The following is a 60,261-nucleotide window of genomic DNA, read 5'->3' on the forward strand; positions in this document are numbered from 1 at the left end:
CCAGTCCAACCCCATGCCATGCAGGAAATCTAAATCAAAGCATCCCCGACAGATGGCCATCCAGCCTCTGTTTGAAGACCTCTAAGGAAGGAGACTCCACTACATTCCAAAGGAATGTGTTCCACTGTCAAACAGCCCTTACTGTCAGGAAGTTCTTCCTAATGTTGAGGTGGAATATCTTTTCCTGTAGCTTGCCTCCATTGTTCCACATTCTAGTCTCTGGAGCAGCAGAAAACAAGCTTGCTCCCTCCTCAACATGACATCTCTTCAAATATTTAAACAGGGCTATCATATCACCTCTAAACCTTCTCTTTTCCAGACTAAACATCCCCAGCTCCCTAAGTCTTTCCTCATAGGGCATGGTTTCCAGACCTTTCACCATTTTAGTCGCCCTCCTTTGGACACCCTCCAGTTTCTCAATGTTCTTTGAGAATTGTGGTGCCCAGAACTGAACGCAATATTCCAGGTGGGGCCTGACCAGAGTAGAATATAGATCCCTTTCACACGTAGTTTCATTCAGCCAGGTGTCCCCCATCCTATATTTGTGCATTTCATTTTTCCGCCCAAAGCTCAGAACCTTACATTTCTCCGTGTTGAATTTCATTTTGTTAGCTTTGGTCCAGTTTTCTAGTCTGTTCAGGTCATTTTGAATCTTGATCCTGTCCTCTGGGGTATTAGCTACTTCTCCTCATTTGGTGTCATCTGCTAATTTGATAAGTATGCCCCCAATTTAAGGAAACATTTAGTTACAAATTCTTTAAAATTGTAACTAGTCTGGATGATGCTGGAGAATGATGTGTTGTAGATTTTTCTTATTGTGTAGATATTTACATATCGTGTGGTTCATTTGCTTGGAATAAAAACAATAAAAACAGAAAAAAGTGGATATGTGGCACTTGCAATTTCAAAACTATCATTGTGCACTGCATGCAGAATTACTTTGATTATTCTGGAGCTAATCCAGAAATTTTATGAGTCACAACTCTTATCTGCTAACATCATTGGCAACACTGGGTGGGAGATTTTAGGAGGTGTGGTGCATTGAAAAAAGGGGAACAATATATCAAACTCTAAAGTAACTCTTCTATAATGACGGCCGCCCGACTGCATGGGCAGGCTGCGTTGCCGCTGGAGCCTGGCACCACTGAGGCTCAGCATGCCCCAGCATGCCTTGCTGGGCGTTCGCCAGCCTCCTATTGGCCGGCCGGGGGGGAGGAACTTCCGCCTCCAGAGCGACACTCTGGGAGGAGGATGGTTCCTCTTGATGGTCACCCCGGTCCTCCAGGGCAGCCAATTACCTGGCTGCTCCTGGGGGTGGGGCGACTCCCCTCCTGGCCCCCACCATTCCAGCTGGCCTATAAAAGGCCATGTGGCATCCTTCCTCGGTGCCATTCTTGCTCAGCTCTCCCACCCGCCCTCCCTAGGGTGCATGGTTTTTTGTCACAACTTTGGGCGGCAGCAGAGGTTCTGGATCTGATAGGCATGGTCTATAAGGTTGCATGACACTGTATCAGGAGTCCCAAAGGGACACGGGAGCGATGAGGGCAAGCATTGTGGCCATTGCGAGGGCCATAAAGTGACACCGCTTCCCGGTGACTAGGGGCTTTATGATTAAATGCAATCAGTGGGTTGCATGGATTCGAGAGGGCATTAATTTAGCCCCTAGCTCATCCCAATTCCTTGCTCTATATGACATGCCCATTATCTTACAACGGCGGGTTGTACGATGATCCAGACCATATGCTTTTGGCCAACCCTATCTTTTTGTTGCTGGCTTGCATTAATAAAGTTGTGGCCTTTCCTCCACATGTGGCTCTGCTTGTTATTGTAGTGCACCATCCCAGGCAATAACTTTAAGAAGGGCAGTCTGCCCGTGTCTTACCTTCCATAAAAGAAAGAGATCTGGTAGTAAGACCTTGCTATATTTAGACTTTCAGTTTTCAAATGTTGTCTTTCTCATATGATGAAAACTACTAAGCAAGCTTATTATCTGCAATAACTAGTGTTTCTTTCTTTTTCTTTTTTCTTTGGGAATGGAAAAGTACACATTTTAGCAGCTCTTCTACTAATGGTGGGGTTGTCAACATCCATGTGTCAATATTCCTTTCTTTGCCTTTACAGATAGTTATGTCTCAGTAGGTTAAGACATGCATATTAGTTCCTTTTCAATTTAGAATATGTTGGACTTGCTGATGCAAGAGGTCATGACAATGTCTGGAAAATGGGGAGCTAAACTTGATTTCCATATGTACTAGGTAAATAATGCTATCCTGTTGGGGAAAAAGCTTAAATAATATATGCATCAAAGCCTCAGCCTACAAGCATTAATTTTTAATAAACAATCTATATGGTTCTTCCCATATAGGCTGGGAGCATTTTTCAGAAGTATTTGATCATTCAAAGAGCGAATCAGTACACATAACCTTACTCGACTTGCCATTAATTATTTCTTCATTTATCTTTAAGGCAGCCACTTCACTTCCAGTGCTTCATGAAGAAATATAACTAAACAAGCAAATGAACTGGGGGAGGGGGGGTTTGTCCCACGGAGCCTCCAGTCTTCAACACTGGACCGAACAATACAGGGAGGAAAGAAAAGTGATAAGGTAGCAGGTAATGGATGTGAACATATTTAGAGACAAAATAAAGGCTTAATGGAAGAGAGGGATAGTCATGCTTGGAAGAAGAGGATGCCATCAAGGAGACACAACGTGATATTTTCCCAGATGCTGTGCTGTCTACACAGTGTTAACAGCTGGTTTAATTGTTTTAAAATTGTTTTTAAAATGTTATGTATTATCTTCTGGCGTTTCATTTGTGGTCAGGAACCAGGATTAAAGATAAGGTTCTTTTTTTGGTTTCTGAATGCAGATGCCAAGACCTCTCTGGCTTGTTGCTCAGTTTGGAAGACAGACCTGTCTTGCAAATTACTTCAGATGTGTTCGCCAGTAGCTAGTACTCATAAGTGGCTATTGAGTGTACAAACTTCCCTGTGGCTATTTACTCACTTTCTGGTATGATCTAGGATAAAGAAACACTGGACAGTAGGTCAATATTTGTAAAGGAAGAATTTTACTTTGTAGGAGGTAATTGACCTATCTTTCTTGTTCAAGAAACTTTGGGGGTTTCTTTGTCTGCATGTGTGTGTGTGTGTTGTTTTCTTTCCAAACATATTCAGTCAGGCTAAAATGTACACTGCTTTACATGAAGTAGAGTAGTGGTTTGTTTTTATTTGAGATGTTAACATCCCATGAATATTCATATCTTACTGTGCTTTTTCCATAAGTTATTGCAACTGGGACGAGGGTCCCCAAAGTAACAAGATTTGGATACAGTTATGACTGTAGAAGGCTTAGAACTAGACACATTAATGCTTGGCAATTCCCCTACTTTGATTACAATAGTTTAATGCAAGAAGATTTATTTTTTAAGTTAATTTGTATCCCACCTTTCTCCCAAATGGGACTCCAAGCAGCTCAAGATATGTTAAAACAAAACAATGTAAAGAGTATGGAGTACGAAAGTTTTTAAAAGCACTGAAACCTGAATTCAGTTAAAGCAGAACATTAACAAAACACAGTGAGAAACACATACAATACATATTACATGTAAAGGCAACACACATAATTGTATGCCAGTTAAGGCTGAAGGCTTGCATAAAAAAAAGGCTATTGCCTGCTGGCAGGAGGGATTTCAATAGCCTAGGCCAGTGATGGCGAACCTTTTCGAGCCTGAGTGCCCAAACTGCAACCCAAAACCCACTTCTTTATTGCAAAGTACCAGCACGGCAATTTAACCTGAATACTGAGGTTTTAGTTATAGTAGCATCTTTTATCTTAAAAGAAAAACACAATGCAAATAGCTTTTTATTGAAAGGTAAAAGTTTGCACTTGGCATGCTTTTGAACAATTAATAGAAGGGGAAAAGAATAACTGGAAGACAGGAGAGCCACAATAAACTGGAGTAATGGTGGGCGTGCCAACAGAAAGGGCTCTGCGTGCCTCCTCTGCGTGCCATAGGTTCACCATCACTGGCCCAGGCACAACCACAGAGAAGGCTATGTCCTATGTTTACACTTGATGAGATTATGAGGGTGGTGGAACAATAAGAAAACTTCCCCAGAAGATTGCAATACTCATCCAGCTCATATGAGGAGATATGGGCTTTCGGATAGCCTGTTAGTGTGGGTACAGAGTATACCCTAAATTGTGAAACATGAAGATGATCTTCTCATCTAATCCTGAGCATAAATATATTGTCCAGGGTACATTAAAAGTATTGAATGATTTCTTGGTGAGACCTTATTTAACTAGTTGCAACTGTTGACTTACACAAAGGATCATCCTCCTGAATGGCTTCTTTTCACTTTGATTGGTTTTTTAAAAAAAAAAAAAGAGGGAAGAAGAATGGGATGCAATTTCTGTTCAGTGCTGTTGATTATAGCAGAGCAAGTTATGACTAAATCCTGTCACTGTTGAATTATTGAACGAAACCCATGTTTAATATTTCAAGAATTGCCATGCACTACAAGATATCCCTAGCAGACACCCTGTAGCAAAAAAAAAAAGGCTGAGTAATTGACACATGCTGACTCTGAGATTGGAAGCATGACTTGAATGATAAATATTTAAAGAAAGGGAACTTTCCCTCCACATTGCCAATTCTCCATAAACAACATATTCTGCAGACAGCTTAATTTGAAAATTAGAATGGCAGTTTTCTTGTGGCTGCAATGCCTTAGTAGTTCATATTCTCTTGCTCTCACTCCCACTTCCCTGCTTTCAATATTTTTACTTTATTATCAAATGCATCAGCACATTTATGTAACTGAGCCCAGGATCACAACTAGTAACATTCTTCTTCTATGAAAAGTCACCTGCTACAATGTTGGGAATGTATGGGAAAAATAAAACCGACCAATATTCTGCTTCAGCTACTTAGCATTGTTTTCAAACAATTAGCCATGTTAGTCTCTTGCAGCATAAACAGGGGGAGGGGAGGGGGAAAAGAATGTAGCAACACCTTTATAGACCATGGGGCAAAAAAGACTACCCCAAAAGGATGGATTGGGGCTGCCCTGCAGCACCATAGCAACCACACATCATGGCCCCAAACCATCCCAATGCTGGCCCAAATAGGAGTGGAAAAGATCCACTCCTATTTGGGCTGGTAAAGGGCCACCTCAGTTGGTCCAGCTGCAACCACTGCAATGGCTTCAAGTTGCTCTGGGGGTGTGCAGTGTCAATGTATGCGTGGCCTCTGGGCATCTTGAGGATGTGTGGCATCAAAACGCCATGCCCCCATGCCACCTGGAAGCCAGCTTTTCCAGGCCATCTATTAGGCCCCTATTTGGTTTTTCTTTTATCATGAGCTTTCATAGATATAAACTTTTTTTCAGATGCAGTACTGAGTGATATCCAGGCCTCAGGATATAAAGCATATTTACACAGTTGTTCAAATTGAAGTGGGATGGAATGTACAGTGAACCCTTGTTATATGCTGGGGTTTGGTCCCAAGATCCCCTGTGGATAACAAAATCTGTGGATGCTCAAATCCCATTAAATATAATGACATAGGGAAATGGTGTACCTTCTAAAAAATGGAAATCAAGGTTTGATATTTGAAATTTATACTTTTTTGAACAGTTTCAAACCGTAGATGCTTGAATCAGTGTATAAAAAATCCGTGTATAAGAAGGGCTGACTGTAATAGGATCCAGAAAGATGTAAATTTTGTAGCAGATATAGCATACTAGCTATTAATATCAAACACAAATTAAAACACACATACACCTTAGAAACAAAATGAAACAAGAACAGCTAAGTTCAAGCCTGAACAAGTTTTATTTCCTAGGACATATCATTTGATGGAATTTAAGTGTCTCTCTGTGTAATTGGAATAGAATAACACTCTTCACCAAAGTCAGAGACATAGCTATGTAAGTCCGGAATATTAGTATGCAAGGAGATCTTGCAGCACCTTTGAGGAGCCCTGATGGCACAGTGGTTAAATGCCAATACTGCAGCCACAACATTGTGAGTTTGATCCCAAAAGGCTCCAGGATGACTCAGCCTTCCATCCATTTGTTGATCAGTGAAATAAGTTAGGGGCAATTGGCTTGCAGATTGTAAACCGCTTAGAGACTGTTGAGTTCACTGTGAAGTGGTATAGAAATGTAAATGCTATTGCTATTGCTCTGAGACTAACTGTGTGAAGAAAGTTGGAGCATGAGCTTTACCTCTCAGATGCAGTCCCACATCATGCATCTGAGGAAGCAGACTAAGGCCCAAACAAGAAGGGGAAATAAAAAAAGTTTCCAACCACTTTGGGGGCTTGACATTCAGATGATTCACATCCCAAAGTGGCCAGAAGCTGCTCCCAGGGTGCACTGAGGCAGAAAAAGCTCATACAAAAAGTAGCAGAAAAATCGGTTCCTGCTTCTGGCCCTTTAGGAACCGTTGTGGCAGGCTGCTTTGGGAGTGGGCTGTGCAGTCTCTGGCCATCAGAGGCCAGAGAGGGCTTGGGCTACTCCTTTTGGCCTGTCTCCTTTGCCTCTGAGTCTACAAAAAGCTCATGCAACAATTCCCCCCCCCCCCCCACATAGTCTCAAAGGTGCTTCAAGAACTCTGTGTTACACCAAGTTGTTTTTATTGAGACTGTGTTGGATATTTCCTCTTCCAAGAAACCCACCCCAGCAGGAGCACACACAGAAACTTGAAGCACCAAATTTGGTTTTGCACTATTCATGTAACATTTATTAAACATAAAGACATACATATATTCAAGTACCAAGAGAGCTCTCACACACATCATTCACCCAATACTCACGCATACAAGAGTGGCTGTCACTGAAGTCATTGATCAGGTGCCTTCATGAAGCCATGGGAGATCTGATGCCGCTGATTCAGGATCACCAAGTCACTGCTTTCAAAAGTCTCTCTTTTAAACCTTTCTGCCTTTCCACTGACCACCGCCTTTTGGGTTTTGTCCAGGAGTTTCTCCTTCAGCATAAACTGGGTTGTTTTCCACATTCCATCTCTTATCAGTCCAAATTTCAAACATCCTGGACGGTCATCCAAACATACAGTAACTCATCACTGTTAGAACCTGTACGTTCTCTGTTCCTCGATAAGGTTTTTGGCAGCTACATCTTGTTTTCTTCAAGATGCGCCATCTCCGTCAACAGACTTGAAATCCTCGCTTCGCTTGCCAGGTAACTTCCCCACATCATGCATTGCGGCTTCTCCATTTTGTTCAGAGCAACAGTGTCACCATATTCACATTCACTCATCTCTTCACATTTGCATACATGCCATAGAGGAAACAGATGATCTAATTTAATCAAATGTTTTGGAACAACAGAGAAGAATTTTTCCATGTGCATCCATTTCAAAACATGAAGATGATATGACTAAGGAGATTCCCTGGAGATTAAAATAGATCTATCCATCAGTGTCTTCTAACTGCTGGCCTTTAAGAGAAGGTATTTTGCTCTTTTACCTATATGCTAGACATTGCAAGGCTTATTATTCTTTTTTTTAAAAATAAGTATGAAATAGGACTTTACCACACCGGGGGGGGGGGGTGACTGAGGGAAAAGCAGGGGTTTAAATGGACATTAGCCCATGAAAATCAGGCTATTGTGGTGAAGATTTTCACATGCATCGTGATTAAGGAGGACTTATCCAGGCAATAAACAGGTAACAACCAGCTACAAATCATTCACAGGGAAATCATGTGAATGATTTGTTGCTGGTTGTTACCTGTTTATTGCAGGTATAAGTCCTCTTTTGCTGACCAACTCATTAAATAATGAGACCAGACACAGAGAACTGGGTTATAAAATGGACAACTTTATTAAAATTCAACCTATTTAACTGTATTCTTGAGAACTGCAAGCCGAGGGGGAGAACCGTGTGGAACAGCTGGCGGATGGTCTGCTCCAAGACCAATTCTCCAGCATCCAAGGGTGAAAACACAACCTGAGCCCCAAGGGCAATCCATAATTTGGGTTGCCCCTGGCCAGCCCTCATCCGGAAGGCCAACCCAAGACTTCCCCACTTAACTCTCAAGACTTAAGTGAGGGTTTGAATCTCAAGCCAGCCTCAAGGCAAATCTCTTTCCCTTTATGTTTAGTTTCAAGACATAAACCTCCATTCCAGAGACCCACCTTCACCCTTTAGGAGGGTACCGAGGTGCTCACCAAACCGACTATCTCCCCACTCCTATGAATGGGGCCTATTTATGACCACACCCTAAGCCAATTGTCCAATTCCCCATCCAACAGTGTAGGGTAGACAAAAAAACCTTGAGAAAACAAGGGCAAAAATTCCTACCTGGCCCCGAAGCAACCAGAATGAATCTCACACTGTTGTTGAGGTGGGAAGGTGGGCCAGCGCTCTTCAAACTGACAAGGAACCAAGGGCAGGCAAACCTTAAATAGGCTATAGCCTCCCCCCTCCCTGTCTAATGGCCACAAAAAGCGTGCTGTTTTATTTAAACATGCTGGTCTCTCCAATGAGAGGCCAGCAAAACCTTCTCGCTGGGCCAATGGGCCCCGAGAAACATGACTGTGACATCATGTGAAAATCTTAACCACGATCACATGATTTTCACAGGCTAATGTCCATTTAAACCTCTGATTTTCCCCATGTGATAAAGTCCATCAATTACAAAACGTAGTTAGTATGGCAGTTAACACTGACCCCAATTATTGTTTGGGAATCTTTGGAAGAGCTGTTATTATTTGTTGAGGGCACCAAGAGTCTCAGTTGGTGAGTACTCAGAAAAGTATAAGCTATATCCATTCAGAAATGGGAAATGATATACTTGTTTAGTTTAGTGACATGCTTAAGGCTTTTATTTGTACTGACAATAAGAGAAGGCAGCTGTGGGAAATGAAGTATGACTATGGCTGATACTTTTCTCCCAACATTGGAGAAGAAATAATCAATTAGAAGTTATTAACTGTATTGAATTTACAGTTCACCTTCCACATCCATGGATTCTTTATCAAAAGATTCAACTATCCACAGTTTGAAAATAATCCAAACATTGATTTTGCTATTTTATATAAGGGGCACCATTTTACTATGCTATTGTATACAGTGAGACTTGAGCATCCACGGATTTTGCTATCCATGGAGAGTCCTGGAACCAAACCCCAGCAGATACCAAGGGCCCACAGTATGATGGGATTGTGGAACATAATATATAGAGAAAGCACACACACATACACACACGCTTTGTGCAATATGTAGAATAGGTATGTGTTACTTATATCACAGAAAGGGCCCCCGAAGCACTGTGTAACCAAAAAAACCCCATTCAGAATCAGCTTTATAGGTATTGGTGGGGGGGGGGGGGAAATTCAGTTATATTGTCTATTTCTTTAATTAATTAATATCCACCCTTTCTCTCAGAGTTAGTGGTTTGCAACCTATTAAAATCAAGTATCGCTTTTTTTTAAAAAAAATGTAGAAATAAATATTTAGAAGGTAAAAATCTTAAAAACAGAGAGGACAAGGGAAAGGATTCAGTGGCACAGAATATTAGGGACTATAGATGTTGCCTCATATTGAGTCAGGCCATTGGTCCATCACACCCTGTATTATTAATTGACTGGCAGTGGTTTTCCAGGGACTTCAATCTATTTCCTGGCATTACTTGGAGGCCTCTACTCTCCCTGGTGGTCTCCCATCCATATGAAGGAGAGGACTGACCCTCTTTAGGTTCAGAAAACAGATTGGATTGGGTGTGGTCAGGATGATACAGTGCAGCTAAGACTAAGAAACTCACAGTAGGGCAGGAAAAGGGATGGAACAGAATGGTGGAAATGAAGGAAGAGAAATAGCAGGCTGAAGATACAACCTTTTCCTTGTCCCAAATACAGACACAAGGCTGTAGCTTTTTTGGGGGCGCCAGGGGGGGGGGTTGAGCAAAATGAAGGCACTGCTCTACCAAATAGGAATTCTGTCTCCAGTAAAAGTCTCCAAATCCCAGTTATTTATAGAAGTAAAATTTCAGTTGATAATTTAGAAATATAGTTTAGACAGCCAAAGAAAGGGACAGGCAGAGTTACCAAGGAATGCAAAACCAGCAAATACAAGTGTTCAAATTATCAATGTTTGTCAATGTCATTTTCTATATTATTAGAAATTTTGGGACTGAAGGAAAAGTTCATTGGGGAGGGGGAGACTTATTGTTTGAGGACAATGCCTTGATTTTGTGTGCACACACACTGTAGCTACACCTGTGTACAAACACCAACCAGAGAAAAGAGGAAGTTCTAGCCTCTGTTGGAATGGCAGAGTCAAGTGTGCATCCTTAATTTTTATTCTATAAGTGAATGGCTAGCATTCACACTTCTGGAGGGTTAAAAAAAGTCACTATCTTTGTAGCCCATTTCTCAGGCAAAGCTGTTGCTTAAAGAGATGGGAATAATTTGTCACCCAAGTTGCTATTGTATTGATATACTCACCCAAGGTTGGATTATCAATGGTACAACATGGAGCAAATGCTCCAGGATCTTCCATGGCTCAGGGCCACCATGTTGCCAAGGCTGGCATCACATATATACACATACAATCACAAGGTTTTTTTCATTGTGAAGTTGTCAAGGCAAAAGGATGAAAAGGGACTATAGAACATCTTCTACCCCCACCCAAGGACTGACGGTGTTTATTCCTCATTCCAGCATATTTCCCAGCTGCATTATGAGCAAACAAGTAAGTGATGCATTTGGGCTGCCCTTTATGACACTGGCTGCAGTCAAGCCATTTGGGACATTGGCAGGGAGTGCCATGATCCACCTCCTCCCCTTTTCAAGCCTGAAGGAACTGTCCCAACCAAATGGGCTGATTTTGTTTCAGCAAGTCTGATCTTCTACAGCAAAAAAGCCAACCCATCCCAACAGTCAAGCCGACATGTGTGCGGAAAGGAGCTATTGTTTTTGGAACTGTTTCAGAACTTCAACCACATTATTATAGCCTTCTGCTCACCCACTTGTTTGAGCAATGAAGCTTTATCACTTGCTGAGTTGCCTTTTAAAGGAGGCCACTGAAAATGTATTACATTTTGTAATACTGCCATTTATTTACAAATGCTGAGACTGAACATGAGTGAAGGCATAGTTTAACCACACTGACAAACCATCAAAGTTCATTGGAGCCACATAGATCCCAGGGAAACAGCCAGCACTTTCACATCTCTACAAAGGCCAGGCTCAGTTGTGCCCTCCATCTGCATCTGAATCTAAACTCTGAACAATCTTTGTGCTGATTATTTCATCCTTAACATATCCTTAATTGACACGATCAGTTTTCTTATTCAAATGGTTCCCAATATGGCCCTATATCAAGAAATCATTATTTAATTCCCATGGCTGCATATTGCCTATAGTTTACCTGGCTGAACATGGCAGCATTTTAAGCAGTCCTCTCTTTTTGCCATCCTTTCCCATTTTCCTATTTGATGTTGTTGTTAGCTGTCCTGGTGAATCTGTGTCTCAGACATCTCCAAGTTCTCCTATCCTCCACTGCTCTGCTTCCAGGCCCATGACCTCCCTGATTGAGTCCAGCCATCTGGCCTGTGGTCTTCCTCTCCTTCTCTTGCCTTCTACCTTTCCTAGCATTATTGTCTTTTGCAATGGTTCATGCCTTTTCATGATGTGGCCAAACTACAACAGCCTCAGTTTGGTCATCTTAGCTTCCAGGGAGAGTTCAGGCTTGATCTGTTTAAGGACCCAATTGTTTATCTTTTTGACTGTCCATGTTATTCTTAGCACCCTTCTCCAGCACAACTTCTCAAATGAGTTGATTTTCTTTTTATTCACTTTCTTCACTGTCCGACTCTCATGTCCACATATGATGATTGGGAATACAATGGATTGGATGATTCTAACTTTAGTGCTCAGGTGTATATCTTTATTCTTCAGAAATAGGAAGGACAGCAATGAAAAAACTAGACAAGACTGTAGTCTTGTTATTTCTTGACTGCAGTCCCCATTCTGATCAATGTTTGATCCCAAGCATGGATCAAGGTATGGGACTCTTTTACACTGAATCAGACTATTGATCTATTTGGTCCAGTATATTTGTCAACAACAGTGCACTGGCACTGACACTTTTCCAGAGATACAAATAGGAAATTTCCCTGCCCTACATGAGAATGACAGGGAATGTCAGAGATTTAACCTGGGAGCATCTGCATGCAAAACTCATCCTTGCTTACTTAGAAGTAAAATACATTGAGTTCAAAGAGCTTTAATCCCAGGTGACTGATTTTAGGACTGTAGACATCTGTGGATTTGAGTATCCACAGATGGCCCCACCCCATTATTGCTAATGACGGTGTTTGCACATGGCCATGCCAATACAGTCACATGCATGTCACATGTATATTGACAATATGGAACTTGAAGTTCCACACTTTTTCTATCCATGGGGGTAGGGCTCTGGAACACATATTTCAAAAACATGTCTGAGGGTATAGCAGTATTTTAAAAACATGTATGAGTGTATAGCACATTCTTTATAACCAAAAGACCTTTGTTGCTAAATGGTGGCCAGATACATTATGTCCAGGTACAAGGTGGATCTGAGAATAAAAAAAATCTGTTTGCCATCCCTGCAGGGAAACTAAAGTTTCTGGATCTGCTTATGACCAAGTGACAGTAGACATAAGTCCATGGGAACTGCTGAAGCTAGAGTTACATAAGCCACCTGTGGTAAAGTTTCTGTATTGCAGCAGAGTCAAGGGGAGATTTTTTTAAAAAAAATTACATCCAGATGGAAAAGTCTGGTTGGGCATCTTTGAATTCATTGAAGGTAAATGACCGTGATCGCCTTCTAAGAGCAGAGCAGCCATGTGGTCGGCCATGGAGCATGTCTAAGTAAAGGTTGGACCTCAGGAAACGTGGATAACTGTCTTGCTCCATTAGGGCATATATTTTGTTCTGTGCAGCATCAAAGGTGTTGAGTATTGGATGTTTCATGCTCTCACTGGTACAAGCTTTGGTGTTAAAGTCAAGGTTGACCTAGGTAAAAAGTAAAGGGGAAAACAGCACTTGATAAAGCAAAGATATCTGATGGCATTTCCCAAGATTTACAAACAATGAGTAAGATGGCTTAACCAACTTATTGTCAATGTGATTTTTACAAATGAGATGAAATTTCTCCTCTCTTAATTCATTCAAAACATTATTCCCCTTATGAAAACAGGGATAACTTGGTAGAAATCTGGGATAGGGACAATTTGGCCATCATATTCAATTTAAGGTTGCTGCTCCTTTTGGTTAACATTATGAGCTGATCCAGAGTTTTTTCCTGGTCAAATTAAGGCCTTATAAATTGACCAAAGAATTTTTTTTAATCCACCCAATTTTTTAGGGCTTTCACTGCTCATTGCAGCACAATTTCTTCACAGCATCTAGGTAGCTGAACTTTCCAGAATTCCTTGGAAGAAAAATAAAATATCACTGGAAACGCTTTCCAGGATGTGTTTCTGGTAGGTAGCTGTGGTGAATGTCTCATACTACTTCTGAACAGTCACATTTTCCAGAATGCTTTGAGAACAATGAAATGTGACACAATTTAGTGTTGCTCCCGGATCATTTCATATTAGACCTGAACTCCTCTAAATCTTAATCCTGTCTTGAAAATTCAGAGAAATATCTTAGTACATAATCTTTCAGCAGGGTTTCATTTTGCACCCCCTCCAGCACCCAGTTAATGATAAAAAATAAAAAAAATAAAACAGTAATCTGATCAGGTTCCTTGGGATAGTATATGTAGTAAAAACACGATTAAACTTGTGTCTCAGGTATTTATCACCTTTCTCCTGTGCTGTGGAAGGGTTCACCAGATTTGCATCATTATTTAAACTTGCTTTAGCCAAAGGTTACAAATGTTCTCAGTAAATAATTGTAATTGGATTTGTAGATAATGTGCTGAGTAGATCATTGTAATGAGATGTAGGGATAATGTGTGTCCTCTGAAAAAGAATCCTTTTACCAAGTTCTAGATCCAGTAGTAAGAGAGGTAGTATTTTCTGGTGGCAACCACAGACTGAAGGAGTCATGTGGTGGTCAGTTATGGAAATGTTGTAAAAAATGGTTCCAGGGATGTTGCCCAAACCAAAGAGACATGTAGCTCATGATCAGAGACAGAGTTCTTCTGGTTTAATACAAGGATCCATTTAATTGATCAACATGTCTTCCACAGTGTCCAGACTAAGGAAGCCCATAAGTACAACATGAGGACAACAGCCCTCTCCCACTATTGTGCCCTGGCAGCTAATTTTTAATTTTATTTTTATTTCCCCCCTTTCATGCAATTTTGGAGTTCTGCCAATTCAATTTAAGTTTTTTTTAAAAGAAAAAACTTTATTTTTCTTCAAACATATGCATATCTTTCCAATAATGTATAGTACATTAGAATTTACTTAATAACATAAAACACTACCCCTAAAACACTACTTCCTCAATGTCTCTTGCAAGGTCATCCTTTCTTCCCAACCAAGTCTATTTAAATTTATTGTTCTTTTATGATATAATCCCATATATCTACAGTACTCACAAAGTTTTATACTCATGCAAAGTTTTATACTCATGCAAGATGCAAGGGATTTTTCTTCCCCCTCCATGTTCACCTTATTTCTCTCTCATCCTAATACTCTACCTATAATTTAAATCCATCTATTCTTGTACATCTCATTTATTGGAAGCCATTCTTTCTCAATTATGTTCACATACTTCTGATTGAGACGAGCTGTCAAAATATCAATTTCTATCATTTCCGATTATTTTAGTACGCAATCATCTATTATGGGAAGTTCATTCTTTTTCCATTTTTTGTGCTACCAAAAGTCTTGCCGCCATAGCCATATAAAGTAAAATTCTTCAGTGTTTCCTTTCTACATGAAATGAGATCTTATTTAACATATTGAGTAGATAGATTTCTGGTCTCAATTCATAGTTTATTTTGAGTATCTTTTCAATCGTTATGTGTATCTTTTCCCAAAAGACCTTTAATTTTGGGCATCTCCACCACATATGGAACCATGTACCTCCCTTCCCTTGCCATTTCCAACATTCATTAGATGGCATTTGCTTGGTGTCAAATACCACCTATGCTCCATTTTAAAATAATTCTCCCTCAAGTCCAGTGCACTTGTACATTTTGTTCTATTTCTAGCATAACTTCAACTCTCTAGTCCAATCACTCAATCACAATCTGATGCCCATTTTATCATCTCATCTGATATCAAAGCATCTTCCTGTTCTCTTTTCCTTAGAAATTTATATAAATTCGATGTTCTTTTCCTTGGATCAAACAAAATTTTATCTATTACCAAAGTTTCATGTTCAAATTCTTCAATTTTTTTATTCATCCGAAATCTTGCTATTAATTGTAAATATAGAAACCAATGCATTTTGGGGTCAAGCTGATTCATTTATTTTTCTGATTTCATACTTATTTGGGTGGACTTGATCCAATATGTCTTTATAAGTAAGCCATTGATCAACCTTTTTTCATCTTCCAATGAATGCTTCTTGTGATGACACCCAAAGAGGTTTCCTTCTGTAAGTTTTCTTCTTAAAGTTCTCCCAGACTCTTAATAAAGCTTTTTTTTTTTAACAACGTGGTGCCAAAATTCACTATGGACAGATGTTTTCCCATACCAAATGTATGTGTGCCAACCAAATTGATTGTCGAATCTTTCCAAGTTCAATAATTTAGTTCTGCCTAGTACAATTCAGTTGGCAATCCAATTTAGTACACTTGCTTGATAATATAATTTTAAATCTGGGATACCTCCTCTCCCTCCTTCTTTTTGTCTTATCATAGTTTTCCAGTTTATCCTTGATTTCTTATTGTTCCAAATAAACTTCCTTAAACATGTTTGCCATTCTAGAATCGGTTTTTCGCTACTCAATATAGAAATACTTCAAAATAAAAATAGTGGACATCCTTCTCTGGTTCCTTTTTTGATGGCAAAAGTAATGGTTCTATTACCATTTACAATTAGTTGAGCCATTTGTTTTTAATATATTCTTATCGAGGACACAAAATTTGTCCTCATTTCCATCCATGTCAATATTTCTATCATGCAACTCCAGTTCACACTGTCAAAGGCCTTTTCAGCATCAACAAATATTAGTCCCAACTTTTTATCATTATGTCTTTCATAATATTCCAATACATCCAGAATTAATCTTATATTTCCTTCATCTGTCTAGAAGGGAGAAATCCTGCTTGAGCTTCATTTATATACTCTGCAATTACCCTTTTTAGTATTTCTGCCAAAATGGTTGCCATTATCTTATAATGGATACATTCAAAAAGAGACTCAAAACCGTTCTCTTTCGTCAAGCTTTTCCTCCTGAAGAATAAAGTTATTCATGCTGGCTGTTATCGATCCTCTGCCTTACCCTGGATATGTATGTGATATGTTATGAGCGAGTATTAATAGAGATTGTATTTTTGTACTGTTTTATATTTTATAACAATTTTGTAATGTTTTTTTAGTCTGTAACCCCACTTCGATCCAATGGGAGAGGTAGGGAAACATATATAAAAATTTATTATTATTATTATTATTATTGACAAACTTTTCATCTCTTTCTTCTTTTAATATCAGTATGATGTTAGCATTTTTCCATGTTTCATATCATTTAATGTTCTTTGTAATGGTATTTTTATCTCCTCATAAAATTTCATATAGTACCAGGCAATAAATCCATCTGGTCCTAAAGCTTTCTTTATTTTTAATCTCTTTTTTACCTCTTCTGTTTCATTAATAGTGTAAGCAGCACTCATTATTATATGATATTTCTCATTTATATGCTGAGTCTTTTGTATATCCAAATAATCTCTTATTGCTTGCAAATCTATATATTCCTTACTGTATAAGTTCAAATAAAACTTTGAGAAAGCCTTTTTGATCTCCTCTTGTTGTTATACAATTTTAAATTATATAATTAATATCCAATTGCTCCTACTTCTTCACCGCCTGCTTCTTCTTCACCCTTTGATTTTTCACTTTCGGATTCCAGGGTCTCATGCACCAACTCCTCCTCCTCTCCTCCTCCTCTTCCTCCTCCTTCATTTTAGTACTTGTCCGTTGCTTCTTTCCTCCTTTCAGCTCTTGTTTTCATTCTTTCCCGTCCTTGCAAGTCCCTTTCTTTGTCTGATCTCAGTTTCCTTGGGAAATCTTTTGCTTTTTGTATAGAGTTGATTGGAATAATGAGAAGAAGGGTAAACAGGAGGAGAAGAGGAGACATTGACACCACATGATTGCCAATATTGCAGCTGCCCCAGCAGCAATATTTTACACATTGGAACTTGCCCTATTTACAGTTTTTCCCATCAATGAAAAGGGATGCTCTAACCACACTTTGGAGACACAGCAGCTGTGAGTCAGAGGTGGCATCATGCAATAAGTATTGCCAAAGACACTTTTTCCAGTTGTAACTATGGATTAAAAGCCACATGTAGTAATCTCCTTAGCCTAACATATTGGCTGTCTATGGAGAAATACAGGTGGCATGTTGCTATGTCTTGGAGAGATGTACCCAAGTGTTACCCCACCAAAATCTGCCTTCAAAGTTATGCATTCCTCCCAGCAGAACTATTTTCTTTTTGCTGGAGAGTGTAGGAGATCAGTGGAGCTGTGTCCAGCTATTTTCCTGTACTTGAAGTAATAGGCATCTGCCAGAACTTCCCAAGGATCTTCAGGAGGTCCCTGTTCCATGTCCAGCTAGAAAATAGCTGCACTTATAACTGTTGATCCCTTTGAGTACCAACAACAAGGAAATGGCTGTATTGGGAGGGCTACATCACTTTACAGGGGTTTATGTTTTGGGGGAGGGATTTAATCTCTGAGCACTCAGTAAAGAATTCAATTCTTTGGGATGACCTAAAAGTATATTACAATAGCATAAATTAGACTTACACTATTGTAACTCACTAACAAGATGCCAGCAATTAATTATTCCATAAGAACCAGAAAACAGTTTGTAAATATACCGGCCCTGGCTCCACAGTTTACGCATAGCCTATCTGACACAACGATGGCCATTTTGTTGGTAGAAAGTGGATGAAAACCTGGATCAATATATCAAGTGTGTGATATATCACTAATATTTCATCTTTAATACTGCCTTTTGGAACAAATCTGCAATCAGTCTTTTTTTTAGCTGCTTAAAGCTTTATGATTATTATTTTTTTACTCTGAAGGTATTATGATTTTTTACTCTATTTAAACTGGTGGTTTGTTTTATTCATTGGGTTCATTCTCTGAAATCTTGCCAATGTAATAGTAATAGGTTGAACGTCATAGCAATTGCACCTGAATTATTGTTTTAGCAAACAGATGGAGTAATCCTACCTACTAGCATCAAATATAGGCAGATATTGTTCTCAGACAGATAAATTACAATTTCTCTTTCATTTTGATGCTGCTGGTGGAGCTTGTGCTACAATTTTCCTGACATGTTTTCAAAGGTTGGGCATTAAGTTCAAGGCGAACATTAGTATGCATGTTTACTCAGAAGTAAATGCCACTGTATTTAAGGAGATAACGTCTTAGTAAGTTTGATGACTTTCTCTTCACAAACCAATAGAAAACATATTTTGTAATAGGATCATGTTCACTGTACCTCTTTTGGAGCTTCCTTTTCAATAAATGTTTCATAAATAGTCTTTGCTTTGAGTGGAAGTTGAGAATCATCTTTACATTTCTTGTAATCTTCACATGCCATCCAAAACTCAATGTTCTCTTCACTAAACTCACTTCTTAGGAATCTTGTGAATACATCGACTCCAGCTACAAATGAAAAACAAGAAAACTAGCCTGCATTGTTAGATATATACAAGTTTTCATAGATAATAAAACATAATTGCATTTTTCCGACTGCAATTTTAACATAAACATCTGTTTTCCAATTTTCTTTCAGCAACATCAGATCACTGCAGTCCTTCATAAGCTATGCTTTTAGTTATATTTGTGCAGCCAATGATACCGTTTACATGGCTTAAAGGAGATGAGGAAGCTTAGTCCATAACTTTCAGAAGTGGCTTTTCATTTTGAACAGCCATCCAAAAGTTTTGAGAGAAAAGTGGGAAATAAATGCATCAAACAAACAAACATTGCAGGGAAAAGCTGAAAAAATTGCCTCTGCCTTTCAGGAAAATATTATATGTTTAGCATCCTTTCCAAACATCTCCTTTAGTTGTTAAGGCTATGAGTATATCTGAGCTGTATCAGTTTTGCGTATATTCCTAAGTGTGTTCCATTCTGTTTCTTAACCGATCTGCAACTTTTTTTTTTAAATCCACATTGAAACTTGTCTTTAAATACATCTTTACACACATGCCTTCTTATCATATCTGCATTTCTATTGTATTTCCCCTTGATGTTTTCATTTTGTGCATTACTATATATCATAAAATATATATTTTTAATGCACTTTTACACATGTGTTGAGGTGAGGATTGCACTGCAAAATGTGGAGAACTGTGAAATTCAAATGGTAACTGGTGTTCCAGAGCCAGCATGATTTGAGTGTTTGACTATAACTGTGGAGACCAAGGTTCAATTCCCAGTTCAGTCATAAAACCCACTGGGTAAGTCACATGCTCTCAGCTTCAGGGGAAGCCAATGACAAACCTCTTCTGAACAAATTTTGCCAAGTACAGTAAAACACATGATAGGTTTGCCTTAGGATTTCCCTAAACTGGAAACAACTTGAAGGCACATAACAACAACAACTTGTGTTCCAGCCTTCAAATTGCTCTTGGAGTTGTGGATCCGGTCAGTTGACTTCATATTGTGGAGTGAACATAATCCTTGAGCATTTCTAGACTGTGCTGCACAGTGAACACTAACACTTGATAGAATTTTCAAGTAGTAACTCTAAAAAAACTAGCTCAAGCTTTGCATATCACTGATAATTCATTAAGCTCTGAGCCATATCTAACAATTCCACTTTGTATTTGGGCAACATGGCTCACTGAATCGTTTTCTGGAAAAGTTCAGTCACTTCACAGTTTTTTCAGGTGTCATGATCAAAATTCAAAGCTATTTCCCACAGCAATCAATTTGTCATTGCAAGGCCCAGACTGAATAGAGTTCTTCACTTTTGCACATGGTCAATCCTCCACCCAAAAAGAATAATTATAATGAGTCATTTTGACATGAAAATGTTTTGAGTTTTCTTGCAAAATGAATGAAAGGACATAGAACTTCAGTGAAGCATAATTCCAGGAAGAAACACTCAATACTAACCTTTGTGTGAAATCAAATTATCAAAAGATTCACCCCACTTCTTTACCATGTCAGGAGATTCACTACAAATGACAGGGGGAAAAAAAAGAACAGTCATGTGTTTTGTGTGTATAGGTGAGCTATTTCTTAACACAGTTTACTTCCTATTGCTTACAATTTGTCATATTTCACAAGGTGCTAAAATAAATTGTTTTACAAAAAAGTAAAAAAGCTCTTTCCTTTAGCCTTCAAGAACAAATTGTCTAATTTTGTTGGCATTTTTTTCCTATTGAATTATACAAAGAGCCATCTCTGCTCCCTCATCCCTTCACTTCCAATATTCCAAAGACTGAAGTATTATCCCCTGCTTATTTTTTGTTGTGACCCCTGTCTTTTATGCAAAATTAAAGCATTCTGTGAAGTAAAGTTCGTAAGACAAAGGGGGCAGCTGTCTTTCTGAAACCGTGAAAACACAAAAGCTGGGAAGCTAAAATGACCTGTTTCTACAGAGATGTGGTTTCAAATAGAGCCTAAGTCTCGGTGACCACAGGCTATTTTTAACAGTGCACAGGAAGCTCTATGGTATATGGAAACAAAGATGCAAAAGCAATGGCCCAGTAACCATATTAACACATGTAGCCCATTGCTTTGTTTACAGACAAAGAACATTTTTCAAATGTCATGCTATTTCTGAAGGACTGGATGCTATTTTATTGGGGAGGAGGGGTCTTTTTTAAAAAATCAAATATGTCAAAGCATGAATTGAGTTTACTGAACTCTGGTTTTTTAGTTTGCCGAAAAGGCAAGTAGAAAAGGGTAAGGGTAAGGAGAAAAATCCCATTCCTTTGTTTGCTCTTTTAGGCAAGTTGTAAAATTAAGACTGAGAGAAATCATTCTGGGCTACAAGGAAATGGAGGGAAAATGCAGGCAATATGAGGTAATATGAAAAAGGTAGGCAGTTTGAAGAGGGGGAAAAAGCAGAGACACAGGAGGTGGAAGGAGTCTTAAGAGGTTGTTGTTGTTAACTGCCCCCAAGTCAGATTTGACCCATGATTAATTCAGTATTAGTGTTTTAATGATGGTATTTTGTATTATGTATCATTTTAATGATGTAATCCCACCTCGATCCATGGGAGAGGTGGGAAACATAAATAAACATTATTATTATTATTATTATTATTATTATTATTAATCTCCAAGATGCCCAGTCCTCCACAACTCTGCTTAGTTCCTGTACATTCACATCCCTTAACAGAGTCCATTCATTTAGCCTGTGACCTTCCTCTCTTTCTCTTCCTTCCAGCTTTTCTAGTACTATTGTTTTTCCCAGTGAGTCATGCCTTCTCATGATGTGTCTGAAGTACACCAGCCTAAATTTTGTCATCTTGGCTTCCAGGGAGATTTTTGGCTTGATTATTGCATGCCAAAACCCCTCTGAGATACAGGTGAGTTGTAACCATCACTGACGGTTCTTATCACACTGCCCTGTGCCCAGGCAATTGACAGCCCATATCCAACCTGTGAGTGTCCAGTTAATGGAGGGAAATATGAGGCAGCCTCAGAGCCAGAATACTCAGGGAGCCAGTATCGACCTGCCCGAGAAGACCTAGATTTCTGATCATCGGTTATGCTGGCTAGGAGTCCTAGGAGATGTAGTCCATCACCATTGACTGGGAGGGCTACATAATTCTCACCCATGATATAGGACTAGTCTATCTTTCAGATTATAAAATTTAATATCCTTACAAGAATAATTTTGGGTGAACAATTTTGGGGTGGTGGAAATCTTCAAAATCCATATCTCTTTTGCTCTAACTTTTCAGATTGTTTCAGTTTGTCTGTGCCCCACAATTGGCAACTGCTTAGACATGACTTTCCTCTCATTTTGTCCTTCACCTTAACAATAGTAATGCCACCATGTAGTCTATAAAGTTTGGCCCATTTCAGGATATAACTGAAGGTATGCAAAGAAATGTATCCTTCCCATCATGTACATAACCATAAGTCTGTCTTGCTGAAAGTAGCAATTTTGTAGCAGATTTTTACCTTCTCAATCTGCAGGAAGGTGAGAGCTTTTTTCAGAGGGTAAACAGATCCTCTGAAAGCAGCCACAACTTTTTAATGCTAAAAACCATGTACTTCACACACACACACACACACACCCCTTTCTGTGCAAAATCATTGGCTCCTCCCCCCACACAAACCCCAGTGTTTTGAAGAAACAATTTTTGTTCATACTGAAAATTTAACAGCAATAGACTATTTTCTAAGACAGAGTATTGCAGTTTGTCAGAACTTCCTTTCCCAATGTGGATGTTAACACTGACAAGCATTCTACACATCACTATTTCCTGGCCATTGGCTTTTCCACTTTTTGTCCCACACTGCTCACCTTGAAGCTTTTGTCAATTTCTCAAATTTGTCCAGATTGACATCTGGGTGCAGTTCACACTTCTGCAAAAGACTCAGCCGGTTCCTTTTTTCCTGCGTCCTAAGAGACAGAGTTTAACCCACATAATATTACTATTGCAAAAGACTTGCAACGACTTCCATTTTGCCAGCATATAAAGGTCCCCGAAAAGCCAGTCATTTCCCTCTCACATGCTATTTCACTAATGTTGATGTTATTTCTCCCATGTTCGCTATAGAGAGTAATGAATTTCTCACTTACACCTTTGCATACATTTACATACTGAATCATCTGCAAAGGGTAAATGAAAGTCTTTTCATTTTGACACTCTTGTGCATTTAGTTTGCAGGCAAAAGGCAGGGAAAGCTAATCTTAGTAATCTCAAAGAGAGAAGGCCAAGGTCTTCTGATGCCATTTAAAAAATAAAATAAAAGGAAAAGGAAAATATGCCATGACTCCCAGCAATTGAATTTACTAAAAAGAAATCTCCTTCACTGTAGAGTAAAACAGAACTAGACATTCTAGAAAACATGTGCCTGAAATAAAAATGCTGGTCCTTCTCCTTCTCCCCCACCACATAACATCTACTAACAGAAAACACATCTTGTTCAGGGTTTTCTTGCCCCCCCCCCTCCCAACAATTCCTTTGACTACTATTTGGAGAGGTGGACAAAACTCAGAATAGAATGGCATCTTATCATTATTATATATAACTTTTAAAAGTTATATGTAACGAGGAGTACATAACATCTACAGAAAGCAGAGCTAGAGTCTTCAGCCATGATCGTATACCCACAAGAATAATTAGTCTATGTCCCATCTAATTACACAGATGGGACATTTCTCCAAACATCGCCTTAATAAAAGACTAATATAACTACCAGGTATATTACTTGAACATTACCAATCAGACCTATCTACATAACGTCAGTCTGGAAATTTCTAATTTACAAAACTCACTAAATCAATACTTGGAATTATATTTTAGGGGCCTTTAGAAAATATAAACAATTAATAAATAACAGCTTACTACACTTTTTAGTAGTCTTTGTAGTGAACATGAGTGCAAACATTACCACATTCTTGGGGTGTGTGGGTTCTGGTGTGACAGTATTACTTTTTGATGTGAATTTTGCTTATGACTAAATAACTAATTTGATGGGCCAATGTCAAAACAGAATGATTTCTATGACTACATCTTGATTTATTATCGACCATATTATCATTGTTTATGATAAATAATGATCATCTTTATCACCCCAAGAATTTAAATGCCCATTGCAAACAAGCTTGTAAAATGTGGGTAACTGTTAAATGGATTTGCAATTGGTTGACTGGCTGAAACCAAATGGTGCTCAACAATGGCTCCTTTTCATCCTGGAGAGAAGTGACCAGTGAGGTCCCACAGAGCTCTGTCCTGGGCCCAGTACTATTCAACATCTTTATCAATGACTTGGATGACAGAATTGGGGGCATACTTTTCAAATTTGCAGATGACACCAAATTAGGAGGAGTAGCTAATACTCCAGAGGACAGGACCAAAATTCAAGATGACCTGAATAGACTAGAAAACTGAGCCAAAGTTAACAAAATGAATTTCAACACGGAGAAATGTAAGATACTGCACTTAGGGCGGAAAAATGAAATGCACATATATAGGATGGGGGACACCTGGCTGAACAAGACTATGGAGCTTATCCCCGTTCTGTTCCCTTTCCACCCCCTTCCGTTCCACACCGGGCCCATTCCCCAGAGCCCATGCGATAAGCTCCTATGTGTGCAAGGGATCTAGGAGTCCAAGTAGACCACAAGTTGAACATGAGTCAACAGTGTGATGCGGCAGCTAAAAAGGCCAATGTGATTTTAGGCTGCATCAATAGAAGTACAATCCGCCCTCCCCATACATGGGGGATCCATTCTGGACACACACACACACACATGTGTATGGGGAAAAGAGCATATGCTCAAGCCCCACAGCAAATAATGGGGCATGTGCTCATGTCGGTGCATGGGGTGCATGGCGTGAGTATATGCCCCATTATTTCTGCCGGGGCTTGCCTTCCACATAAGCTCAAAGCCGTGGAAGGCAAGCCCGTCTATATGGAGGGCCAACTGTATAGTCTCTAGATCAAGGGAAATAATAGTGCCACTCTATTCTGTTTTGGGCATGCCCCACCTGGAATATTGTGTCCAGTTCTGGGCACCACAATTCAAAAAGGATGTTGAGAAACTGGAGCATGTCCAAAGGAGGGCAACTAAAATGGTGAAGGGTCTAGAACTGCCCTATGAGGGAACGACTTAGGGAGCTGGGTATGTTTAGCCTGGAGAAGAGAAGGTTAAGTGGTGATATTATAACCCTGTATAAATATCTGAAGGGATGTCATATTGAGGAGGGAGCAAGTTTGTTTTCTGCTGCTCCAGAGAATAGGACCCGGAACAATGGATGCAAACTACAGGAAAAGAGATTCCAACTCAACATTAGGAGGAACTTCCTGACAGTAAGGGCTGTTCAACAGTGGAACACACTCCCTTGGAGTGTAGTGGATTCTTCCTCCATGGAGGTCTTTAAACAGAGGCTGGATGGCCATCTGTTGGGTATGCTTTGATTGAGAGTTCCTGCATGGCAGGGGGTTGGATTGGATGACTCTTGTGGTCTCTTCCAACTCTATGATTCTATGATTCTGCTAGGAGGGGAAGGACGGAGGAATGGATAGGAACTGCTGAGATTCTATTTCATATTTCATTCATCCTAAAGAAGAACCTCTCACTGGAATATTTTCTTGCCAGGCCCATTTGCAACTGAAAACAGTCATTCTTCAGTCTTATTGTTATGATAAGATGTTGTGCTACTAGTTTAGCTTTGGGAAACATGGCCCTCCAGATATTGGTGGATCTCTACTCCCATAAGTCTTGGTCAGTATGGGCAATGGTAATCCAGTGGCAGAGAGCTGTAGTCCAAGAATAACTGAAGAGCTATACAATTCATATGCCTGAGTTCATATAGGCCTTAAACGGACCATTTCCGCAAACCTTGCTTTACCAGAATTGTAATTTACAGCTTTATTGCCTGAAAACTGTTAGTGTAATGCAATTAAACCCCTGTCCATGGTTTTCAGCTAGCAGGTGACAAATGTTTAAAACTCACTAAACCACTTTACAAAACTCACTAAACCAATTACACTACAAAATTGGGAACGTATTTCATTGAAAGATAACAAATATAAATAATAAAAACATGCAATCAGAACAGCAGGCCAGTCTGCTGCATCCCTGGTAACTGATACTGATGGCAGTCTTAACATTTTTCTTGGTTGAAAATGTGTTCCACTATGATCACATGGCACTTTGCCTTGAATCCTTCACATTGTACTGTTTGATGGGCCGATTTCATATCAGATCAAATTTTATCAGCATGTTTTGAATTATCATGTGTTGAATGGTCATATGAGAATTGTACATATCACCCAGACATTTGAACACTCATTAGTAATATTGTGCAAGGAACTGTTGTATATAGAGATACATATCCTTTTATTTCCAACTTAAGAAATAAAGGAAATGATGGCCTTGCTTATGCAGCTAAAACAACAAGTCACACAACTGGGAAGTATCAGCTGGCCTATGGTAACCCTGAGATGGTGGAGAAGAACAGAACTGCCTTTAAAAAATATCACAAATGGTGGTTGTCCATTTGGAACCTGAGCATAGTCAATGAGCACAGAATGCTAACCAACCACAGGCTAGCTAGGGAAATTCCAGTACATATGATTTGCACTGTTGGAATCCTGAAAAGGAAGATCTTCACATCCAGTGCAGCCATTTGTCTATTAGTATTTTGCTTCTACTTCAGGGGTGTGAAGCCTGTGGCCTCAAAATGTTGTAGGATCTCAACTCCCGTAAGCAAAGTCAACAGAGGAAAGACTAATGGCTGTGGAAAGTCATGTTCTAACAAAATTTAGAAGGCCATAAGCAGTATGAAAAGGGATAGTGTGAAAATGAGGGCATTCTCCCTGACAAAGGAATTCTGCTATTCACAATGAAAATTGTTTTCAGTTCCCAAACTTATAGCATTGCAGAGACTGAGACACTGAAACCATTCACAGTGAGAATTTTTCTATTTTCTGTGTTTGCATTCCCTTGGGAACTTTGCCTGTCTCTTTTCTTTAGATACATAAACTTTATTTCTAAATGCTCAACTGAAGCTTTTAGTCATTGAAATGCTAGTAATCTGAGGCCTGATGGAGGTAGGATTCTTATTTTTGCTGGGTTCAGTGCTGTCATTTTGTCTACCATCACAGCCTTAGAACTGTCACTGGAGATTTAGTGTGTATAAAATTTGCACATGGTTGATTTGCATAGAAAAATAGCATTTTCTGCCCAGGAATTAATATTGTTTTTGTTGAGAAAAATCCTGCATTCTGTGCAAGAAATGTTTTCCGGCAGAAAACAACCATGTGTGAATTTTGTGCAGAATAAGTCCTGAATAGCAAATAACCTTCAAAACTGTGTGGTTTCTGAAGACTTTCTCATACTCGAAAGAAAATGGCTGAAATTACTCATTGCTCCCTTCAAGAAGAAACTGAGGTCTAAAACACACTGCAGAAATAATCCAGTTTGAGACTGCTTTAAGTGCCTTGGCTCAATACTAGGAAATTTTGGGAATTGTAGTTTTGAGAGACATTTAGCCTACTTTGTCAGAGAGCTCTGGTGCCAAATAAACTGCAATTCCCAGGATTCCCTAGCACTGAGCCGTGGCAGTTAAAGCAATCTCAAATTGGATTGTTTCTGCAGTGTGTTTTAGATCCAAGTGAAGAATTACACTTCCAGTTCTTAGTGACACCTTTTCAGGCTATCGATAGTACTGGTACATCAATAAAAACTGCTACAACATAATAGTGCATTCGGCTTACACAGTTTGAAAAACTTAGCTAAGTGACCCAAGTGCCATGCAGGGGTTTCAAACTGTCTTGATAAAAAGGAAGCTAAATAACAGCAGCAGTAAAGACAAAAATATTTTGACTGAATTTAAAACATGTTCCCTGACACTGACTGTTAGATGAAAAATAAACATCATCACGATATATTATCCTGCATCTAAATCTTTTTAGGACATTCTATGACTGAACTAAAACAAACAAAGAGGGAAACTGGAGTTCTGAGACAAAAACTATGAGCACTTTGATATTCTTCCTTTTCAACTCAGGACAAAACATGTTTCTCTATTTAATAAAAGTGCAAGTACTAAGTATTTTTGTTCTGGCAACTATTGGCTCTAAGGCTTTGCATACTATGGAGTAGGAAAGAAATTAGACAAGATGACCTTAGCAGTTCTATGTATGTCCCACTGCTTTCCTACTCCTTTTCTTGACTTTCCATCTTCTTCTCAGCTCATTCTGTATGGCCACACTAACAGATAAGGCATTGCTCTCCTTTCTCTCTCGAGAAATGTAATTCCACAACCATGAAGCCACCACTAATATAGCACTCAGGCTGACTTTGTTTCTGGAGCAATAACCCAACCAGTAGACTATGGCTGCTGCCACACTGCAGATTAAAGCACTTTGGCACTCGTTTAACCGTCATAGTTCCATCCTGGGATTGTAATTTGTTGTGGCACCAGAGCTCCCTGACATAGTATGTTAAATATGTCACAAAAGTACAAATTTCAGAATTCCCTAGCATTTTGCCAAGGCAGTTAAGGGGTGTCAACATGTATTAATTCTGTAGTGTAGTTGCAGCCAGTAAGGAAGGAGAACAACTTGGCCAAGGGGCTCCTAGGATGGGCAGTAGGCCCCTTGATTAACACATGCACAATCAAGCCAATTCATGTTGTAGCTACACATGTGCAAATTGTGCTATAGTTTTCCAAAGCTATATACACTGTATACTTTCTGGTTGTAGCACAATTGGCACATATCTACCTGCTTTCTCCCCTAGGTTTATGTGTTTGCCACTAACAAGATGCCAGCCACCAAATGCTTGAGCAGTGCTAACAGCAAGGAGAAAGAGCACCAGATGTCCCTCATCTTGCTTCCTCTGGGCAGCCATTTCTTCCTCTGTTGTTGTTGTTGTTGTTGCTTTTTTTTCTTTCCCTTTTCATTCCATGCTAATATCAAACACTGTTCAGTAGAGTATGGTGCATTTAAACTCTGTTGATTTCAACAGGAAATAAGCATGCCTCACAGTAGACTATCTTGCAGTACCGTAAAAAACAGTTAATCTATGTCCACACTGACCCACCCATCCATAGTCATGTTTCTAGATCTAGCTATATATCTGACAAAGTTGGCCCCAAGCAGTGCAAATTTAGGCCTCAACAATATATTAGTTAGCCTTTATTTTACACCCACAACTGTGTCCCCCCCCCCCCCCACACACATAAAAACTCAAATATGCATTTTGGATCTCTCTCAGTGTTGTCAGGGAGCCAGTACTTAAAGAAACAAGTTCATGATCCATCCCTGTGGCTTATTACATGAAACAGAAGGTCAGTGAAGGCTCCTTTGAAATCATCCAGGCATCTCCATCTTTTTTGAGTCCCATCTCACAGGTTATTTGTGCTCTACATAGATGAGCATTGAAAATGCATGGTGACATCCCCAAAACTGTTCATATTTAGGAAAAAAAACAAACAAAAAAAGAATGACACACTTTAAAAAGCAATCACCATAGCCTCTTACCTGCTTTTTGTTTCTGTTTTTGCTCCTTCTTTATTAATAGATTTCACAATTTTACACAGAGACCTCATTTTTGAAGCGGTATTTAAAGTAGGGGATAAGAGCAACGAATTCTCCATTTTTTTTCTCTTCACAGCTCAGTCCGAAGCTACCTCGCTCTTCTCTTTCTTCAGTTGTATATACACCACCCCTTGAAGTCTAGTTTCTTCTGTGCAGTTTCTCATTCATTTTGAATCTTGATTTGGTATTGGTTAGACATCTATAGAGATTGTGGCAAGCAGGTTTCCCCCCTTTGGCTCATCTGGTGAGGCAAGTACTGTATGTTCAATATTTCAAGGAAGTATTCTTTCAGATGTCATTTCTGTTTAAGGCAAAACTAGCAAGAGGCCAATGTTTTGCAAGTCATCAAGATAAGCATAGACCTTCCCACAGAGGCAGCTTGTGGTTAGTGTATGGGGAACATGATCTTTTGTGAGGCACAGGATGACATTTGATATAATGTATTGAAAACAAAACAGCAACATGGAGTTACAGTGCTGGAAGAGAGAAATATTATAGGTTCTATTTGTTTATGTTCAAACTGAAGGGACCAGTGAGGACTATACATTCTTCACTTCAGCCACAGCTTCAAGTATTCTTTGACAATTTATGAGATTTACAAGAGATTGTAAATGGGTTTATGTCTTTTCTTCCATGAAACCATTGTGCTCAGGAGGATCCAATGGTGCACATCTTCTGGTAGTATGGTTTCCACTATAGGACTTGGAATGGGGTGATTTTCCTTCTCCACCTGCTCTGGAAGACCGAGAAGCTATATTCTAGGGAAAGCGAAGGGATGCAGGGGAAAGGATATTTGAAAAGAATTCTGCTGCCAATATAACTTTGAATTTATTCTGCTATGAGGTAGGTTAGACACAAACCTATAAGGTAAATAAAGTTGCTGAGCCCTGAGTGAATAAGTTTCTGGGCTGATTGTGGATTTGAACCACATCTCCCTTGTCAAAGTCCAGTACTCTGTTCACTATGCCACAATGGCTTTTCCTGACATTTCCATCAGTTCTCTAATGTATGGCAGATACATCAATCAACTTGACATCCTCCATCACCACCAACTGCCCTCCCGCTAGAAAAACAGATTTGCTATCTGCATATATTTACAATAACCATAGAATTTGGTGTGGGCTGGAAAAGGCATAGAACAAAGCCAGTTTTTAGATGCATATATGTGAGAAATAGCACTGTGTGTTTAACCTCAGTTTTCAGCCATGGTGTCTGTGTCTGTTTCACATCTTAGAAATGAAATTTAGCCACAGACACATCTGGTAAAAACTTACAGATGGGGGGGGGGGGGAGGAAACCATCCACTTCCTTCTATTCTCCCAATCTTTGTACATTTCTGTTACTTGTAAACTGCATATTTTGCACACTGGCAATGCTCACAAATTTCTGTTTGTTTCTCAGTAACACACCTAACAGGATGTGTTATTGAGGCAATACACATGCCTCTGAAAGTACTTCCCATTTTTTCTTCTTGTTTAGATCACCTTGTGTCTCATATGGGGAAAAAGTCAGATATACATCAAATCAAATATTAAAAGTAAATATTTATTTCAAGTGGGGTTTCTCTATGCAAGGCTGGCCCTACCATTAGGAAATATGAGGCAGCCACCTCAAATAGCAGAGGGTGAAGTGTTTTAGGTCTGCCATTTAGCCAGCCATTTTGGTCTTAATACCTCTTGTTTAGTTGACAATACTGGAGCATCATTGATGTGTGGCTATATAAGTAATTCCCAATACTTTAGTTGGGATTGAAAATAGGATTCATGCCCTTAATATGGCACCCTGAAATGAGATGAAGTCTGTCTTACACATTGCTAGTCTAAATTCAACAGCGTAGTCAACTTCAGAAGATTAAATGGGATAGTGCTGGTGGTAGTGGTAGTGGTGCCATTTGCTACTCTGCCTCAAGGAATCAAATGTCAGGACTTATATATTCTGTTTAGATGTTAGTTTGATACAGCAGACCTTTTCATGGTTACGCTGACCAGCCTTACTCAGTTTTAATAACCAAGTCTATAAAATTATTTCAGAAAAGCTAAGAAGCACTGAAGGCCATGCTCTCCAGGAGTGTATGAATATGTCTATTTCTAGACCATAGCTCTTGACATAAAAAAGATTACCCTCCTCTGCATTTAGGTAAACTAATGCTGAATCGAGGCATGTGATGGGAGCTCCTTGCTGTTCATTAAACATATGAAATTTTTGGTTTTCTTGAGTGAGGTGTTAGAATTTGCAGATACATTGAAAAAGAAGTAATGGTGCAGGCACTTCAGTGAGAAATGCAATATTCAGGATTTTTTGCCCTTTTGCTTATATAATAAAAGTGACAGTGAATCAGCCTTTCATTATAATTGTGTGAGTCTTATTCAAGGCAATTTGAATTACTCTATTCAGGTGCAGGAGGAGCGGGGGAGAGGTAGGAATTCAATTCAAAAGATATGCAGGCTATCTTTCTTTGTTAATACACCATGGAAGGGAGTGTTTTATTGCACTCTCCAGTCACCACCAAAAGCTCCATTCTAACGTCAGATCACAAAAGTATATGTAGGTATGTGTGTTTCACATATATGAATGTGTATTTCACATGCACTTGGCATTGTACATAAGCATACGCTGCTACAGTTGAATCACTTAGACAACTTGATATAATCCATTTTAAGTGTGCTAGGGGCTGGATAAACCACTCCTAAGAGGTGACTCTGTGCTGCCTCTGGAACCACTGAGTTGGGAGTGTGGCAACAGCATGCCATGCTCCCAACCCGACAGGTCCATGGTGCAAAAAGAAGCTGCAAAAAGTGGCTTCTTTTTGCACCACGGAAAGGGCACCATAGCTGTCACCGCTGTGGCTCTTCCATGGATATTGGGTGCATTCATGGATTTTGCTATTCATGGGGGTGGGGGTTGGGGTCGCTGAAACCAAACCTCAGCAGATACCAAGGGTCCACTGTATTTTTAGTGCTAGCTCAAAACAGCAGCAGCAGCAACAAAATAGGTCCTAAAAATCTGAAATAACTTCTGCCTTCAAAACTGAATGTAGGTAGTACTGAGAAATTGGAGGGTGGGGCCATGAGACAGCAGGGGGAGGAAAGCATATATCAGAAACTGCACTTCATGTTTAACCTCAGGATGGAAGGAACCAACAGCCTCAGGAAGAAATAAGCACATCTCAAAATAGTGCAGAAAGCCCCAAAAAAGAAGGAGAGAAAAAGGTAGAAAACAATGAATTAATCTCAACAAATGCCGTTGCTCTGCAATTCTCTGAGTGTTTAGGTTCCCCTTTGAGAGGAAAGAATATCTACAAGCCTTGTACTGCCTGTCCTTCCCATCAGCATTATATTTTATGGAGTCTTTTCTTTTCTCATTCTCTCAATTGCTTGAACAAAGCAAACACCTAATTTCAATAATCTTTTTCAAAGAACTATAATCCCTGAATCACAATATTAGGCTGCCTTCTGCATGATTCCCTTATATCATTTGTAGACTATGATGCCTTCACCATCATCTTGTTTAGTAAAAACAATTCCAGAGATGCTTGGGTAAAAGTGATGACGTTAATCAATTCATTCCCAAGCATGCAGCTCTAATAGTGCTTGATAAATTCAGGCAGCCTGTCTGTTTATCTTGCTTTCTATCTATTTGTCATTTTGAATGAAGCAAAACATGGATTGGAGAGGTTTCAAACAAAGGGGGAGTGGAAATCTAACAACACACGTCCAGGTGGTAATAACATTTTATACACTCATTTGTCTCAGTTGAGGAGCAATCTTACTGAGAAATGGCTCATAACTATATATATTCATATGAAACATCAATTATACGATTTAACATTGATTTCCTGTCAGCCTTTTGGAGGTAAGTGAGAAGTAAATGATACCATTTAATGTTAGTGTTCGAGGAGAGTATTTTGGGCAACATATCTTAAGTTAGAACCAGTCTCACTCCCTGAAATCTCATTATATATAATAAAAGAATCAGCAAACTTTTAAAAAAAGCCAGAAATACCAAGGAGGAGGAATAGTTACCTGTAGCATAGCACACAGAGGGTATGGATTTGATAGGGGAATTTAAACCTTCCCTTTGCCTATGATCCCAGTAAAAACAGTCTCTTCCAGGACAACTCACATTAAGGAATAGGATTCCCAAAACATGGATCCTGGCCCCTTTTCACCATTTCTCAGGGATAAGGGGCGCTATCTGAGAGTAAACATATCTGTTGTTGATGGTCAATGAAATTACTGGGGGCTTCTCCTTGTTACCTCACCAGGACCTACCCACATGCCATCACAAAGAGTCATCTTTAGGTCTTATGTTTTGGTGCTGACCGCTTAGGGCCTGGGAAAGTTCTGAAATGTCAACCCTATGAGGGGGAAAAATTAAAATGAATTGCTATTATTTGCTAATGCTGATTGCAGCATAGTGGGGGCAGGGGTAGACTATTGCGCCCACATGTATTTCCTTCCCCTTTTTATCTTTTTGCAATGTGTAATCTGTTCTTCATGTTATTAGGATCACTTGTAGTTAGTCCCTTAGGGAGACAGCATGTGGTCAGCAGGTCTGACTGCAAAAATCTGGGTAGGAGATAGGAAATAATGAATGCTCAAATGTTCATCATATTCCTTGGAATTAAAAACATCATTTTGTGGATCAAAACTTCCAGATTAGTAGCTATGCTGGGTATGGATTTCTGTAAATTGTCATTTTAAAAAGTAAATTTTAAAGGCTTTGGACACTCTGTCTCTCCCCTCTCTCACACATTCCTATATACACATTTTTAGCTTCATATTAGAATAAGCTCTTGGCCAAGGAGCCCATGGTAGATTCAACTTCCTCCTTGTCATTGTTTCTCCTTTCCTTTTCTCTTACCATGCATGGCTGCTCAGAGGAAGAAATGGCTGCTCAGAGGAAGCAAGATGAGCGACATCTGCTGCTCTTTCTCCTTGCTGTTATCACTGCTCAAGCATTTGGTGGCTGGCATCCTGTTAGTGGCAAACACATGTGTAAGGTTGTTTTTTTACATCTGCATATGTCCTTCAGTACTGTATCCTTCTCCCCTCCCTCCTTCCCTCCCTTTCCCTCACTCCACAGAGTTAAAGCCCACCCCTGGCCTGCTGAAGCTCCCGTACACAAGTATAGCCATTTCATGTCTTGTGAGGAGCAGGAAGAATTGAAAAACATCTTGCTTTCCAAACACAAAATGATTACAGCAACACTGAGACCTCTAGAAGTTCTCAGAGAATCTCAGTATAATCATTTCACTTCTGGCTCTGGGGACATAGACACATCTCCAAACATGCCCACTCCACATAAGGCATGGAATGATCATGCAGGGAGGATCTATCTGTATGATTGATCCAGTGATGGAGTGGTAGTGGTATATGGCTTGGCTCAGCCTACTGCCACATGCAGAACTAATAATATACTACACTGAACCATACAGGACTGCAGACAGAGTTGGAAAGCCAAGAAGAAGAGGGAATGAAGGCTGAGAGAGTTCTTGGGCAGGAAGAATTCCTCAGCATAGCACTCAAAACCTGCCCAAAGTTGGTAAGCCCTGATGATAACTCAACTACACGAGCTAAGGATGGATTAATCTGAATCATTTTATCTCAGAGTCTTTTTAAAATGTGCACAAAAACACTATTTTTTCAGCCTCCCCCTCAGAAAATTTGTAATGTTTAGTATGCTCTTATAAAAATAGATGGAAAGAAAATCTCACCCATCTCCATTGACTGATTCACTGGTCACAGTTAATCCCAGCATAGAGAGGACTATGTTGTACTCACTTTCTACAAAGCTATAAAGATAAGAAGCTTCTCAGACAAATGATCTGACAGACAAAATTGTTGACAGTAAAATCAAAGGAAAACTAAATGTAAAGTACTATTATAAACACTGGCTATTCAGAAAATTGTTCCTGGCAAACTTCTTGGTATTATGTAAAATCATATTTTGTAGGCTGAGATCCTAAATTCATCTAGGAGAGTTTAAAGCTCTACCAGGCACAGCCCTGCTTCCTTCCCCTTCCTCATTCATGCTACCTTCTTCCCAACTACATTTCCCCCACCATAACCATTTACCAGGCAGGAAAGGCTGGAGTGTGACTAGGCTTCATCCATTTATGTTTCTGCTGCCAGATGCATGGAGATCACACATCCTCCTGCACCTCTGAAGAACTTCCAGGAATCGTAAGAGGATGACCCCTCCTCTCTGAGTCCAGCTACAGAAACACAGCCAGACACTGACTACTCTCACTCTCCAGTTCCCAGGATTCCCTAGCACTGAGCCATGGCAGTTAAAGCAATCTTGAATTGGATTATTTCTGCAGTGTGTTTTGGTACCAATGGTCAGGAAAAGAGGCCTAACTCTAGTTTTTAGTATCAACAAGTGTAAATCCATTGACACAATCAAATTTACCAAAATACTGTACTGAAGTGTTAGTCCCATTCAGTTGGTTTACTCTCACAGCCACTAATTTTAAGTTTTAGGCCTTTTCCTCCAAAGATTTCGAAAACTGAAATTTCTGATTTCTATCCATAGTTTGTTTTTTCCTGCAGAGTTTAGCTTGTTTGTTTTATGGAGAATATTGCTGCAACAGAATAATATGGCTACTCTTTTGATAGTTGTTCTACAGTAAAGTTGCATTTGGCATAAGTGGAGCCATGAGCCATTGTGCCTTCTGAACAGTCCATTAATACCATCATTTTTTTCTTTCTCCCTGTGGTGCATAGACCCAGTGAGTAAATGCATTTGCTTTCCCTCACCAGTTGGAGTTCCCCATTTGAGACCAGCTTAACAAATCTAACTGGTGCAGCTTGGGAGTTCATGGTTTCCATGAAAAACATGGGCCTATCCCAACTAGTCCCTGGTCCCACACATTGTGCAGGTCATACCCTTGATGTGTTTTTTAGTACAGAACAAGGTGAAGGTAGTTAATATTACCGCACTGTGATGGATGGATCATTTCCTGGTCAAGGTTGGACCCCTCGGGGGTAGAGGACCTATTAGAATGGTCCGCCCATGAAGACTTATGGAACCTACTGGGTTCCAGAAAGCCCTAGGAGTTTAATGGTTGGTGATGCCAGTGATTCTGTTGAGGCCTTGGTTAATACCTGGAATAGTGATCTTACCAACGCTATAGGCACAATCACTCCCAAGCATCCTTTCCAGCCTGGTTCAAACCGTAAATCGTAAACCATAGTATAGAGAAGATCTTAGGAATATGAAGTGGGCAGGACAATGACTAGTGCATCGCTGGCAAAAAACCTTGACTCTCATCTGAGAAGACACGCCATATAAAATTTCTTCGTTCCTATGGAGTGACAATATGTGCAGTGCAGAAATCTTTCTTCTCTGCACATATTGTGTCTGCGAATTCTCATGCAGCACAGCTGTTCAGGGTGGTAAGGGAGCTAACTCAGGTATCCGCCACCCAGAACCCCTTACTAGAACCTACTATAGCCAGCAGTGATGCATTTAACACCCTTTTTGCAGATAAAATCTCTCAGATAAGAGCCAACTTGGATGCTGGCATTTTAGCAGAAGTGATAGGTAAGGTGTCCAGCAACTGCATGAACAATGTTGTACTGGATCAGTTTCAGTCCGTGAGCACCAAGGATGTGGACAAGCTTCTTGGTAGTGTGAAAAAGACAACTTACTCTCTCGATCTTTGCCCTTCATGGCTGGCTGTCCAGAGTGGAGAAACAATAAAGATGCTTCTGATACATATTATCAATGCATAACTTCAGGGAAGGCCGATCTCCAGCCTGTTTAAAAGAAGCGGTTATGAAGCTGCTTCTGAAAAAGCCTTTCCCTAGACCACCTGGACAAAAACAATATAGGCAGGTCTCTCACCTTCCATTTCTGAGCAAAGTGATAGAGAGAGTGTTGCCATTCAACTCCAAGTAGTCTTGGATGAAAGACATTATCTGGATCCATTTCAAACCGACTTTAGGTCAGGATATGGAGTAGAGACTGCTATAGTTGCCTTAATCGATGATCTCCGTCTGGGTATTGACAAGGGAAGTGTGCCCCTGTTGGTACTCTTGGACCTCTCAGAAGCTTTCGATACCATCAACTATGGTATCCTACTGGAATGCTTGGGAGAGTTGGGAGTTGGGGCACTGCATTGCAGTGGTTCAATCCTATCTCTCAGGCAGATTCCAGAGGATGATGCTTGGGGACAGTTGCTCCTCTAAGAGGAAGACTAAATCTGGTGTCCCTTAGGGCATCATTCTGTCCCCAATGCTATTTAACATTTATATGAAGCTGCTGGGGGAGATCATCCGGAGACATGGGGCAGGATATTACCAGTATGCTGATGACAACCAGATATATTTCTCAGTGCCTCAGACTGCTGCAGTGACTAAGGATGGCATCTCTCCTCTGAATGAATACCTTAAAGCGGTAATGGACTGGATGAGGAAAAGCAGACTAAAACTGAATCCAGGTATGGCAGAGGTACTCACTATTGGGGCCCCTAATCTGGGTATGGAGATATGTCAGCTGGTCTTGAATGGGCTTGCACTTCCTCTAAAGGACTGTGTTTGTAGCTTGGGAGTACTCTTGGACTCGTCCCTTTAGTTGTCAGCCCAGATAGATGCAATGGTCAGGAGTGCTTGTTATCAGCTTCGGCTGATACACCAGCTGCGGCCCTACTTGAAGCTTGGTGACCTAGAAACAGTGGTACACACACTGGTAACCTCGTACCTTGACTTCTGCAACATGCTCTACATGGGGCTACCCTTGTGCCAAGTTCAGAAACTTCAATTGGTTCAGAATATGGCAGCCAGACTGGTCGCTGGAAAATCTAGGGGCGACCATATACTGTAACACCAATCTTAAAATTTCTTCATTGGTTGCCTATTAGTTTCTGGGCACAGTACAAGATGTTGGTAATAACCTTTAAAGCCCTTCATGGCTTGGGTCCAGATTACTTGCGGCAGTGCCTTCTTCCATACAATCCATCCAATCTCAGGTCCTCTGGGAAAAACCTACTTCAGCCAAGGAAGAACAGGTTGACTGCAATTACCCAGAGGGCCTTTTCATCTGCTGCTCTTCATCTGTAAATTATGGAATGGCCTGCCGGAGGAGATCCAGCATATCACCACTCTTATCGGCTTTAAAAAGGCTGTCAAGACAGATCTCTTCTGGCAGGCCTTCCATGAATGATCCTGCCAGTCCACTGATATGGATTGCCTGTTGACTGCCCTAGAAGTCTTGCTTAATTATGTCTGTTTTAATTTATTTTAATCTGTGTTTTAAAACTGTGGAGGTTTTTTACGTTTTACATAGGGGAATAAGGAGATTTGAAAATTTTAATTACATATGCATTTTGTATTTTATGATGTATCTTTGTGTTGTAACCAGCCTCGATCCTTTTGGGAGAGGCAGGATATTATTATTATTATTAATAATAATAATAATAATGATGATGATGATGATAATTTATTCCCATGCTTATCATGAACAGAGGAGCCCTGCAGATGTTCTTATTCAGGTCTGAAAGTATCAACTGTTTTCCTCCCCCAACACACTTTGCAGAGAGAAAATAAAATGCATTTTACACAGCAATACATGGTCTTGTGTGTGAAATGATGATAACAAGTGAAAAGGGTCTCTTTTAAGCGGAACAGCTTTGCTTTGTGTTTGCTATTCATTCACCTCCTACGTTCCACTCCACCTTTTCTGCTGGGATGCAATTATTACCTAGATATAGGTAGGACTTGAAAACCAAAGCTTAAAATCAACTTCACATTAAGGCAGCCTTTCGGAAGCTTTCCATAGGTTACCTTGGAGTGTGTGCATTATCATTCAATCCTATTATAGTTATTGTGTGAAGATTACTGAGCCACTCTTACTGAACAAGTTTGCCATCATTTCAGAAAGATGATTTAAATGTGCACAAATTATACATTCAGTCATTGTGTAGTCAAATCAATTTAGAGAAACTCCTATTATTGAGAAAGGTACAAAAAACAGAATTGAAAAGCCATCCCTATTTTTCTCACCATGGCCCTCTTGGTAAGGGCAACCTGAATCTTTGTTTGCGAAAGCTGAAGGCAACTACACGAATGAATTGCAGATAGTGTAATTCATTTGCAGAGATCGGGTTCTCCTCAAGCAAGGATGTTTCGACTGAATGTTTTTGTAAAGTTTCAAAAATCAAGGTTGATGATAGGACAAGAGAACTGTGTGCACGCCACAGGAAGTGGTGCTTCTCTCCAAACACTTTCAGTTCTCTTACAATTATTTTTTTAAAAAATACAAACAAAAATCCATCAGTGATACTTTTATTGGCCAACCGAAATGCACAATATACTTGTTGCAAGCTTTCAAAACTCCATAGGCTTCTTCATCAGGCAAGATATTACACTCCTGAATTATTATTATTATTTTTTTGTAGTACATGGAGGATGTCAGGAGTGTTTGACCTATGGTGACCCATGGCTTTGATGTGTGTGGGCAGTGAATCTTCTCCAGCTCAAATTGTAGTTCAGACATTAAAGGAACTATCCAACATGTTCAACCTGTTTGGGGGCTAGGCTTTAGTACCTTGGATAACAGCTTTAAAGTTCAACTGAAAATCCAGAGTAGCTTCACCACCTCACTTTCATTGGAACCACAAGTTGGCACTGCATTGGACAGGATGAACAACAAACAGGTTGCCTTTCATTCTGATTTGAAAGTGTGAGTCTGAACAAATTGGGCAAAGCCTCCCACAAGCCTCAATTGAACCTGCACTTATTTTTAATCCCTCATATGATGTTTAGAATGAAATTGGGAATGCCTCCCTACACTGAACATCAATGGGAAAAATTATGCTGCTTGGGAATGAGTACTATATTCTTTTCTGAGCAATAAGGATCACCTTCTACATTCAATAGGAAAAAGAGAGATACCTTGTACTCATTGCTGAGCAGACAGCTGCTAAGAGGACAGCCCCTCCAACAAACATAAGCCTTACAGAGCTCAGATTTCAATGTGATCTCAGATCCAGTTGGAACCATCCTGTACAAGCCTTCTTCAGCCAAGCTATCACAGGTGGGGGAGTTACAAAAACTTTGGAAATGGGGTTCATTGTCCAAGAGAGAGAAAAAATGAACTCATGGCTGTTATTTGTGCAGCAGTTTAGATGGAACAGCAGAGTGATCTTACAATAGAACCATCCCCCTAATTCTCAAGGGGCACCAAAGAATGCAAAGTGATGCCCAGTTATTCTATTGAGGAACACTGGGGACCTAGCAAAGGGATTTGTTGCTTTCAGTGCCCTGACAAGATGAGACTCCAATGAACTGATTCCCACAGAAATGCAATAGTTGCCATCAGAATTTGCAGAACATTTTTCTGAACAGAAGGTTGTATGTAATGTTTTAACTTTTTTTGGCATGAATATACCAACCCCATCCCTTGCAAGCATGTGTTTTGTGACTGCAGTTGCCATCTAGCACAATGGTTCTCTATTTTTTTTGTGTTATCAAAACAAGCGGAGGAGGAAGCAATAGCTAGCTAGCTAGCTAGTTAGAGGTGTTTCCTCATTTGAATTTTCTAGATCTGTGAGTCTTGCAAATCCTGGCTTATAGGTTTCTTTATTGAATCAATCTATATGTAATGTGATCTTCCTCTTTCCCTAATGCTTTCCAATTACCTTTTTTATTTTTGGTCTTTTCAACTGAGTCATGTCATCTCACAATATGTCCAAAGAACAATAACCTCAGTTTGTACAAATAAATAAATAAATAAAATATTGTGTGTGAATTTGCACAGAACAAGTCCTAAACTGTGAATACTCTTTGAAAGAGTGATGATTTCAAAGACTTTCTTGCAGTGGGAAGGAAATTACTAAAATTACTCATCACTTCCTTTAGGAATGAAATTAGCACAATATATATATATAATCACATCTCTAAGTTATTGTGACTGGCTGATAATCAGCTTGTGAGCCTTATGACTGAATGATATTTGAAGATTGTCAGGATCCATTTCACATATTTTGTGAACTGGCCTTTTGTTGTACTGGTCTTTTAGAAAGATCAAGCAACATCAAGTGATGCACACTTCTTCAGTACTGTACAGTCACTTCCATGACCAATGTCTCTTTGTATTTCTGTCCTTTGGTGAGTGCTAAATGGTGGTTCACAATCTCCACTATTGTAAGGATATGATAAATTTGCAAATTTCATTTTTTGTTTTTAGATTCAAAGGATCCCAACTGCATCGTCATCCCATCCTTGTTCCATATCAATTTGTGTGAGACTTTTTTTTCCATTTCTCATAAGACAGTTTGTACATATTTTAGTACTGTTCCTACCACTACAAAATGCAGCATTTGTATATTGTATATTTGTTTGCACCTTTCCAATAGGCATACTTTTGGTAGTGAACAACTTTCAAATGCATGCATGGTTTTGTTAACATTATTATTCACTGAAAAAACCCAAACATAACACACCTCAGAAGAGTACAGATTTCGAAGGCAAAATGCACTTGATCTTGTTGCCTGCCTCAGAATTTGTGAAATTTTAATCTTTATAGAGAAATAATAGCTCAATAACTTTGTTTTCACTCTCTTTAGTAGATGTTCCTTAGCTCAACAGCATAGTTGTTGGAAATGTGAAGAAGATGACATGTCCCCTCGATCCCTGCCCCTCATGGCTGGCCGTCCAGGGGGGTGATGCCTCGATGGTATTTCTCAGAGATGTCATCAATGCATCCCTTAGGGAAGGTTGTGTTCCAACTTGCTTAAAGGAGGCGGTTGTTAGACCACACCTGAAAAAACCTTCCCTGTTCCCCCTGGATATGAAGAACTACAGGCCTGTATCCCATCTGTCATTTTTGAGCAAGGTGATCGAGAGGGCTGTCACGCTTCAACTACAAGTCATCTTGGATGAAACCGATTATCTAGACCCATTTCAAACTGGCTTCAGGACAGGATATGGGTTGGAGACTGTCATGGTTGCTCTGGCTGACGATCTTTGTCTAGGCATTGACAGAGGAAACGTGACCCTGTTGGTGCTTCTAGACCTCTCAGCAGCCTTCGATACAATATATCATGACATCCTCTTGGAACACCTGAGAGAGTTAGGAATCGGTGGCACTGCACTCCAGTGGTTCCGGTCCTTTCTCTCGGGTAGATTCCAGAGGGTGATGCTCGGGGACAGTCGCTCCTTGAAAACGGAGCTTAAATGTGGTGTCCCTCAAGGCGCCATACTGTCCCCGATGCTATTCAACATTTATATGAAGCCACAGGGGGAAATCGTTCGCAGACATGGGGCAGTGTGTTATCAGTACACTGATGACACCCAAATATATTTCTTCATGTCCTGATCAGCAGCTATGACAACAGATGGCATTTCTCCCCTCAATCAGTGTCTTAAAGCGGTAATGGGCTGGATGAGGGGGGGAAAAACCTCAGGCTGAATCCAGACAAAACAGAGGTACTTGCAGGAGTGGCCCCCAAACCAGGTATAGGGTTGCAACCTCCAGTCCTAGATGGGGTCACACTCTCCACAAAGGACTGTGTTCGCAGTCTCGGGGTGCTCCTAGACCCATCGCTTCACATGAGAAATCAGGTGAATGCGACGATCAGGAGCGCCTGTTATCAGCTTCGGCTGATACGCCAGTTGTGCACTTTCCTGGAAGTAAAGGACCTAGAAACTGTTGTACATTCACTGGTAACTTCACAACTTGATTTCTGTAATGTGTTCTACACGAGGCTACCCTTGTGCCTAGTCCGGAAACTTCAACTAGTGCAAAATATGGCAGCCAGGCTGGTCGCCGGAAAAACTAGGAGTGACCGAATAACACCCATCTTAAAATCTCTTCACTGGCTGCCTATTAGTTTCCAGGCACAATACAAAGTGTTGGTTATAACCTTTAAAGCCCTACATGGCTTGGGTCCAACCTATTTGAGGAATCGCCTGCTTCCATATAATCCGCCCCGCACCCTCAGGTCCTCTGGGAGGAATCTATTGCAGCCTTTAAAAACCATACTAACTGCTACCTCCCAGAGGGCCTTCTCCGCAATTGCTTCCAAACAATGGAACGGTCTGCCAAATGAGATCCATCAAACTGCTAGCTTAGACAGCTTTAAAAAAGCTGTCAAGACGGATCTCTTCCAGCAGGCCTTTCCTGAATAAAAGTGCCCGGCCACAGAATGACCGCCCCTCACATCATGTATCAGCCTACCACTCTGTCCTCGCTGTATTTTTATTGTGTTTTTAATAGATGTTTTAATTGTAACTTGTTTAATCCTGTTTTAAGGGGGGGAATTTGGGACATAAATTTGTAAATGTGGATTTTAACGTGTTATAAGCTGCTTTGATTGTCTTGTCACAGAAAAGCGGGATATAAATAAAAGTTTTATTTATTTATTTATTATTTATTTAGTGGGCCTGCACATCACCACCATGGGCTTGAATCCTTCTATAGAGAAGAGCTCAGCTTTGCTAGTTAACGAAACCCATTGCACATCTCAGCAGGATCTTCCCATATCTATCACTTACTACAGCCCCAGTGTTTACTGATACAGTCAGCCCTCTTTAGTTACAGATTCTGCATCCACAGATTTGAGCATCACTTGAATATATATATATATATATATATATACCCAAGCCAACCTTGATTTTCCGCCATTTCTCTAAGCGGACACCATTTTACTATGTTGCTTTTTCTTGTTGTTTTAATTAGGACTTGAGTACCATGGATTTTGGTATCCATCGGGTCCGGAACCAAACCTCAGGGATAATAGGGCCTGCTCCAGTCAGAATGGATACTTTTCCCCCACATTGGCAGCATTCTGAAATACACCTGTAATGCTCAGTTAATGATATGTGATATAACATTTCAGATACCCTTTCCCCACTAAGCATCTTCCAAATATCTTTAATTAAATGTCAAGTTACCTTGGTGAGGACACAGACCTCTCATCAACTCATCAAGCAGATTCGTTTAGGAATATTATGTAGGATGAGCTTCAAGATTGCTTCCTCTCTTCCACCTTTTTTCTTACTGCAGTAGAAGAGTTGAAAATTAAAACTGCATATTTTGAATGCATTTACATGTGAAAATTAATTTGGCTGCTTGCAAGAAACATTTCCACAATTTATCAAAATGGGATGAATATTTATGATGAGCTTGTTCAGTCTTGGAAGGAACTGTAATTGGACCAACGATTTTGTAATCATACAATAAGCAATGAACTGCCAACATATGGCTGTTTTGTTTAATCTTTGAAGGAAACCCATTTCTACTCCACTAACTGATCAGGACCCATGTGAAAATTCACAGTTTTCTTGTACATCTACATCAGAGCAAGTTCATCAGAAGCAGTTTTGTCAACCAAATAAGAAAACCAAATGGCCTAGCCACTTTTTGTTTAAATGTTTTGGGCCCAATTAACAGTAGCACTGGGGTTTCTTTGTCTTATCATCATCTTGTTTGTTTAAAGCTAAATACAGTGTGCCCGCGCCATATGCAGGCTCGCCATACGTGGATTTGAGGATACGTGGAACCGAACCCTAATATGGTGAATGGGGCTTCATCATACACAGAATTTGCCTTATGTGGGAGGGGGGGGGGATAGTCCAGAACGGATTCCCTTTGTAATAGCAATAGCAATAGCAAGTACATTTCTGTACAGCTTATCAGTGCAGTTAAGCACTCCCTAAGTGATTTACAAATTGTAAGCTAATTGCCCCCAACAATCTGGGTACTAATTTTAGCAACCTTGGAAGAATACAAGCCTGAGTGAAGTTTGAGCCCTTTCACTGATATTGAGCTCGCAACCTTATGGTTTGTGAGTGAGTGGCTGCAGTACAGGCATTTAACCACTGCGCCACCGTGTAAGGGAAGCATGCACTGTATGAAGACAGCACACCCCCCCCCGTCAAAATCCATGTTCTCTTCACAATAATCTGGCAGGGCTGCATGCTAATGCTGGATGGGCAAGCCCAGAACCCAAAGGTGAGGATCCCATTCCTCTGCCCTGTTTTTTTCACACTCTTTCTTTCTCTCCCCTTTCTCTCGTTCATTCTCCCTACCTAATGAGCTGCTGAAGAAGGGTCAAATAGCTCTTGCAAGGGCCTGCACTGATCACTTGTACAATGCTTTTGAAATTAAGCTATTCATTCAGCCCCATGGTTGCAGGTTTCCCAAGCCTTCATATATAAGGTACATGGGCCATGGACAGATAGGCCTTTTAAGCACGTCCTGGTGATGTGCTAGGGTTGCCTCAGGGTGCTGTTTCCAGATGCTCCACAACCCTAGGACATCACCAGGATGTCATCGCTGTGCGCCACCGTATACACAGCGCACGTAGCAATGATGTCACTGCTGTGCAGCGTCCAGATGGACCTGCGCAGCAGCGATGTGCTCACACCACCACAAGCAGTTTGCAGCGGTGCTAAAAGGAGCCACTTTTCAGCTTTGCTTTGCTTTCCACTGCACAATTTGGTTGCTGTGTACAGTTAAATATAGCTTTCATTGGCCTTTGATTGGTGGATTTCACTGCTACATGGCCAATGAGTGTATCACCATGTGAACTCATCCATCTCCAGCAAGGCATTCATAAACTAAAGCCATGAATTAAGTATGGAAAGAATATCAGAATGCTAAAGAAAAGAAGTGAAAAAGTGAAAAAGCAAGGAGAATCCTTCTCAAGTTCCTTCTCATTCCCTTCTCCCATTCGTTGAAAGCACTTGTCCCCTGTTGTTGCATGACAAGTGGACATGAGAGACCCAGCCATGGGGTGCTGGAAGACTGTAGCTTTCCAGATCTTTGGTTCCCTCCCCTCACTCTCCCAATGTCAAATGGGGTGGACAAGAGGGGAAGGCAAGGCAAGCAAGAAATGGAAGGCTACTGTAATTTTCCTTGTTTAGATGTAGAGTTCCCACCCACTACCCCTGTGACCTCATTCGGGATGGCCAGAAGGTAATGCTTCTGATAGATTGCTGGTGGACTGCAGAATCTGAGCAATAATGCCTGTACTGCAGCCATTCACTCAAAACCACAAGGTTGCGAGTTCAAGACCAGCAAAAGGGCCCAAGCTCGACTCAGGCTTGCATCCTTCCGAGGTCGCTAAAATGAGCACCCAGACTGTTGGGGGCAAATTAGCTTACTTGGTAATTAGCTTACTTGCTGTTCACAGCTATGATCTTTGGAATAGCGGTATACAAATAAAACAAATTATTAATTATTATTATAATTTTTGATTTTCAGCTTTTTAATAATAGCACATAGAGAAAGTCAACAGAAGGAATCCAGTGCAGATCGTGTCCACTCTACACATTATCCAGAATGTGTGGAATAAGAAAAGCTTACCAAATTTTGGACTGATCCTCATGCATCTCTAGTGTAATGGAATGGAATCTGAAAACCCTAAACAGAATGGAAAACAAAGATGTCTATCCTTAAAATACAAGAAGTATTATTTGATGCTGTCAAGGAGGGACCAGCTTTGAGTTGTAAAAAAAAAAAAAAAGACCAAACTCCAGATCTTTGTTGTTCTGTTCACTTTGTTTCAGTGTAGGCTAGAAGTGCAGATTATGTTTGCAGGGAAGCATATGAATTTTAATATCAAGCCAGCCTCAGCACAGTTTGAAATACTATAAGAAGATTTATGGATTTTTCATTAGAGCTGAGCCAAATATTTGCAGAGCAGCTCATATCCCTCTAATGTACCAAATTTCAGTGTCCTAAATCTGACAGGGAAAATCGTTTTCTGATCTGCATGCTCTGCTAGCAGAGTTCTCTTGAGTCTTTCTTGAGTGTCGACCAAGCAAGCTAAATAACATGATCAAATGGCCAGCTGAAATAAGTAAGGTACACCTCCCAGGTAACAAATTCTGATTTGCTAATAACTATCAAGTGCCCTAAGCATGTGATGCTTTATGACTTTTTTTGCAGATAAATACATAAAGGAATTGGTTCTTATGGTACACAAAATGATTTAACAAGGCAGGAAGTTAAGTCAGAGATCTGAGAAAAACAGTTTTTAAAAACAGAATAAATCTATAATCTCTATCTGTATCTTTACCATTTGTCTAATTTATCAGTGGATATAATCTATCATTTGGCTCAGAAATTTGGGATGTTCTACACATGAAACTGTAAACTACTTTCTTGGGTAGATTAATCAACTAAAACAATACTTTATTATTTCAGTGAAATTTAAATTGGTACATCTGTGAGTTAAGTATACACACCTATTTCTGAAAGAATTATGATTTTTGTGTGCATTATTATAATTAGCCAATGAAATTTAAATTAATATTTTTAACATGTTATATGCTTTATCATGATCTATGTTAATATTTTAGCATGTATTGGAAACTGCATGGGTTAGACACTAGTATTGCTAATTTATTTTGATTTTAATTATTTTGATTTTAATTTTTAAAAATAAAGAAGTATCAGATATTTCCAAGTTTGAAACATTACTGCATCCCAGCTATTGTTGGTAATGCATTTACAAAATGTTGTTGCTTGCCAAATATTACACACAGTCAAACAAAAGTAGCATTGATGCCAACTAATTGTAAAATCTCCTATAACTATTAAAAGAAAGCATGCTGACAAATACTGAAATCAGTGTTCACAGAACATAAAATGCACATATGAAATAGTTAGATGAATATTGAATATTTAGGATTGAAATCCACTGAGAAGTATGTTGATAAATTTCCAGAGTGAAATATCCATGTTGCATTCTAGGATGCATTAAAAATTGCAGCTATAGAAAGTGGATGCTTGATATCCTCTGGGGTTTGGTTCCGGGACCCACAGTACACATCAAAATCTGTGGATGCTCAAATCCCATTATATACAATGATGTAGCAAAAGTATGTCCCTTATATAAAATGGCAAAATCAAAGTTTGCTTTTTGGAATTTTGTTCAGAAAAATATTTTTAAGCCATGGATGGTGGATGAAGAATCTGTGGATATGGAGTGTCAGCTGTACATCACTTATAAATACTGCATGGTTGTTTTGACTGAGTGGCAGTTTGGCCTGCAATAATCAAATCCCTGACTTTAGAGCAGACTTGCCCCATGATATTCCTTTTCCTGGTAATATATTTCTCTTTGCCAATGGAAACAGAGTTCTGTCAATGTATTAGTAAGGACCAGGTCTTTTTTTAAAATCTGCTCCAACTATATATTCATGATTTAAACAAAGATATGTTTAAGCTTCAGCCATTTGCTAACTCCACAAATTACTGCTTACAAAATTCTATTGAAAATTACTGGTATTAACCTTTCCATTGCTGCAGGGAGCATTGTTGGCTTGCATATAATTTACTGAGTTTTTAACAACTGGACACAAGTAACCACCAAAGCTATTAGTCATATGTGTTTCAAAAACCATGGCTGACAAAAGAGTCATAGGCTTATAATTATTGAGTTCCGTGTTTTCCACATCAGTGTCCATTAATAACAGTGCCACTGGGTTTCAAAACAGGGACTGAGAGGCAAGGTGAATAGTGCTGAGAGTTCTCAGGAGGGAAAGAATTCTCTAGAATCACAGAATCATAGAGTTGAAAAAGATCACAAAGGCCATCCTTTCCAACCCCCTGCCATGTAAGAACTCACAATCAAAGTGCAACAGACAGATGACTATCCAGCCTCTGTGGAGTCGAAGGCTTTCATGGCCAGCATCCATAGTAATTGTGGGGTTTTCAGGCTACGTGGCCATGTTCTAGAAGAGTTTCTTCCTGACATTTTGCCAGCATCTGTGGCTGGCATCTTCAGAGAATGCTTGCCTAGAGTTGGGCATATATATACTGTGTGAACTGGGAAGGCAGGATTGATTTGCATGTGTATTGTTTTGTTGCTAATGGCAGGCCTCAGGGTAGGAGGGTCTGCAAAAGAGGACTAGTGTCTGCTTGATTAGTGCTCATTGTCTGCTGAAAAACCCCTGACCCTGGGAGATTTCTCATTTACATGTTGCTATTTTTCAGGACATCCAGCCTCTGTTTAAAGACCTCAAAATAAGGAGACTCCAGCACTCTCTTACGGTCAGGAAGTTTCTCCTAATGTTTTGGTGGAATCTCTTTTCCTGTTGCTTGCATCTATTGTTCCATTTCCTAGTCTCTGGAGCAACAGAAAACAATTAGAATCCATCCTCAATATGATACCTTTTCACCTCTTAAGAAAATTACACATCTACCATATAAGACATATGTAAATACAAGAAATTTATTTGTATGTATGTATGTATGTATGAATTTGAATTAACTGTATAATTTGAAATGAAAACTTCTTGTAATCTAAGAAGCTAAACAGACCAGCCAAAGTGGTGTTGGTGGACTCCTGTCCTGTGGAGTCCCTCAGGGTTTGGTTCTGCCCCCCATGTTATTCAACATCTACATGAAACTGCTGGGAGAGGTCATTTGGGATTTGGGAGTGCAATGTCACCAGAATGCGAATGACACCCAACTCTATATCTCCTTCCCCTCTGATTTCAAGGAAGCTGTATCCGTACTGAACCAGTATCTGCTGTCAGTAATGGACTGAATGAGCACAAACAAATTGAAGTTTAATCCAGACAAGACAGAGGTGCTCCTAGTCAATTGTAAAACTGATCAGGGAATAGGGATTTTGCCTGTGCAAGACGGGGTTACATCCCCCTGAAATCTCAGGCTCACAGCTTGGGAGTGCTCCTGGACTCCACTCTGAGCCTGGATGCCCAGGTTTCAGCAGTGGCCAGGAGTGCATTTGCATGGCTAAAACTTGTGTGCCAGCTTTGGCTGCTCCTTGAAATGTCAGATCTAGCTATGGTGACATATGCTTTGATTACATCCCATTTGGACTACTGAAATGCATTCTACATGGGGCTTCCTTTGAAAACTGTCAGAAAATTTCAGTGGGTTCAAAATGCCACAGCCAGTTACAGGGAGAATGTAACTCTCTTTATTGGCTACCAGTTTGTTTCTGGGTTCAATTCAAAATGCTGTTCATGACCTATAAAACCCTTTCCTCACCAGATTGGGGCCACAGCAACAGCACTGAACAGCCTGCACGTTGTTATTACTGGCATTAAGTTTGACATTGTGATGGTTAAAATGAATAAATAAATCAAAACCAAGGATACCAAAAGTAGCATAATTTAATTATGTTACCTAGCTCATGATTCCTAACAGTTTTTCATCTGTTTTTAATATTTTCAGACTAAGGATATTTTAGAATAGGTTCTACACATCTGCCATTTTTGTGGAACTGTTATGAAGTCAAATTAATCATATATAAACAAACAAACAGGGGAGGATATTGGGCTGGAACCAGATTTAATCATGCTTGGTATATATCCACTCAAATCAGACTTAAATTAGCCAAAATTCTCATTGGACTAGATCCAGATTTCTCATTAGATCAGATAGAAAGACTTAACTATGCACAGATCAGACGGACTGAAACCAATGGGACATTTATTCATCATCACTAAATTGTCCCATTGCTTTCTCAGATTGATTAAATCTAAAGGTAAAAAGTAGGCCCTTGACATGAATGTCTAGTCGTAACCGACTATAGGGGACAATGCTCATCTCTGTTTCTAAGCCAAAGAACCAGTGTTATCCAAAGACTGCTGTCTGTCTGTCTATCATCTATCATCTATCTATCTATCTATCTATCTATCTATCTGTTGTATTTATACCCCACCCTTCAGCCCTAAAGGCTATCAGAGCAGTGGTTATGTGCCCAGCATGACTGCACCCAACGCTGTTACCTCCCCACCGAAGTGGTACTTATTTATGTACTGACATTTGCATGCTTTTGAACTGCTAGGTTGGCAGAAGCTGGGACTAGTGACAAGAGCTCACCCCATTATGCGGCGCTCAGGCCTTGAATTGCCAACCTGCCAATCTTGCAGGTTCAATACACAGTATCTCTGTAATGCATACAGAGAAACATAGTGGCCTTTATACTGGCAAATTTGGAGATTAAATTTTAGGTAGAGCACAAAGAAGGAAAAACCAACCTCGACAGACTGGCGATGAATGCTGGCCTCAGGGCAGAGTGGGGGCATGGCATCCAGATGACACAGTGCCAAAAGGAGTGCCAGAAGGTGCCATTGCGATAGCAAAGGCACCCCTTGCACAGCACAAAAAGGAGCCTCTTTTTGTGGCTCCTTTTTGCACCATGGAAATGGTAGATTAGGGCCGTGGCATGTAGTTGCCACGGTCCTGATCTGGCTCTGAAAGTTGTACAGGTGGCCATTATGATTAGCCCCAACATCAACTGAGGCCAACTTGTGAGGATTACTTAAGAGGGGATTCTGAAATGGCAACATTAATTCTGATCACGGTAATGTAGGGTTATGCCTACTGTTATGCCATTTCTTGGAGTCTGTTTTATTTCAGAAAACATTTTAAAAAATCATGTCTAAGAGGGTTCTGCAGATATTATACTGAAGAATTGGAGTTCTGCTTGCTATAAGAGGCTAAAGGGGAGGCAAATGTACTTAATACTACTTAGCATACATTTGAACAGTGGGACATTTGAATAGTAGGAATTTGCCATTTCCCTTCCCTTCCCTTCTCTTTCATTTGAGGCTGCATCTGCACTGAAGAAAAAAATGCTTTAACAGCCATGGCTCAATGCTATGGAATTCTGGTATTTTCAGTTCTGTGAGATGTCAGGGATGATGGGAGTTGTAGCTCTTCACCTCTGGCTTGAACTCACCACCTGGTTGTGCACCGCGCTGACCAGTTTTGGCCAGTGGTTAAAGCTTAGCAGAGTTACAGAGAATAGGCTGAAGACCCTGACAAACTCTCCAAGCCTTCTCACTCTTGCTTCCACAGAAGTCTTCACCCTTCTCCAGGATCCAGCTGGTTCTTGTAGCTTCACCCAAGACACCAGACAACTCAGTAGTCTTATATAAAAGATCTACTTTATTCTACTATATACAGCTCCAAAACTATCCAACACAACAATACTCTACTCCTCACTCTACTACCCACTCTACAACCCACAAAATACATTGGGATGTATAGTCATTATTATAGTTAATGCATGGTACCACCCACTGTTGTCTGTTTCCACCCAGTAGGCGTGTACATCATTCCCATTGGTTCTCTTTGTTCATCCCACAATTAATGATTTCATCATCTCAGCCTTGACCACTTAACAATTGTCAGGTGTGTACAATTATCCACTTTACATTTCTGTCCTTGGCAGTTAGGACTTGTTAATTGTATTACCATTTACACCTGTGTGGTTCCCAATTGGCTTCTGCTGAGTCACCCTGACTCTCACATACATGTTTTATTTCACTTACTGTATATCCCATGTTGCTTTTTTCTTGACATGAGATACTTATCCTTCTGTGTCAGAAAGCCCTGGTGAAACAACAAAGTACAAATCCCAGGATTCCATAGGATGGCACCATGGCAAATAAAGCAGTATCAAATTGCATTATTTCTGCAGTGTGGCTGCAGCCTGGGACTTCTTTCTAATGACTGATAAAGCAGACAGTGTCAAAATTCATGTTCAAAGAAAGGCAAAAACATAGCCAAAGTGAAACCAGGAAACCGTTGTCCCTTTTTGGGTGCTGTGTGAGTTGGTATTCTCTTACCACTCTTTGGTGCCCAAAGCCCCATCCCACTTAAGGAAAATACACTGTTTTATTTTATTTGTATGTTTGAGAGTGGTATAGCGGTTTGAGATAGGACTCTGGGAGACCAGGGTTTAAATCCCTGCTCAGCTATGAAAAACTACTGAGTGATCTTGGGCAAGTCATACACTCTCAGCCTAAAAGGCAGGTAATGTCAAACCTCCTGTGAATAAATCTTGTAAATGGTCTCAATGAGTTGGAGCTGATCTGACGGCACATAAAAACAAACCATGTTTAATCTGACAGCATTGTTAATGTTCTTTTACTTATGAAATTCTCACAAGGCACTTGAAAGCTGGATCTGATGGAAAAGTTTCATGCTTATTATATGAACTCTGTGTGTATCTCCCTTCAAATCACTTGTCAACTTTTTGCATGGTGCTTTGTAAAGCATCATGCAAAACTTACAGCGCTATATAAACACTAATATTAATAGTACTAATAATAATGGTGACCCCATGAATTTCATAGGACTATTTAAGGCAATGAATTTTTGGAAGTGGTTTGACAATGCCTTTCTCTGAAATTTATCCTCTACAACTGGTATGCCTGGGCAGTCCCCCATCCAAGGATTAACCATTCCTGACCCTGCTTAGCTTCCAAGATCAGATGGGATCTGGTGCTTTCAGGGTATTAAGGCTCTGTTATATGATCTAATATAACTGTATTTTGAGTCCTCCAAGACTGTCCATCTTTTGACTGAAACATGTGTTGATTTGCATGTAGATTTGTATGAGAGAATAAATGGTTTAACTTACAGATAAATATTCATATCACCTCTTGTCTCCTCAAATATGGTAATGTCCAAAGAAGTCAATTCACACATTTAGCTTCCAGGTGTCAACCAGAAAGTAATCAAGTAATATACATTCATATGTGAGCAATCTTTCATTACAATCATATATTTTGCTCACTACATTCTTTCTATTTTACTACTATTCTGTCAAGGAGAGTAAAAGTTGCCTTTCAGACAAGAAAATGATCTTCAAGCAAACATTTAAAAACTAACTATGCTTGTGATACCCACAAAGGATTAGTCCAAAGTAATCTCATTGATTTTAGTAGTTTGACACAATTGCAGCCCTAAATCCCATTTTCTGAAATAACATATGAATTGAAACCTCATTGACTTTCATGGGCTTAATGCTTTTAAAGTCTAACAGTTCAGGAAAATGGGCCTTACAATCCATTTCTTCCAGGACCCCCACTAGCTTGAGTACTTGAAGGATTAGCCTAAGCTACTTTGGGAAATTTAACTCTTCGAATCAAGAGCAGGCCTGTAAAGCCTCCACAAACCTAGCCTTCCTTTGACACAACGGGAGCAGTATCATTATGGCTGAGTCTGAGTTGTGTAGGCAATCTAAAGGCAACATTAAACTCTGCTGGAATAGGGCTATTATGTGATACTATTATCTTTGTTTCTATAGAAACTCTTGAAAATGTCAACTATTTTTAGCCATGTAGCTGAGGAAGGCAATGGATTTTGCCAGTAAGGGGCTGGAAATAAAAGGGTTGCAATACACCACATTTCAACTGTCTGATTAAAGTCTTGTGTATTGTGTGGCTCAACTCTCCCAAAGTTTTGTTGAACCCATGAAGGAATACATATGGTTTAACCTCCCATAGGCTCTGACTGTCCTATTTTACTGGACACAGCTGCTATTTCCAGCTCCATATCCCTCGAGGAGATGTTGATGATGCCTTTTAAAAATTTGCATACACACTGTCTCCCTCAAACTGCCTATCCAGATAGTAAACATTCATGAGGATGTTTCAATTACAGGGACTTTATTTGGCCACATTATTTCCCAATGTAGGCATTCACACTGCAGTCTTTTCTTCCAAAAGTCAGGGTCAGTTCTTTCACTAGGAAATGTGAGACAGGTGCCCCAGATACTGCAGGTATTTCTCTCCCTATAAGGCCAGCGAGGAATGCACAGAAGTGGCTGTTGTATGGAGGTGTGTTATTCTAAGGGGTATACAGAGCCGCTATATAAATCTGCCACTTGATTTATGACATTATTTGTTGTTATCATTGTATTTCTACTGGTAGGGATGTGGGGTTTTCTGCCTCCTGGCCCAAAATAATTTGATGGACTTCAGCTACACACACCTTGAGGTTATGGTGGGATGCAGACATAATTTTTTGGTCTCTGTCAAGAGGTACCCTATCTTGGGGGGTGCCACTACCAACACCCACACTTGCCACTTGATGCTGTTGCTACTATACTTGAGGCAGTATATATATTTGGTGAGGAGTATTGTAGGACTCAAGTCTGAAAACCTGTTTGCCTCCTGGTTAGAGGCCCATCACCCATCTCCTTCAACAGCACTTCTGTTTATTTTAAATATCTGCAGATATGAGGAAAAAGCTTGGAAAGTCAATGCTAAACAGTCATTATTTACAGTTATATTCCAAGGCTGCAGCGAGCAATTATTTACCATTATAATTATGTTTTTAAAAGGAACTCTTTATATACATGTTTCCCCAAATAAACTACTGTAAACAGTTACTTTAATTAATTATCAGATAAAACAGATAATATTTCTTCTGCAAGAATGTAGCACAAGCCACCTCTTGAACCATGTAATATTCCATTTTTAGTATTACTTAGGAAAGAATTGCCACCGTTTTTAAAAAGTAGTTTTAAAAGTCATTTTAATGCATAGGAGATGGTGTAGTGAGCCTAAATCTTCTTGGGCAGTCCCAGTTAGTGAGCCAACATAGGGTGTATGTGTTTGACAGTTAAAGTGGTTTCAAACTGATACAATTTTGTTATGTGGATATGAACACATCCATAGAGATACTTGTAATTGATTCAATGACTCCATGCTACTTGAGAGTCATAACAGGATTCAGGCTGCTATTTGCCATTAAGTTGCAAGTATGTTATAATTTATTTACATCTTAGCTCTTGGGAACTAGAATGACAGACATCCAGTTGTTAATTTAGGGGTTATCCAGACCGGCCTGAATGGCCAGCCTGTGGACAGAGTCAGGGCGCAGCGTCCTGATGACGCAGACCCTAATACCACCCCCAGGGCACCATGATGGTGTGCACTGCTCCAGACAGCACACACCATTGTGACACACCCCCGGCACTGTGTCCAGATGATGTAGCGCCAAAGGGGTGCCATACAGCTTTTTTGTGGCTCCTCTTTGCACCCTCCAGAGGCCAGAATGGGGCCTCAGTATGAGGTTGCTGTGGCCCTGATCCGACCAGGAATGGGGTGGCCTCTATAGCCCCTTTGTCATTATACTTAGTTTCAAAGAAGTTAAAATGCTTCCTACATAACCTGACAATATTTTCTACCCGGCCAAAATTGATGCATAATAAAGGGAATGTGGAATCTGTTAGAGGCAGTATTACTCTCTGTGCCTTACTGATTCAATATGGTCAAAGCTGGAGGTCTATATGTATTTGGGCATAAGTATGTGGGATTGTTTCCCGTCACAATGATAAGAGGAGCAAAATTCATTACAGCTGGAAACAGACAGGCCAAAAGAAGTGGCTTTTGGCTGTTTTGGGGCCATGGTGGTCAGATGATGCATGCCCCCAAAGCAGTTGGAATCCACTCCAAAGCAATGCTGAGGTGGCAGGCACTGGACTTTTCAAGAGTGGATTTAATCCTCTCCTACCAGTGGCCCATTTAGGACCATGGCAGTAAACATCTTCAGGAGCGGGCCATGCAGTCACCACAGTCCCGGCCCAATTGGGGCCAGAGTGCCCTCTGGCCATTTCTTCTGGGCCATCTGCTTTGTTGCAACGTCATCTTAAGGGCTGGTGATGATCAAGACTCTTTTTGAGAGGCAGGATATTGCAATCAGGGAGCTGCATTAATTCCTCCACAATATTTATTTTCCTCACCAATATTGGCTGTGGAAAAAATTGGCAAAACCACCTCTGAGTATTCCTGGTCTAAGAAAACTCTGTGAAATTCATGGGGTCAATTGTTGTTATGTTTTGTAATGGTATGGTTTAGTTTGTTTGTCGTATGTAGTTTTGGATTTAAATATAAAACTTTGTGTTCATTTTTGGATATGTTTAATAGAAATATTTTTTTAAAGAAATTAATGGGAGTGCTGCTTTTCCCCTATTGTGTCCTTGGCTCCATTTCCCTCAGGTTGAGCATGCTTTCCCTTTCCAAAAAACCTCTTGGTCCTTAATATGCTGAAGTGTACATACCAAGGTCTACACCTGCTGGACCTTCTCTTTCAACAGGGCTACCAACTTGCACTTGGTGCAGGCGAAGTTATCCACACCCATAGGCAAGAACACAAACATCTTACAACTGTTGCACGTGACTGCAGCAGCCCCCTCACTGTCCATATTCAGAAATCTTAAGAAGGACTCTGGGCAACCCCCTCAAAAACTCCCACATTAATCACCCAGGTATAATGGTTGGCTGGGACTGTTTACCAGACTCTTGTCACCGAGCTCAAGTGATTGGAGTTATAACTATATAGAGAGCTACTGGCTGCTAGTATCTTCCCCAGAGAAGTCTCTTACTCACTTCCTCTGAGCAAAAGCCCCTCACAAACACTGTGAAGAGAAGAAAAACAGTAAAAAAGTAAAGGAGAACCCCTCAATCACAGCTCCCAGTTGAATCTTCCTTGACTGTGAAACTTTGTGGGCCTCGGGCAGCAGTTGTAAACAGCGATGCTGCTAGCTCCACTCCCACTTGAGCAAAAGCACACCTGCATGCATAGCTCAAGCTAAATATATACCTTCCACATAGACATTTCCTCATTAAGTGTTACTACTTTTGTATGGTAAAAAAACCTTGCAAAATGGTTGCTGAGCATTGGTCTTATCTGGATATTTGTTACCACTATGGAATAGATTATGCTTTGAGCTGCATGTATTACTTTGATTCCTGGGGTTTACTGTCCAAAACAAAAAAGATTAGTGCATGTCTAATTCAGAGGGACTGATTGTTTGGTATGTTGGGGTGCTGTGTTTTATGTCTATTGTTAGAATAATTAAATCCTGCAACAGTTCTTTTACATTCATCCTTACAATTCTGAAAGGATGTTATTGTTAGCAGATCTCTGTGTGTGATTTTGAAAGGGTCAAAAGGAGTTGAGGAGAGCTTTTTGACTCTTGTATTGATTTGCTCTTGTGCAAAAATTCATCAAATTTAAAATTAATTAGCTGAAGACATTTGGTGTCTACTTCCTCCCATAAAACCCATTAGCAGAATTACAGATGATAAAAATCCTTGTTGTACAGCAATGGTAAAAGCAAAACATAGTTAAAAAGAAGAAAAGTGTCTAAGAGGTTCATTTCCTGAGGAGAAGGGAAATGGACCTGAGACAAAAGGCTGAGCTATGAGATGAGAAATTAGTAGTTGTTTCTAAAAGCAAAAACATTTTCTCATTCCCTTCCCATGTGCTTCTTTCAATCCTAGGAAGAAAAACAACACACACACACAAATTGATGGTGTCACTGAGTTTCTCTGGTAGCAATCCAAATTGTTGGATGCTGCTGTGTGTCCAGCAGAAAGAACTGCCATTTGGTTTTGCTACCATGAAAGGGAGTGAGGAGCGTTGTGTGCAGGGACTCTGCTTTTGCTTTGTCATATTGTCAAATTCAAGCCACAAAGAGGAACCAAACAAGATTTTATTCCAATACAGGCATCATGTTAGGCATGTAAATAATCTAAATTTTTATAACAAATACGCTGAAGGAGCATGAAAGTGATACCTGCTGCACCCATCATCCTCACTGGTAGATAATATTGATGAACTGTAGAGTATGGATTTTGTCTGAATCATATTCTTTCGCTTATATGCACCTCATAGAACATGTGTGGAGAAAGCGTAGACCCTCAGGACAGCACTTTCTCCATTTTAGTGGCCCTCGAGTCCACAGATCCAAAGGAATTTTTGGCCCCCAGTTCTGGGACATGGGGACATTTTTGCTGTGTTTTGGTCCCATTCCAACTAATTTTTTTTAAAAAAAATTCCTTCATGTAATCAAAAATGTAGTCATTTGAAAAGATCCCAGCTTACTCCAAACAGATGGTGGTTCTTTTTAAACACATTTTTAAAACACACAACCACCCCGCCCCCCAAAAAAAATCAACAATATTTTTGCACCTCCATTCTGGAATTGATTTTGAAATGTTAGATATCACTTCAAGACAAATATCTACAAATAGGAACAAAGGGGAAACTTTTTTTCTAAAGCATCATAAAATTTTATCCTCTTCCAAAGAATAATGGGGATGCCACATGAGGTTGGAAAGCCATTTGGGAAGGGGTGAATCTGAAGTACAGTAATAACACATGCTCCTGTCTATGGTAGATAGTATAACATGCATATATCCAAATACCATATGCTGGGCCACAGTGCACCATGAAGGGATTAACCAGGAACATAGCTAAGGGGGAGGGGGGTCCTTGAGGTCCAGACCCCCCTTTCATTATATACAGTGAATGGTGTGCACCACTGCACCACCACACCACCCTTCCCAAAATCCTGGCTATGTCCCTGGAGTAAGCCTCCCAGAAAGGAAGGTACACCAAAACACAGGGTCAAATTCAAGGACACATGTGCAAAATACACACATGGCAAAAACTATCACAGCATAGGGATGCAGGGGGTGGGAGGGATGCAGTGTTTTCATTGCCTGGTTGATAAATGAGTTTACTGGCAGTCAGAAAACCTTCAGACCACCAAGAATTTTGAGCGGCTTTCTTCTGGTATTCATATGTTCTGAATTGTATTCTGCAGAGAAAAGAAATGTGTATGTTTTGTGTGTGTGCGTGTGTGTGTGCGCGCGCACACACACACACACACACACACAAACACAGAATTTCCCTGCTCGGAAAACAAATTTATTTTGCAAAACAAAACAAAACACGCACACACACAATGTATTATTTTCTGCACTATATTTTTTCCCCTGTACTATAAATACTTTAGCAATACACATGAATATGGGGAGAATTTTGCAGAAGAATGTTCATGTTCTCCTGCAGCAGAGAGAAAACTACCATAATAATTTGTACTCTAATTTTTAGTTACAATTTGTAATTATTTGCATTTGTAATTATTTGGAGGGGTGTGGAATTTTTATTTTTTATGTTTTTGGTTTTTGAATGCTGTTTTCAACATGCTTTTTGAACTGAAGTGTGGTTCACTTGTCTCTTAACTTTTGTACTAATTTTTCCAAATTATATTGTGCTTTTAACACATTATATGCCATCTTGAATCCTGTGTTGTGGGAAAGG

The 60,261-nt window shown here is 40.0% G+C and overlaps 1 protein-coding gene and 1 long non-coding RNA gene across 3 annotated transcripts in view; both read right to left on the bottom strand.

Annotated features, from left to right (window-relative positions):
• Positions 1-7,530, bottom strand: part of LOC121929621 — a 13,335-nt gene extending 5,805 nt beyond the window's left edge. The window contains exon 1 of the long non-coding RNA XR_006103701.1: positions 6,829-7,530. This is a non-coding gene — a long non-coding RNA (uncharacterized LOC121929621). The remainder of the gene's footprint in view (positions 1-6,828) is intronic.
• A 4,199-nt stretch (positions 7,531-11,729) lies between these two features.
• RGS18 (regulator of G protein signaling 18) lies at positions 11,730-29,733 on the bottom strand. Of its 2 annotated transcripts, XM_042461256.1 has the most exons (5): positions 29,359-29,733; positions 22,661-22,759; positions 20,290-20,351; positions 18,662-18,828; positions 11,730-13,036 (listed from the first exon to the last, which is right to left on the bottom strand). In XM_042461256.1, the coding sequence occupies exons 1-5, from the start codon at positions 29,472-29,474 to the stop codon at positions 12,779-12,781; spliced, it is 702 nt and encodes a 233-aa protein (XP_042317190.1). In that variant the 5' UTR covers positions 29,475-29,733; the 3' UTR covers positions 11,730-12,778. The 2 variants fall into 2 exon arrangements, with proteins under 2 accessions (XP_042317190.1, XP_042317192.1); XM_042461258.1 differs by lacking the exons at positions 20,290-20,351; positions 29,359-29,733.
• Positions 29,734-60,261: the final 30,528 nt, after the last annotated feature.

Source organism: Sceloporus undulatus, chromosome 4, assembly GCF_019175285.1.
Source record: "Sceloporus undulatus isolate JIND9_A2432 ecotype Alabama chromosome 4, SceUnd_v1.1, whole genome shotgun sequence".
Classification (NCBI taxonomy): domain Eukaryota; kingdom Metazoa; phylum Chordata; class Lepidosauria; order Squamata; family Phrynosomatidae; genus Sceloporus; species Sceloporus undulatus.

What these genes read in the sequence shown, in the direction of transcription:
- RGS18 (XM_042461256.1), bottom strand. Translation starts at nt 29,474, where the DNA reads ATGGAGAATTCGTTGCTCTTATCCCCTACTTTAAATACCGCTTCAAAA. An exon ending in AAAACAGAAACAAAAAGCAG is followed by an intron (nt 22,760 to 29,358) that starts GTAAGAGGCTAT and finishes TCTGTCTCTTAG; the next exon opens with GACGCAGGAAAAAAGGAACC. An exon ending in AAATTGACAAAAGCTTCAAG is followed by an intron (nt 20,352 to 22,660) that starts GTGAGCAGTGTG and finishes TGTCATTTGTAG; the next exon opens with TGAATCTCCTGACATGGTAA.